General features: G+C 50.3%; 3 protein-coding genes across 10 annotated transcripts in view; 2 read left to right on the forward strand and 1 right to left on the reverse strand.

Annotated features, from left to right (window-relative positions):
- The window catches only part of LOC147097203 (transcription factor NF-E2 45 kDa subunit-like), a 40,890-nt gene extending 32,778 nt beyond the window's left edge, over positions 1 to 8,112 (forward strand). The window contains exon 4 of the mRNA XM_085973086.1: positions 5,554 to 8,112. Within this exon, the coding sequence (XP_085829212.1) occupies positions 5,554 to 6,504 (951 nt within the window). The 3' untranslated portion in view covers positions 6,505 to 8,112. The remainder of the gene's footprint in view (positions 1 to 5,553) is intronic.
- Positions 8,113 to 25,234: 17,122 nt separating this feature from the next.
- LOC147097204 (heterogeneous nuclear ribonucleoproteins A2/B1-like) lies at positions 25,235 to 33,905 on the reverse strand. 8 transcript variants are annotated; one of them, XR_015074503.1, is made up of 12 exons: positions 33,773 to 33,904; positions 30,420 to 30,536; positions 30,179 to 30,325; positions 29,810 to 30,020; positions 29,629 to 29,721; positions 29,427 to 29,531; positions 29,253 to 29,336; positions 28,929 to 29,102; positions 28,690 to 28,839; positions 28,531 to 28,598; positions 25,753 to 25,836; positions 25,235 to 25,397 (listed from the first exon to the last, which is right to left on the reverse strand). XR_015074503.1 is itself a non-coding variant. In XM_085973090.1 (11 exons), the coding sequence occupies exons 1-10, from the start codon at positions 33,776 to 33,778 to the stop codon at positions 28,546 to 28,548; spliced, it is 1,140 nt and encodes a 379-aa protein (XP_085829216.1). In that variant the 5' UTR covers positions 33,779 to 33,904; the 3' UTR covers positions 25,235 to 25,836; positions 28,531 to 28,545. The 8 variants fall into 8 exon arrangements, 6 of the variants coding, with proteins under 6 accessions (XP_085829216.1, XP_085829217.1, XP_085829214.1 ...); XR_015074504.1 differs by lacking the exon at positions 28,531 to 28,598; XM_085973090.1 differs by having other exon boundaries at positions 25,235 to 25,836.
- A 401-nt stretch (positions 33,906 to 34,306) lies between these two features.
- On the forward strand, positions 34,307 to 58,596 carry LOC147097205 (chromobox protein homolog 5-like). The gene is made up of 5 exons (XM_085973094.1): positions 34,307 to 34,420; positions 49,407 to 49,586; positions 51,167 to 51,350; positions 54,358 to 54,455; positions 58,392 to 58,596. The coding sequence occupies exons 2-5, from the start codon at positions 49,450 to 49,452 to the stop codon at positions 58,540 to 58,542; spliced, it is 570 nt and encodes a 189-aa protein (XP_085829220.1). The 5' UTR covers positions 34,307 to 34,420; positions 49,407 to 49,449; the 3' UTR covers positions 58,543 to 58,596.
- The last annotated feature ends 11,969 nt before the right edge of the window (positions 58,597 to 70,565 follow it).

The following is a 70,565-nucleotide window of genomic DNA, read 5'->3' on the forward strand; positions in this document are numbered from 1 at the left end:
ATAAGAGATTAGCGTGCAAAGTTAAGGCACATGGGATTGGGGGCAAGGTACTGACTTGGATAGAGAACTGGCTGGCAGACAGGAAGCAAAGAGTTGGAATAAACGGGTCTTTTTCCGATAGCAGGCAGCGACTAGTGGGGTACCACAGGGATCGGTGCTAGGAGCCCAGCTATTCACAATATATATTAATGATCTAGACGAGGGAACTAGATGTAATATCTCCAAGTTTGCAGATGACACAAAGCTGGGTGGGCGTGTGTGCTGTGAGGAGGATGTCGAGAAACTCCAGTATGATTTGGACAGGTTAGGTAATTGGGCAGATGCATGGCAGATGCAGTATAATGTGGATGTGATGAAATATTTCCATTCATCACTGCCTGTGACTGAGATCGGTTTCAGTGTCATTTCCCTTCCCCCAGACCTCATTGTATTGTGTACTGGAATGTGCTGTATTGTATACTGGAATGTGCTGTGTGTAGGGCTCCGCCCATACCTGGCCCCGTTTGTAAGCTAGCTTCAGTCTAGCCCCAATCTCCAGAAGGACGACATCTCTCTCGCTTACGTGTTTCGTTCTAAGTTAATAAAAGCCTTGTTTTGTTCTGCTACCTTCGAGTCTCGGAATTATTGAGGCACATCAATTTTATTAACTTATTTTTTCAACACTATGGATCAACTCCTGAAACCCGAACGTTTGGATTTGGATCAACATGCTCCGGACACATCAGCACGCTTCGGACACTGGTTTGAGTGTATGGAATTCTTCCTGGACAATTCCGCAGCCGTCAAAGACGCTACGGACGCTGCAAGGATGAGACTCGGAATTCTGCGGAATTGGGTAAGCCACCGGGTTTACCCCCTCATCCAAGACGCCGAGACGTACCTGGCCGCCTGCGACATCTTAAAGGCGCATTACCAGCAGCCTACGAATGAGGTGTATGCTAGGCACCTGCTCGCCACCCGCGCACAGCGACCTGGGGAATCGGTGGAGGAGTTCCTAAGCACCCTGAAAATGCTTGGCAAAGACTGCAAGTGCCGAGATGTAAAAGCCGCGGTGTACACTGACGAGCTTGTTCGCGATGCCTTCATCACAGGCCTCAGCTCCACTTACATCCGGCAAAGACTGCTGGAAAAAACGGGGTTGGACCTGAAACAGGCTGCGGACACCGCGCGATCCCTGGATGTGGCCCAGAGAAACTCGGACGCCTACTCTTCAGCCCGCGCCGTCCACGCCGCCACGTGTGCACTGAGGGCGCCGCCATCTTGGAAGGCATCTTCCCCGCCCGACAGCCCGACACCGGCTGGGCCCCGCTCTCCCCCCAGAAGCCCTACGACAGCCGCGACGCGTCAGGGACCCAACTGCTACTTCTGCGGGCAGCCAAAGCACACCAGAAACCTGTGCCCGGCGAAAGGCACCACCTGCTTTAAGTGCGGTAAGAAGGGGCACTTCGGGAAGGTGTGCAGAGGGAACCCCGCCGGAAAACCCGCCACCGCCGCGTGTGCGCCGTGGGAGCGGCCATCTTGGACGCCATCTTGCCCGACCTCGTGGGGTCCGCCATCTTGTGAGCAGACAGCGTGGACGCCATCTTGTATCGATCAGGGCCCTACAGTGGCATCGGTCACAGTGGACCAGACCAGGCCGCACCCGCTATCCAGATCAATGGTGGACATCGAGGTAAACGGGTGCCGGGTTAAATGCTTAATTGACAGTGGAAGCACGGAGAGCTTTATCCACCCAGAACTGGCACAACAACTCTCCCTAAAGGTGGTCCCTACTCAGGGTACCATCTCTATGGCTGACAAAACCCAGACATCGACCATTCTGGGTTACTGCACGGTACAATTGTGCGTTAACGGAACTGTATATGATAATTTTAAAGTATTAATCATGAAGAACCTATGTGCGAGCGTGATCTTGGGCCTGGATTTCCAGTGCAACCACCAAAGCATCACGCTCAAGTACGGTGGGTCCCAGCCGCCCCTCACAGTGTGCGGTCTGGCTACCCTGAAGGTAAAGCCGCCTTCGCTATTCGCGAACCTTACCCCTAACTGCCGGCCAATAGCGAGCAAAAGCAGGAGGTACAGCTGGGAGGACAGGCGGTTTATCGCGACCGAGGTAGACAGGCTCCTGAAAGAGCGCATTATTGAACGCAGCAACAGCCCGTGGCGCGCCCAAGTGGTAGTGGTAAGGGGTAGCGAGAAGAAACGGATGGTGATCGACTATAGTCAAACGATCAACAGGTACACCCTACTAGACGCCTACCCGCTACCCCGCATATCAGAAATGGTGAACCAAATCGCCCAATACCGGGTGTTCTCCACCATCGACCTCAAGTCAGCGTACCACCAGCTCCCTATCAGACCAGAGGACCGCCCGTACACCGCCTTCGAGGCGAACGGACGCCTCTACCAATTCCTCAGAGTCCCCTTTGGGGTGACGAATGGGGTCTCGGTCTTCCAGAGGGAGATGGACCGCATGGTCGATGACCACCACTTGCAGGCAACCTTCCCCTACCTCGACAACGTCACCATCTGCGGTCACAACCAGCAGGATCACGACTCGAACCTCGAAAGGTTCCTGAAAACCGCACAAAAACTCAACCTCACCTACAACGAGGACAAGTGCGTTTACAACACCACGCGCCTCTGCATACTAGGCAGCGTGGTGGAGAATGGGGAAATCGGACCAGACCCCGACCGATTGCGCCCCCTACGGGAGCTGCCCCTGCCCAACACTCCCAAAGCCCTGAAAAGATGCCTGGGGTTATTTTCTTATTATTCCCAATGGGTCCCCAACTACTCCGACAAAGCCCGCCCCCTCTTGAAAGCATCCTCTTTCCCGCTCTCTGCTGAGGCCCACGCCGCCTTCAAAAGCATTAAGCAGGATATTGAGCGGGCCACGCTAGGCAGTGGACGAGAACACTCCCTTTCAAGTGGAAAGTGATGCGTCTGACTTCGCCTTGGCGGCCACCCTCAACCAGGCGGGGCGGCCCGTAGCTTTCTTCTCGAGGACCCTCCAAGGGCCCGAGATCAGACACTCCTCCGTGGAAAAGGAGGCCCAAGCCATCGTGGAGGCAGTGCGCCACTGGCGCCACTACCTAGCCGGCAAACGCTTCACCCTACTTACCGACCAGCGGTCGGTAGCGTTTATGTTCAATAATAAACAGAGGGGGAAGATTAAAAATGATAAGATTCTTAGGTGGCGGATCGAGCTCTCCACCTTCGAGTACAACATCATTTACCGGCCAGGGGCCCTTAACGAATCCCCTGACGCCCTCTCACGAGGGATGTGTGCCAGCGCCACCGGGGATCGGCTACAGACCCTCCACAACGACCTCTGCCACCCAGGGGTCACGCGGCTGTTCCACTTCATAAAGTCCCGTAACTTACCCTACTCGATTGAGGAAGTTCGGTCCCTGACCAGGAACTGCCGCACTTGCGCTGAGTGCAAGCCTCGGTTCTACCGCCCAGATAGAGCCCACTTAATCAAAGCTACACGGCCCTTTGAGCGGCTCAGCTTAGATTTCAAGGGCCCCCTCCCGTCCGTCGACCGCAATGTTTACTTCCTGAACATTGTGGACGAATACTCCCGGTTCCCATTCGCCTTCCCCTGCCCAGACATGACCAGCGCCACGGTCATTAAATGCCTCAACAGCCTGTTCTGCCTGTTCGGTATGCCGAGCTACATCCATACGGATAGGGGGGCGTCCTTCATGAGTGAAGAGCTACGCCAGTACATGCTGTCCAGGGGGATCGCCACGAGCCGTACCACCAGCTACAACCCCCGGGGTAACGGCCAAGTGGAGCGAGAGAACGGGACAGTATGGAAAGCAGTCACTCTAGCTCTAAGGACCAAGGGCCTCCCTATCTCCCGCTGGCAGGAAGTCCTCTCAGATGTGCTCCATTCGATACGGTCGCTATTGTGTACGGCCACTAATACCACGCCTCATGAACGAATGTTTGTCTTTCCCCGGAAATCCACCTCAGGCGTATCCATGCCGTCATGGCTCTCCACCCCAGGTCCGGTACTCGTGCGAAGGCATGTGAGGGGCCACAAGACGGACCCTCTCGTGGAGCCAGTACACCTACTCCACGCCAACCCCCAATACACATATGTCCGGCACGCCGACGGAAGGGAGGACACCGTGTCCATAAAAGACGTCGCCCCAGCCGGCATCGACAACAACCACGGCAATAGCGGCAACGACGATCACAGCAACTCTTACCCACCCACTACTCTTTCATCACCCCCGGAAGAACACCGACCAACGGCACCCCCACCAACTTACCCCTTCAACAACCCTGGCGGCACCCCCGGCAGAGACCCAGGAGGCTACCGGGGACACCCAGCCGACACCCGCGGCACCGCAACAGCCACGTCGGTCGCAGAGGACTATCAAACCCCCGAACAGACTAAATCTATAGAAGGGGCGAATGTGATGAAATATTTCCATTCATCACTGCCTGTGACTGAGATCGGTTTCAGTGTCATTTCCCTTCCCCCAGATCTCATTGTATTGTGTACTGGAATGTGCTGTATTGTATACTGGAATGTGCTGTGTGTAGGGCTCCGCCCATACCTGGCCCCGTTTGTAAGCTAGCTTCAGTCTAGCCCCAATCTCCAGAAGGACGACATCTCTCTCGCTTACGTGTTTCGTTCTAAGTTAATAAAAGCCTTGTTTTGTTCTGCTACCTTCGAGTCTCGGAATTATTGAGGCACATCAGTGGATAAATGCGAGGTTATCCACTTTGGTGGCAAAAACAGGAAGGCAGATTATTATCTGAACGGCAATAGATTGGGAGAAGGGGAAGTGCAACGAGACCTGGGTGTCCTTGTGCACCAGTCGCTGAAGGTAAGCATGCAGGTGCAGCAGGCGGTTAAGAAGGCAAATGGTATGTTGGCCTTCGTAGCGAGAGGGTTCGAGTACAGGAACAAGGATGCCTTGCTGCAGTTGTACAGGGCCTTGGGTTTTGTGTGCAGTTTTGGTCGCCTTATCTGAGGAAGGATGATCTTGCCATGGAGGGAGTGCAGCGAAGATTCACCAGACTGATACCTGGGATGGCAGGAATGACGTATGAGGAGAGATGAGGTCGATTGGGCTTATACTCGCTGGAGTTTAGAAGAATGAGAGGGATCTCACTGAAACTTATAAAATTCTAACAGGACTAGACAGACTAGATGCAGGAAGGATGTTCCCGATGGCTGGGGAGTCCAGAACCAGGGGTCACAGTCTAAGGATAAGGGGTAAGCCATTTAGGACAGAGATGAGGAGGAATTTCTTCAGCCAGAGAGTGGTGAACCTGTGGAATTCTCTACCACACAAGGCAGTTGAGGCCAATTCATTAAATATATTCAAGAAGGAGTTAGATATATTTCTTAAGGCTAAAGGGATATGGGGAGAAAGCAGGGACAGAGTACTGAATTTGGATGATCAGCCATGATCTCATTGAATGGCGGAGCAGGCTCGAGGGGCCGAAGGGCCTACTCCTGCTCCTATTTCTTGTGTTCTTATGTTAATCCGTCTCTCTCTCTCTCTTTCTGTGTCTCGGTTACAGGGTCTGGACACGAATGGCGAGATAGCGTCGGACCCCACGTTCTACGCTGGAGCGCCGCACCTCCCGCTCCCTGACCCGTACGGCCTCGCCGCCTCCGCCTGGCCCGGCCACAACGCGATGGCGGCTACGTCCGCGCCCACAGGGTATCCCCCACCCTACGAGGGCCGGCAACTGGGGGCATCAGGATACGAGCCCGCCGGCCCGCCCGAACCCTGCTGCCTGTCGCTCGGCGGCCTGCTGGGGGACCCGCCGCTGCTGGGGGAGCGCCAGATGCCAGGCCCGGTCGCCAAGAGGCGGGAGGACGCGGAGTCCGACTCCGGCCTCTCGCTGGACTCCAGCCCGGACGGTTACGGGCTGGCGGAGCCAGTGGGCTGGGGGCCCGGGCCCGACTTCCACGGGCAGTGGTGCTACGGCGGCCTGCCACCGCTGCCCCAGCACTCGGACTCCGGGGAGGGCCCCGTCCAAGCACCCTGTTCGCGGGCCAAGCGGGACAGCAGCTGCAGCCGCGACGAGAGGCGGGCGCAGGCCATGCGCATCCCCTTCTCCACCGACACCATCGTCAACCTGCCCGTCGACGACTTCAACGAGCTGGTGGGCCGCCACCGGCTGAGCGAGCCGCAGCTGGCCCTGGTGCGCGACATCCGGCGCCGCGGCAAGAACAAGGTGGCGGCCCAGAACTGCCGCCAGCGCAAGCTGGAGAACATCGCCCAGCTGGAGCGCGAGCTGGGGGGCCTGCGGTCGGAGAGGGAGCGGCTCGCGGGCGAGCGGGAGGGCTTCGACCACGCCCTGCGCCAGGCGCGCCAGAAGATGGGCGAGCTGCGGCAGCGGGTCTTCGGTGCGCTCCGCGATGCCCAGGGGCGCCCCTACTCGCCCGAGGACTTCTGGCTGCAGCAGGCGCCGGACGGTGGATTGTTCCTCGTCCCGCGTGAAGCGGCGGAGGGCGGGGACTGAGGCACGGGCGGTCAACCGAGCGAGCACTGGAAACCTCGCACTAGTATTTATTTTTTCGTCACGTCATCAGGCTCGGAAAGGGGCGATCGAACCGTGGACATTTCGTTGGTGGCTGGGTGTGGGGGTTTGCAGACAGAGACTTTGTTTAACGGGCGATCGACCTGGAGCAGGCGGCCGTCACTCGGTGGGTCGTACGCTCGGCTCTGAGTCAGGAGATCGGGCGGTCGAGAACGCGGGATCTGTCACGTCCACCTGAGAGGGCAGACGGGGCCTCAGTTTAACGTCTCATCCAAATGACGGCCCCTCCGACAGTGCAGCGCTCCCTCAGTACTGCCCCTCCAACACTGCGGCGCTCCCTCAGTACTGCCCCTCCGACAGTGCGGCACTCCCTCAGTACTGCCCCTCCGACAGTGCGGCGCTCCCTCAGTACTGCCCCTCCGACAGTGCAGCGCTCCCTCAGTACTGCCCCTCCGACAGTGCGGCGCTCCCTCAGTACTGCCCCTCCGACAGTGCGGCGCTCCCTCAGTACTGCCCTTTCAACAGTGCGGCGCTCCCTCAGTACTGCCCCTCCGACAGTGCAGAGCTCCCTCAGTACTGCCCCTCCAACAGTACGGCGCTCCCTCAGTACTGCCCCTCCGACAGTGCGGCACTCCCTCAGTACCGCCCCTCTGACAGTGCGGCGCTCCCTCAGTACTGCCCCTCCGACAGTGCGGCGCTCCCTCAGTACTGCCCCTCCAACAGTGCAGCGCTCCCTCAGTTCTGCCCCTCCGACAGTACGGCACTCCCTCCTTACTGCCCCTCCGACAGTGCAGCGCTCCCTCAGTACTGCCCCTCCGACAGTGCGGTGCTCCCTCGGTACTGACCATCCGACAGTGCATTGCTCCCTCAGTACTGCCCCTCCGACAGTGCGGCGCTCTCTCAGTACTGCCCCTCTGACAGAGCGGCGCTCCCTCAGTACTGCCCCTCCGACAGAGCGGCGCTCCCTCAGTACTGCTCCTCTGACAGTGCAGCACTCCCTCAGTACTGCCCCTCCGACAGAGCGTGGCTCGCTCAGTACTGGCAACGGAAGTTTCGGCCTGGATTATGCTGCTCGTATCCCTGGAGTGGGGGCTTGAACCCACGACCTGCTGACTCAGAGTGCAACCCATCGCCAGAAACACAGCCATCATTAGCGTTTCTGCTGATGTAGACACAGCTCCGTTCAACTATCAACATCTTTGTTGATTGCAAGTGTGATACGGTAAACGTCTTGCAGCATTTCCTGTCGCATGTCATGAGCACATCCTGTCGAGTGTCACGCGCACTTCCTGTCGACTGTCACGCACACTTCCTGTCGCGCGCCACGTGCACTTCCAGTCGACTGTGTCACGCACTTCCTGTCGCGCGTCACGCGCACTTCCTGTCGACTGTCACGCACACTTCCTGTCGCGCACCACGTGCACTTCCGGTCGACTGTCACACGCACTTCCTGTCACGCTTTCCATGTCACACTTTGTTAATAACAACTCCGCCACTGTTACAAAAAAAACTGCGTCCTCCGACTCGCACGTGAGCAACGCCACTGGATATCAGCCAGTCTTGTACATGTATGTTTATATAAAATATATATCTTGCACTCAATGGTCACTTACTTTTTTGTTGTCTGATATGTAAACAACAGTAAAAGAAACAAAGGATGAGGTGCTTTTTGTGCTGGGGTGACCTAACCCTCAGCCTGAAGTTTGCAATTGCACTCTAGGTGACCAAAGGCAGCTACAACAACAACAACAACAACTTACATTTTATAAAACGTACCAAGGCAATTCACAGGAGCGATTGTCAAACATAATTTGACACGAAGCCACATAAGGAGTTGTTAGGTGACCAAAAGCTTGGTCAAAGAGGTAGGTTTTAAGGAGCGTCTTAAAGGAGGAAAGCGAGGTAGCGAGGCGGGACAGGTTTAGGGAGGGAATTCCAGAGCTTAGAGCCCAGGCAGCTGAAGGCACGGCCGCCAAAGGTTGAGCGATTATAATCAGGGATGCGCAAGAGGGCAGAATTAGAGGAGCGCAGATATCTCAGGGGGTTGTGGGGCTGAAGGAGATTACAGAGATAGGGAGGGTTGTAGGGGCTGCAGGAGGTTACAGAGATAGGGAGGGTTGTAGGGGGTGGGAGGAGGTTACAGAGATAGGGAGGGTTGTAGGGGCTGCAGGAGGTTACAGAGATAGGGAGGGTTGTAGGGGGCTGGAGGAGGTTACAGAGATAGGGAGGGTTGTAGGGGGCTGGAGGAGGTTACAGAGATAGGGAGGGTTGTAGGGGGCTGGAGGAGGTTACAGAGATAGGGAGGGTTGTAGGGGGCTGGAGGAGGTTACAGAGATAGGGAGGGTTGTAGGGGGCTGGAGGAGGTTACAGAGATAGGGAGGGTTGTAGGGGCTGGAGGAGGTTACAGAGATAGGGAGGGTTGTAGGCGGCTGGAGGCGGTTGCAGAGATAGGGAGGGTTGTAGGGGCTGGAGGAAGTTACAGAGATAGGGAGGGTTGTAGGGACTGGAGGCGGTTACAGAGATAGGGAGGGTTGTAGGGGCTGGAGGAGGTTACAGAGATAGGGAGGGCTGTAGGGGGTTACAGAGATAGGGAGGGTTGTAGGGGGCTGGAGGACGTTACAGAGATAGGGAGGGTTGTAGGGGCTGGAGGAGGTTACAGAGATAGGGAGGGCTGTAGGGGCTGGAGGAGGTTACAGAGATAGGGAGGGTTGTAGGGGGCTGGAGGATGTTACAGAGATAGGGAGGGTTGTAGGCGGCTGGAGGCGGTTGCAGAGATAGGGAGGGTTGTAGGGGCTGGAGGAAGTTACAGAGATAGGGAGGGTTGTAGGGACTGGAGGCGGTTACAGAGATAGGGAGGGTTGTAGGGGCTGGAGGAGGTTACAGAGATAGGGAGGGCTGTAGGGGCTGGAGGAGGTTACAGAGATAGGGAGGGTTGTAGGGGGCTGGAGGACGTTACAGAGATAGGGAGGGTTGTAGGGGCTGGAGGAGGTTACAGAGATCGGGAGGGTTGTAGGGGGCGGGAGTTGGTTACAGAGATAGGAAGGGTTGTAGGGGCTGGAGGAGGTTACAGAGATAGGGAGGATTGTAGGGGCTGGAGGAGGTTACAGTGATAGGGAGGGTTGTAGGGACTGGATGAGGTTACAGAGATAGGGATGGTTATAGGGGCTGGAGGAGGTTACCGAGATAGGGAAGGTTGTAGGGGCTGGAGGAGGTAACAGAGATTGAGAGGGTTGTAGGGGCTGGAGGAGGTTACAGAGATAGGGAGGGTTGTAGGGGCTGGAGGAGGTTACAGAGATAGGGAGGGTTGTAGGGGGCTGGAGGAGGTTACAGAGATAGGGAGGGTTGTAGGGGCTGAAGGAGGATAGAGATTGGGAGGGTTGTAGGGGCTGGAGGAGGTTACAGAGATAGGGAGGGTTGTAGGGGCTGGAGGAGGTTACAGAGATAGGGAGGGTTGTAGGGGGCTGGAGGAGGTTACAGAGATAGGGAGGGTTGTAGGGGCTGGAGGAGATTACAGAGATAGGGAGGGTTGTAGGGGGCTGAAGGAGGATACAGAGATAGGGAGGGTTGTAGGGACTGGAGGAGGTTCCAGAGATAGGGAGGGTTGTAGGGGGCGGGAGGAGGTTAGAGAGATAGGGAGGGTTGTAGGGACTGGAGGAGGTTCCAGAGATAGGGAGGGTTGTAGGGGGCGGGAGGAGGTTAGAGATAGCGAGGATTGTAGGGGCTGGAGGAGGTTACAGAGATAGGGAGGGTTGTAGGGGGCGGGAGGAGGTTACAGAGATAGCGAGGATTGTAGGGGCTGGAGGAGGTTACAGAGATAGGGAGGGTTGTAGGGGGCGGGAGGAGGTTAGAGATAGCGAGGATTGTAGGGGGCTGGAGGAGGTTACAGAGATAGGGAGGGTTGTAGGGGGCGGGAGGAGGTTAGAGATAGCGAGGATTGTAGGGGGCTGGAGGAGGTTACCGAGATAGGGAGGGGACGAGGCCATGGAGGGATTCGAAAACAAGGATAAGAATTTTGAAATCGAGGTGCTGCTTAACCGGGAGCCAATGTAGGTCTGCAAGCACGGGGGGGTGATGGGCAAACGGGACTGCGTGCGAGTTAGGACACGGGCAGCCGAGTTTTGGATGACCTCAAGTTTACACTGGGTGGAATGTGGGAATCAGCTAGGAGTGCGTTGGAATAGTCGAGTCGAGAGGTCAGAAAGGCATGGATGAGAGTTTCGGTAGCGGGTGAGCTGACGCAAGGGGCGGAGATGGGTCGATGATACGGAGGTGGAAGTAGGCAGTCTTTGTTATACCGTGGATATGTGGTCAGAAGCTCATTTCAGGGTCAAATATGGCACCAAGGTTGCAAGCAGTGTGGTTCAGCCCCAGACAGATGTTAGGGAGAGGGATGGAGTCAGTGGCGTGGGAACGGAGAGTGTGGAGATACACCCAGGGTGGGTGGCAGACTTAATGCGACAGGCCGTTTTAGAAATCGCCATGGTGCCCCAGTGATCATCCTGTATGTTCTGCCCCAATTATCAGTAACGATTTATAATTATTACTCAACAATTCCATCAACAATTTCCGCTTGTGGGGGTCTGATAAATATTTAGATAGTCGCTAATCATAGAATAGTTACAGCACAGGAGGAGGCCATTCGGCCCCTCGAGCCTGCTCCGCCATTTAATGAGATCATGGCTGATCATCCAAATTCAGTCCCCTGTCCCTGCCTTCTCCCCATATCCCTTGATCCCTTTAGCCTTAAGAAATATATCTAACTCCTTCTTGAATATATTTAATGAATTGGCCTCAACTGCCTTGTGTGGTAGAGAATCCCACAGGTTCACCACTCTCTGGGTGAAGAAATTCCTCCTCATCTTTGTCCTAAATGGCTTACCCCTTATCCTTAGACTGTGACCCCTGGTTCTGGACTCCCCCGCCATCGGGAACATCCTTCCTGCATCTAGTCTGTCTAGTCCTGTTAGAATTTTATAAGTTTCAATGAGATCCCCTCTCATTCTTCTAAACTCCAGCGAGTATAAGCCCAATCGACCCAATCTCTCCTCATACGTCATTCCTGCCATCCCAGGTATCAGTCTGGTGAATCTTCGCTGCACTCCCTCCATGGCAAGAACATCCTTCCTCAGGTAAGGTGACCAAAACTGCACACAATACTCAAGGTGTGGTCTCACCAAGGCCCTGTACAACTACATCCTTGCTCCTGTACTCGAACCCTCTCGCTACGAAGGCCAACATACCATTTGCCTTCTTAACCGCCTGCTGCACCTGCATGCTTACCTTCAGCGACTGGTGCACAAGGACATCCAGGTCTCGTTGCACTTCCCCTTCTCCCAATCTATTGCCATTCAGATAATAATCTGCCTTCCTGTTTTTGCCACCAAAGTGGATAACCTCGCATTTATCCACATTATACTGCATCTGCCATACATCTGCCCAATCACCCAACCTGTCCAAATCATACTGGAGTTTCTCGGCATCCTCCTCACAGCACACACGCCTACCCAGCTTTCTGTCATCTGCAAACTTGGAAATATTACATCTCGTTCCCTCGTCTAGATCATTAATATATATTGTGAATAGCTGGGGTCCTAGAACCGATCCCTGCGGTACCCCACTAGTCACTGCCTGCCACTCGGAAAAAGACCCATTTATTCCAACTCTTTGCTTCCTGTCTGCCAACCAGTTCTCTATCCAAGTCAGTACCTTGCCCCCAATCCCATGTGCCTTAACTTTACACGCTAATCTCTTAAACAGGACCTTATCAAAAGCCTTCTGAAAGTCGAGATACACCACATCCACTGGTTCTCCCTTATCTATTTTACCAGTTACATCCTCAAAAAATTCCAGTAGATTAGTCAAGCACGATTTACCTTTTGTAAATCCATGTTGACTTTGTCCGATCCTGTCACTGTTTTCCAAGTGCTCTGCTATTACATCTTTTATAATGGACTCTAGTATTTTCCCCACTACCGATGTCAGGCTTACCGGTCTATAATTCCCCGTTTTCTCTCACCCCACTAGTCAAAAAAGGTGGTAAACATTAGCTACCCTCCAATCCATGGGAACTGTTCCAGAGTCTATCGAATTCTGGAAGATGACCAGCAATGCATCTACTATTTCTAGGGCCACTTCCTTGAGTACCCGAGGATGTAGATTATCAGGCCCTGGGGATTTATCGGCCTTCAATCCCGTCAATCACCCTAACACCATTTCCCTACAAATACCTTCCTCCAGTCCGAAAAACCGTTCACCACTACTCTCTGTTTCCTGTCACTTAGCCAATTTTGTATCCATGTTGCCACTGTCCCTTTTATTCCATGGGCTTCAACTTTGCTGGCAAGCCAATCATTGGGCACTTTATCAAACGCATTTTGGAAGCTCACGTACCCCACATCAACTGCACTGCCCTCATCAACCCTCTCTGTTACCTCATCAAAAAATCCAATCAATTAATAAATCCAATAGGGAATTCAGGAGAAACTTCATTACTCAGGGAGTGGTGAGAATGTGGAACTCGCTGCCACAGGGAGTGGTGGAGGCGAATAGAGTCACAGAGTCATAGAGTTTTACAGCACAGAAAGAGGCCCTTCGGCCCATCGTGTCTGCGCCGCCCATCCATCCCTGTCCAGTCTAATCCCATTTTCCAGCATTTGGTCCATAGCCTTGTATGCAATGGCATTTCAAGTGCTCATCCAAATGCTTCTTGAATGTTGTGAGGGTTCCTGCCTCTACCACCCTTTCAGGCATTGAGTTCCACATTCCAACCACCCTCTGGGTGAAAAAGTTCCTCCTCAAATCCCCTCTAAATCTCCTGCCCCTTACCCTGAATCTATGCCCCCTTGTTATTGACCCCCCTACTAAGGGGAAAAGTTCCTCTTTGTCTACCCTATCTATGCCCCTCATCATTTTGTACACCTCAATCAGGTCCCCCCTCAGCCTTCTTTGCTCCAAGGAAAACAACCCCAGCCTGTTTAGTCTTTCTTCATAGCTGAGGCGCTCCATCCCAGGTAACATCCTGGTGAATCTTCTCTGCACCCTCTCCAAAGCAATCACATCCTTCCTATAGTGAGGTGACCAGAACTGCACACAGTACTCCAGCTGTGGCCTCACCAGCGTTTTGTACAGCTCCATCATAACCTCCCTGCTCTTATATTCTATGCCTCGACTAATGAAGGCAAGTATCCCATATGCCTTTTTAACCACCTTATCTACCTGTTCCGCTGCCTTCAGGGATCTATGTACATGTACACCAAGGTCCCTCTGACCCTCTGTACTTCCTAGGGTCCTACCACTCATTGTGTATTCCCTTGCCTTATTTGTCCGTCCAAAATGCATCACCTCGCACTTTTCAGGGTTAAATTCCATTTGCCACTTTTCCGCCCATCTGACCAACCCGTTTATATCGTCCTGTAGCCTGAGGCTTTCCTCCTCGCAATTTACCACCCCACCAATTTTCGTGTCATCTGCGAACTTACTGATCATACCTTTTACATTCTCATCCAAATCATTTATGTAGATCACAAACAACAAGGGACCCAGCACCGATCCCTGAGGTACCCCACTGGACACAGGCTTCCAGTCACAAAAGCAACCTTCGACCATCACCCTCTGCCTCCTGCCACTCAGCCAGTTTAGGATCCAACGCGCCAAGGCACCCTGGATCCCATGGGCTCTTACCTTCTTGACCAGTCTCCTATGCGGGACTTTGTCAAAAGCTTTACTGAAGTCCATGTAAACCACATCCACAGCATTTCCCTCATCCACCCCCCTAGTCACCCCCTCGAAAAATTCAATCAGATTTGTCAGACATGATTTACCCTTGACAAAGCCATGCTGACTATCCCCGATTAATCCTTGCCTCTCCAAGTGGAGACTAATTTTGTCCCTCAGAATTTTTTCCAATAATTTCCCTACCACAGATGTTAGGCTCACTGGCCTGTAATTCCCTGGTTTATCCCTGCTACCCTTCTTGTATAATGGTACTACATTAGCTGTTCTCCAGTCCTCTGGTACATCCCCTGTGGCCAGAGAGGTTCTGAAAATTTGTGTCAGAGCCCCTGCAATCTCCTCCTTTGCCTCCCACAGCAGCCTGGGATACATCTCGTCCGGGCCTGGGGATTTATCCACTTTTTGGCCTGCTAAAACCGCTAGCACCTCCTCCCTCTCGATGCTAATATGTTCAAGTATGTCACAGTCCCCTTGCCCGATTTCTATGTCCGCATCGTCTTTCTCCATAGTGAACACAGATGCAAAAAATTCATTTAAAACCCCGCCTACATCATCTGGCTCTACACACAGATTGCCACTTTGGTCCCTAATGGGCCCTACCCTTTCCCTGGTTATCCTCTTGCCCTTAATATACTTATAAAACATCTTAGGATTTTCCTTTATTTTGCTCGCCAGTGTTATTTCATGGCCCCTCCTCGCCCTCCTAATTTCTTTTTTAAGTATGCCCCTGCACTTTTTATACTCCTCTAGGGCTTCTTCCGTCTTTAGTCTTTTGTAACTGCCAAAAGCCCCCCTTTTATTTCTAATGCATTTTTGTATATCCCTTGTCATCCAAGGTTCCCTTTGCTTGTTGGTCCCACCCTTGACCTTTACAGGAACATGTTGGCGTTGTACTCTCTCTATTTCCCTTCTGAAAGTCTCCCACTGTTTTGATGTGGATTTTCCTATAAGTAGCTGCTCCCAGTCCACTTTGGCCAGATCCTGCCTTATCATATTAAAATCGGCCTTCCCCCAATTTAGAACCCTTATTTCCGGGCCGTCTTTGTCTTTTTCCATGACCACCTTAAATCTCACCGAATTATGGTCACTGTCGCCAAAATGCTCTCCTACTGATACTTCCACCACTTGCCCGGCTACATTCCCCAGAATTAGGTCCAGTACCGCCCCCTCTCTTGTAGGACTTTCTACATGTTGGCTCAAAAAGCTCTCCTGGATGCACTTTAAGAATTCTGCACCCTCTAAGCCTTTCACACTCTGACTATCCCAATTTATATTGGGGAAGTTGAAATCCCCCACTATTATTACCCTATTATTTTCACACTTCTCTGAGATTTGCCTACATATCTGTTCCTCTATCTCCCCCTGACTGTTTGGGGGCCTATAGTACACTCCCAGCAAAGTGCTTGCCCCCTTTTTGTTTTTAAGTTCTACCCATAAGGCCTCATTAGAGGAACCCGCTAATATATCATCCCTCCTTACAGCAGTAATTGACTCCTTAATTAATAGTGCAACACCCCCTCCCCTTTTACACCCCCCTCTGTCTCGCCTGAAGATTCTATACCCCGGAATATTGAGCTGCCAGTCCTGACCCTCCCTCAACCATGTCTCCGTGATAGCAACAATATCGTACTCCCATGTGCTCAACAACAACTTCAGTTCATCCACCTTATTTGCAAGACTCCTTGCATTAAAATAAATGCCTTCCAGCCCTGCCATATTCCCTTTTGCCTTCACATATTTGCTCTGCCTTCCCAGCTGACTTGTTTTTTCCTCTGTATTTGGCTGTAAATCACCCCCTACTATAGCTCCACTCTGTACCCCATCCCCCTGCCAAGTTAGTTTAAACCCCCCCCAGCAGTGCTAGCAAACCTCCCCGCAAGGATATTGGTTCCCCTCTGGTTCAGGTGTAAACCGTCCGACTTGTACAAGTCCCACCTTTCCCAGAAGCAGACCCAGTGATCCAGGAAACTAAAGCCCTCCCCCCTGCACCATCCCTTTAGCCACGCATTCATCTGTTCTATCTTCCTATTCCTGTACCCACTAGCACGTGGCACCGGGAGTAATCCAGAGATTACAACCTTTGAGGTCCTGCTCTTTAATCCTTCACCTAGCTCCCTAAATTCTTGCTGCAGGACCTCATCCCTCTTTTTACCTATGTCGTTGGTACCAATGTGGACCACGACCTCTGGCTGTTCACCCTCCCCCTCCAGAATGCCCTGCAGCCGCTCAGTGATATCCTTGACCCTGGCACCAGGGAGGCAACAAACCATCCTGGATTCACGTCTACGGCCACAGAAACGCCTATCTGTTCCCCTTACTATAGAATCCCCTACCACTATTGCTCTCCCACTCTTTTTCCCCCCTTCCTGGGCAGCAGGAGCACCCCCAGTGCCAGGAAGTTGGCTGCTGCTGCCTTCCCCTGGTGAGTCATCCCCCTCAACAGTATCCAAAGCGGTATACTTGTTTGAGAGGGGAATGGTCACAGGGGTCTCCTGCACTACCTGCCTGCTTCTATTGCTCCGCCTGGTGGTCACCCATTTCCTGTCTTCCTGTGCAGCCCTTCCCTGCGGTGTGACCAACTCACTAAACGTGCTATCCACGACCCTCTCAGCATCGTGAATGCTCAACAACCCATCCACCCGCAGCTCCAGCGCCTCAATGCGGTCTGCTAGTAGCTGCAGATGGATGCATCTCTGGCACACGTGGTCATCAGGGGCACCGGGGTCCCTGAATTCCCACATAGAGCAAGAGGAGCATATCACGGGGCTGGGCTCACCTGGCATGACCTTCCCTTTACTTAATTTAAATTAATTTACTATCACCAATTAAAAATATCTCTAAGGCGCTTGTATAGTCTACCAACAGTCCCTGCTACACCAGAAAGACCCTGGTAACTATAAACTACAGAGTTAAAGTTTAAAAAGAGAAATACTCACCAACCAATCACTTACCTGCTCCCTGGTGACGTCACACTGATTACTTTTTACCTCTCTCCCCGCTGCTGAGTTGGTATGCCTCGCTGGTCTCCGGTTTTTATACCGGGCTCCGACTCGAATAGACTTGTGTTAATATAGCGCCTTTCACGACCACCGGACGTCTCAAAGCGCTTCACACCCAATGAAGGACTTTTTGAAGTGGAGTCACTGTTGTAATGTGGGAAACGCGGCAGCCAATTTGCGCACAGCATTGAGTATTGTGTGCAGTTTTGGTCGTCTTATCTGAGGAAGGATGTTCTTGCCATGGAGGGAGTGCAGCGAAGATTCACCAGGCTGATACCTGGGATGGCAGGAATGACGTATGAAGAGAGATTGGGTCGATTAGGCTTATACTCGCTGGAGTTTAGAAGAATGAGAGGGGCTCTCATTGAAACTTATAAAATTCTAACAGGACTAGACAGACTAGATGCAGGAAGGATGTTCCCGATGGCGGGGGAGTCCAGAACCAGGGGTCACAGTCTAAGGATAAGGGGTAAGCCATTTAGGACAGAGATAAGGAGGAATTTCTTCACCCAGAGAGTGGTGAACCTGTGGAATTCTCTACCACACAAGGCAGTAGAGGCCAATTCATTAAATATATTCAAGAAGGAGTTAGATATATTTCTTAAGGCTAAAGGGATCAAGGGATATGGGGTGAAAGCAGGGACAGGGTACTGAATTTGGATGATCAGCCATGATCTCATTAAATGGCAGAGCAGGCTTGAGGGGCCGAATGGCCTACTCCTGCTCCTAGCTTCTATGTTTCATTTATATAGCGCCTTTCACGACCACCGGACGTCTCAAAGCACTTTACAGCCAATGAAGTACTTTTTGAAGTGGAGTCACTGTTGTAATGTGGGAAACGCGGCAGCCAATTTGCGCACAGCAAGCTCCCGCAAACAGCAACGTGAAAAATGAGCAGATAATCGTTTTTTGTTATGTTGGTTGCGGGAGAAATATTGGCCCCAGGACACCGGGGATAACTCCCCCCTGCTCTTCTTCGAAATAGCGCCATGGGATCTGTTACGTCCACCTGAGAGAGCAGACGGGGCCTCGGTTTAACGTCTGACGGCACCTCTGACAGTGCAGCGCTCCCTCGGCACTGCACTGGGAGTGTCAGCTTAGCCTTATGTGCGCAAGTCACTGGACTGAGACTATGAACCCACAACCTTCGGACTCAGAGGCGAGTGTGCCACCCACTGAGCCACAGCTGACACGGCAGATGCAGTTAAGGGGAAGCTAGATAAACAGATGCGGGAGAAAGGAACAGAGGGTTACGCTGATAGGGTGAGGTGGAGTAGGGGTGGGAGGAGGCTCGTGTGGAGCACAAACACCGGCACGGACCAGTTATAGAAACATAGAAGATAGGAGCAGGAGTAGGCCATTCGGCCCCTCGAGCCTGCTCTGCCATTCAAAGTGATCATGGCTGATCATCCAAACTCAGTACCCTGTCCCTACTTTCTCCCCATATCCCTTTAGCCTTAAGAAATATATCTAACTCCTTTTTGAATATATTTAATGAATTGGCCTCAACTGTCTTCTGTGGCAGAGAATTCCACAGGTTCACCACTCTCTGGGTGAAGAAATTCCTCCTCATCTCTGTCCTAAAGTGCTTACCCCTTATCCTTAGACTGTGACCCCTGGTTCTGGATTCCCCCGCCATCGGGAACATCCTTCCTGCATCTAGTCTGTCCACTCCTGTTAGAATTTTATAAGTTTCAATGAGATCCCCTCTCATTCTTCTAAACTCCAGCGAATATAAGCCCAATCGACCCAATCTCTCCTCATACGTCATTCCTGCCATCCCAGGTATCAGTCTGGTGAATCTTCGCTGCACTCCCTCCATGGCAAGAACATCCTTCCTCAGATAAGGCGACCAAAACTGCACACAATGCTCAAGGTGTGGTCTCACCAAGGCCCTGTACAACTGCAGCAAGACTTCCCTGCTCCTGTACTCGAATCCTCGCGCTACGAAGGCCAACATACCATTTGCCTTCTTAACCGCCTGCTGCACCTGCATGCTTACCTTCAGTGACTGGTGCACAAGGACACCCAGGTCTCGTTGCACTTCCCCTTTTCCCAATCTATTGCCATTCAGATAATAATCTGCCTTCCTGTTTTTGCCACCAAAGTGGATAACCTCGCATTTATCCACATTATACTGCATCTGCCATGCATCTGCCCAATCGCCCAACTTGTCCAAATCGTACTGGAGTTTCTCGGCATCCTCCTCACAGCACACACGCCCACCCAGCTTTGTGTCGTCTGCAAACTTGGAGATATTACATCTAGTTCCCTCGTCTAGATCATTAATATATATTGTGAATAACTGGGGTCCGAGGACCGATCCCTGCGGTACCCCACTAGTCACTGCCTGCCACTCGGAAAAAGACCCGTTTATTCCAACTCTTTGCTTCCTGTCTGCCAACCAGTTCTCTATCCAAGTCAGTACCTTGCCCCCAATCCCATGTGCCATAACTTTACACGCTAATCTCTTATGCGGGACCTTATCGAAAGCCTTCTGAAAGTCCAAATACAGCGACAGCGATATCGTAGTAAAAACATTTTATGACATGCAAGGAGATATCGGGACGGGCGACCACCCAAAGGTCTGAGCGGGCGATTAAAAAACGCTCCCCTCAGCACCGAGAAGGGAACAAATAAAGTTAAAAACCGGGAGGAGCACGAACAATGACGCTCTGTCTGTTTTTGCCAGATGGCCCGCCTGTGTGTGTGGGCGTGTGGGGATAACCTTGAGGAACAGGATCTGCTGCATTGCATCTGGGCCGCACCCACTGCTGCCAGAATACTGAGTAAAGGCAGGTTTTTCATCGAATCACAGACACAGCATAGAAGCAGGCCATTCGGCCCACTGCGTCCGTGCCGGCTCTTTGAAAGAGCTATCCAATTAGTCCCACTCCCCATCCACCCTGCTCCTCCCCCATAGCCCTGCAAGACAACAAATTTTCCTCATCTCTTCACAATATATATTAAAGATCTAGATCTGGAAAGGCACAAACGCTTCCTGCGCGGGAAATTCTGCGATTCAGAGCCAGGATGAAGCTCGGACAGTGCGACGCTCTCATACGACCCTCACTTATCTAGTACAACACATGGAGGAAATGGCACCAGGGCGATAGCAACCAAAAAAAACTGTGGCCAAAATAAACGAGACAATTTTACAGCATAGATTCTTCCCTGTGCCTCAGTCCAAAAGAGCTCTCCCCACAGTTCAATCCACTGCCCTTTCACCATTCATACCATCACCCTAGCCCTCTCCTCTCTCACTGGGTAGCACTCCCGCCTGAGTCAATTAAATCATGGGTTCAAGTCCCCACTCCACTCCACAGACTTGAGCACGTAATCCAGGCCAACGCTCCCAGTGCAGTACTCAGGGAGCGCCGCACTGTCGGAGGGTCAGTACTGAGGGAGCGCCGCACTGTCGGAGGGGCAGTACTGAGGGAGCGCCGCACTGTCGGAGGGGCAGTACTGAGGGAGCGCCGCACTGTCGGAGGGGCAGTACTGAGGGAGCGCCGCACTGTCGGAGGGGCAGTACTGAGGGAGCGCCGCAATGTCGGAGGGGCAGTACTGAGGGAGTGCCGCATTGTCAGAGGGGCGGTACTGAGGAAGGGTCGCACTGTCGGAGGGGCAGTACTGAGGGAGCGCCACACTGTCGGAGGGGCAGTACCGAGGGAGCACTGCACTGTCGGAGGGGCGGTACTGAGGGAGGGTCGCACTGTCGGAGGGGCAGTGCTGAGGGAGCGCCGCACTGTCGGAGGGGCAGTACTGAGGGAGCGCCGCACTGTCGGAGGGGCAGTACAGAGGGAGCGCCGCACTGTCGGAGGGGCGGTACTGAGGGAGCGCCGCACTGTCGGAGGGGCGGTACTGAGGGAGCGCCGCACTGTCGGGAGGGACATTGCCGTGGGAGCTTTGGAATGCCCTGAGCGGCTGTATAAATGAGAGTTCTTTCTTCCTACAGCGAAGGGAAGCCTAAAACTAGACCCAGTGTTCGTACAGCAGCCGAACAGATTGCATTTTGTTGTTCAGCAATTGCACGAGAGTGACACAAGGTGGTGCTCAGCAGATGATGAGGTTCTTGTGGGTCAGCGGCCAGGAAATGAGCAGACTCGTTATTTTCTCGTCAACCGTAAATGGGAAGAAAAAAAATAGGGAGCTGGTCCTTGCCAGTTAAAATTACAATTCCCTATCCCCCTGCTCTCCTGAAACAGTATTTACAGCAGAAAAGACCATTTGGCACAACTGCTCCGTGCCGTGGTTTATGCTCCACGCGAGCCTCCTCCCAACCCTACTGCATCTCACCCTATCAGCATATCCTGCTATTCCTTTCTCCCTCATGCGTTTATCTAGCTTCCCCCTTAAATGCATCTCCGCTATTTGCTTCAACCAGTCCCTGTGGTCGCAAGTGCTCCCCACTCTCTGGGTGGAGAAGTTTCTCCTGAATTCCGTATTGGATTTATTATTGACCAGCTTATATATTTATGGCTCCTTAGTCCTGGTCTTCTAGATCAAACCCGAGATCCGCTTGACACCGCCACGGCGAGCCAGGCAGCGGATGGCTGGTTTGGTGATGCCCTGGATGTTGTCACAGGAGTGCTTGGCTCGGCCTTTGCCCAGTCCTTTGCCTCCTTTACCTCGTCCGGTCATGATGATTCTTCAGTCAAACTTCTGCTGAAGGAGAAACAAACTGCCTCTGCCTGCTCCGACCTGACTGAGAAAGCGCAGAGTGAGAGAGGTGGGGAGGGGAGAAGACAGAGTGAGAGATTAAAGAGAGAGAGAGCGGGGAGGGGAGGAGACAGTTTCAAGAGTGACAGACAGAGCAGAGGGCGGCCTCTGATCTTCCAGCTCCACCAACCGCCAATTTCAAACCGCTTATCGACAATAGAACCGAAACACAGCGCTCCGCACAAACCCTTACAGACTCGGACTTCATATTCAAGGGTTTCCTGAAACCAGAATCTCTTAAATAAGGTCCAGTTACAATTAGCAATCAGTAATATTCCCGCCTATACACAGTCCCTTCTATCACAAGTCAACCCACCCCCTTCCATGTCAATCTCTGACCTTATTCCATCTCCCTCACAGACGGGTGCAGCAGTTTACAAACACCTTATTCCAGCTGATTTGGAGAATCTCATGTGTTGGGGTTCGAGTTGTGACGTGGGGTATCTCAAGAAGTTAGATATATTTCTTAAGGCTAAAGGGATCAAGGGATATGGGGAGAAGGCAGGGACAGGGTACTGAGTTTGGATGATCAGCCATGATCGCATTAAATGGCGGAACAGGCTCGAGGGGCCGAATGGCCTACTCCTGCTCCTATCTTCTATGTTTCTGACCATCTAAATGTCTACCCAAACGAATCTGCTTCATAATTTTAAAGCCCTCTTAGCAGGTCACCCCTCAGCCTTTTCTTTTCAAGCCTGTTCAATCTTTCCTGATTTGCTGTGCAGGATAGTCAAGCACACAGATCTTGGCTGTTTAACCACCCCAAATCTATCCACTGTATCCCGTCTCTGATGCAAGTCAGTACACCGAGAATCGAGGGACATGGCGGGGCAAGTGGTTGAAGATCACCCAGGATCTTAGAACGGTTACAGCATGGAAGGCAGCCATTCAGCCCGTGCTGTCTCTCTGCCAGAGCACTTCACCTAGTCCCAACTCCCCGCCCGCCCCCGCCCTGCAAATTTCTTTCCTTCAAATATTATCCTACATGAAAGCGGTGATTGAATCTGCCTCCACACCGTCAAGTGTTCTTGCTCAGACCAACAATACCCAGCATCGAAGCTTTGACCACGCTCGATCAGCTCCGATGGACAGGTCACATTGTCCGCCTGCCCGAAACGAGACTCCCAAAAACAAGCGCTCTACGCAGAGCTCCGGCATGGCAAGGGAGCCCCAGGTGGGCAGAGGAAACACTTCAAGGACACCCTCAAAGCCTGCTTGGAAAAGTGCAACATCCCCCGATACCTGGGAATCGCTGGCCCAAGACCGCATAAAGTGGAGAAGCATCTGGGAAGGCGCCGAACACCTTGAGTCTCTTCGCTGGGAGCAAGCGGAAGGAAACCAAGCGCAGGCAGCCCAAGCGCCCCTTCAACCACCATCTGCCCCACCTGTGACAGACTGTAGGTCGCGCATTGGACTCATCCGTCACCCAAGAACTCATTTTTAATGAGTAAGCAAGTCATCCTCGGTTCCTGAGGGACTGCCCAAGAGACCACCCTTTCAGGCAGCGCATTCCAGATCCTAACCACTCACTGTGCAAGTTTACACACCACTTTTGGTTCTTTTGCTAATCACCTTAAATCTGCATCCTCTGATTCGCAACCCTTCTGCCAATGGGCAAGTTTCTCTCTTCTGTCTAGACCCATGATTTTGAACACATCTAACCCCCAACACTTGGTTTTTCTAAAAGCTTGCCCCTTAGAGGTCAAACTGACTGGCCTGTAGTTGCTGGGCTCACCAAATGGAATACATCCATTTTTGAACAATGGTGTATTTTTGCAATTCTCCAGTCCTCTACTACCACCCCCTGTATCGAAGGTTTAGATTATGGCCAATTATCTCTGCAATTTCCAGTACCCTAGAATACATTCCAGCCACCCGTGATTTATCTACTTGTACAGCCAGCCTTACTAATACCATTAATTTTTAGCCCATCAAGTATCTCCACTACCTCCTCCAGATGCAAAGTAATCATTTAGTACGTCACCTATGCAGTTTCCTTTTTGGTCCCTAATTGGCTCCACCCCACCTTTTATGTATATGCCTACAGAAGACTTGGATTACCCTTTATGTTGGCTGCCATTCTATTCTCATACCCTTTTATTTTCTTTCACTTCTGACCTATGTGCAGGAAAATTTGCAGATTATTTGAAACCTAACATTTCATATACACCCTCTTTCTGCTTCTCATTCTCATCCAGGGAGCCTTGACATTCCCAAGTGGGAATGTATCTCAACTACTCTTTAAAAGGGAGCCTATTGTTCCATTAGTTTCGCCTGCCAATCTTTTGATTCCAATTTACCTGGGCGAGATCATAAGATAGGAGTTGGTCATTCGAGCCTGCTCCACCATTCAATGTGATCACGACTGATCATCCAAACTCAGTACCCTGTCCCTGCTTTCTCCCCATATCCCTTTTAATATATCCAACTCCTTGAATATATTTAATGAATTGGCCTCTACTGCCTTCTGTGGTAGAGAATTCCACAGGTTCACCACTCTCTGGGTGAAGAAATTCCTCATCAGTGCTAATGGCTTACCCCTTATCCTTAGACTGTGACCCTGGATTCGGGACTCTCCCGCCATCGGGAACGTCCTTCCTGCATCTAGTCCTGTTAATTTTATGAGTTGCAATGCGATCCCCTCATTCTTCTAAACTCCAGTGAGTATAAGCCCAATCGACCCAATCTCTCCTCATACGTCATTCCTGCCATCCCAGGTTATCAGTCTGGTGAATCATCGCTGAACTTCCTCCATGGCAAGAACATCCTTCCTCAGATAAGACGACCAAAACTGCACACAATACTCAAAGGTGTGGTCTCACCAAGGCCCTGTACAACTGCAGCAAGACATCCTTGTTCCTGTACTTGAACCCTCTCGCTACGAAGGTCAACATACCATTTGCCGCCTTAACCACCTGCATGCTTACCTTCAGCAACTGGTGCACAAGGATACCCAGGTCTCGTTGCAGTTCCTCTTCTCCCAATCTATTGCTGTTCAGATAATAATCCGCCTTGTTTTTGACACTAGTGGATAACCTTGCATTTATCCACATTATACTGCATCTGCCCAATCACCCCAACTTGTCCAAATCATACTGGAGTTTCTCAGCATCCTCCTCACAGCACACACACCCAGCTTTGAGTCGTCTGCAAACTTGGATCAAAGATCAATTCCCATCCCACTGAAATTGGCCTTCCCTAGTTACTCTAGATTGCGCCTCATTTCCTTATCAGGGCAGGGGAAAAAAAGGTAAGACAAAGAATTTTTTTTAAATAAATAGTTTTATTATATACATATTCAACAAGGCTACATTCAGGAAAGCTGCCCAACAGCTATTAAAAAGAAAAATACACAGTATTAAAACACTGTCCATGAGCTATGATCCATAGCAAACTTAGTGATGTTCATTTCCATCTGCAATCCACCTGCAGGAAGAGAAACAAGATCTGGTCATTCAGTGCAATATAAAATTGTAAAGAGCACTCCAGGTGCAGCCAGCAAATCCCAATAACTACAAAATGGAGGCACATTCAGGTTTACCCATCACTTCCCCCCTCTCCAACTTCCTGGTTCAGGCACACATTTCAAAATATATAGTCAGCTGCATGTTCAAATCCCTCCAGACATACAACCCTCCCAGATCACTGCATATCCTCCAATTGTGGTCAAATTCTTGTCCTAAACCACTCCCTCCTTAAAAATGTTAAGTTGAGGAAACTCTTTCCACAGGGAGGCTACAAGTAACCAGAGAACAGATTCACAGTCAATGGCAAGACTTACCTTAGGGGGGGGGCGGGGAAAGACAGTAACAGAACAATGCAGCTGTACGCTCGGGTTACAACTGGTCACCATCGCAGAGTCGACCTGCAAACACAAGAGAATCAGATTGCACCAGTCACCAACAGCCAGGCCTCAAGTGTGGCAGTGCTAAATTCTCCCAGAAAGTGTAGAATATGAAATACAACCTTACCTATTAAAGCACGGCCCTTTACTTGGCCGTGATGGGTCTGCCTGCCTGCTTAGTCCTAGTGGCAAGGCTTCTGGCTGCGCTAGTCCTCAATAGCTAGCCTCCCACGAAGCAAGGGTAACCTTCCAGCCCTCACGCTAGCCTCCAGTAAAAAAAACGCCGCACTATCAAGTGAGAATAAGCTGGCTTTTTGCTCCCCCTCCGACGGTGCACACTCGTAGCCACTCAGCAAGGGGACTACAGTCTAGACTCCGCTGCTGCTGGTAATCTGTAGTAGTCCTGCCTGGTTCTATCAAATGCGGCCTTCCTCTCTGGAACCAAAAGCCGGGACGGCCCAAAATCTCTTAAAGCACCACAAGCTTCCCCTCGGTGATTTCCACTCTGCAGCCAACTTGTCTGACTACACAAGATGCATCCTCAAAGTGTCCATTTGCCTGACTGCTACAATATAAAAACTGTCCACGTTACGTTAGCAAGTCTTGCGAAGCTACATGCACACTTTTGATCCATCGCACACAAGAAAGCATGTGCGTTTCCACAAACCCTCAAAAGCTCGGCGTGGGGTTTCGAATAGCAAGATCTGGGTTAAGAATTTGGGCAGCTCCCCCCCCCCCCCCCAGCAGCAGTGTGAATGTAGCTTGACGCACACCGATTTTAAAAAGTTACAATCCTTATTTAGTTCTATTAGCCTTTTAACAGGTATTACTAATTGTGTAACTTAAGGTACACCAAATCTGTCAAGTCAAAAGTCTGAAATGATCAAATGTTTGGGGGGTGGCTCAGAAACTACACTTTAGTATTTAGCGAGGTGGGAACAAGCCTAGGTGTTAGCAAGAAGCAGTTTGGGAGGATATGGGGGAATAAAAGAATCTGCTGCCCTAACTCCCTCCAGCAGGATTACAAACGCATGGCAAAGTTCAAAATATGAAGGATGCCCCAGGGGCTCCCTATGGTGTTGATGGGGCAGCACTAGCTGCTGGGTGGGTGGACCAGTGACATTACATTATGCTACAGAAACATTTCTTGGCATGGTGTTCTGCCTACTCGCGCCCCCCCCCCCCCCCGTTGTGTCAGTGATCAGCAGTGTAAGGTCACATCACCAGCCTGCTACAAGCATGCTATCAGGAACACTGGACGTGGGCTCAACCTAGTACCCCACAGGACTGTGTAGGGGCCTCCGCCACTGCACTCCTTGGTTGGCACCTTTAGGGGAGACTAGGCACCAAGGGAGCAGTTAAACGCCAACAGATTAGTGCAAAGTGGCCCTCATCTTCCTGTTCACTGGATGAAGTGCATCAAAACCTACCACTAGTCTCCCAAGACTTTACTTAACCCACAAAGAACTTTTGGACAGGCAGGGGCAAGTAAGAGTAGCCAAAATTAGCAGTGGGTGAAAGGCATTGCTTCATCCCATGTTGCCAGCACTAGAAGTTTGAACACAGCAGCATCCATCCTACCTACCAGAGGCAACTCTACAGGGATAAGCTAGTGCCATTACTATCACAGCCTTTTAAAGACAACTGGAGGAAGTCCCAACTGGCTTACATTTTCCCCCTCATGACCCTTAACACTACATTACATTCTGAAACAAGACAGACTATCTGCAGAACTATTAAATGGAAAGTTCTTTATTCCGAGTCATGATCACAACTAATACATTTATATATCACTTGAAAACTGGAAGCAATAAAATCAAAAAAAAAAAACAATTCTAATAAAAACTCACTGGAATGTTCATTTTACACTTCCAGAGGGGGAAGGGGAAAGTCACCAACTATAAAATAACCTGTTCAACAGTTTATCAAAATATCAATTACAGTCCTTACGCAGATATCCATGCACGTGGGTTTAATTTTTCCTTTTAAAGTTCATTGAGTTCAAACACTGACTTTTCTGACTAAAAAGACATTTTTTTTCTTCCGGCAGCAGTTGTGCCCTGTGCTTGGCTGAGATTTGTATTGTAGTAACCTGCTGTCTCCCTGTCACAATCTCCTGGCTCATCCTCTCCTGCTAAGTACTGTATTCCTGTTGAACAACATGGGATAAAATTATTATACCGTGCACTCTTCTCAAAAACATGTTTTTTTAAACATTGCAAGAGGGCAAAGGCCTCCAGCAGCCAAACATCCATTGCTAAAAAATAGGTTTGGCACGTTTAACCTAAAGAGCAATATCTAGTCACAGTGGATGCACGTGGTCAGTGGTGACGCTGCCCGACTCCACCACTGCAATCATAGAGGGACACAAACTGACTACTGTACTATATAAAGTGGCCAGAAGCCACAACATACACTAAGCAAGCAGTGGGTATACAGACAACCAATAGCTCTGTACTCCCTCCTCCTAAAGAAAGACCCAACTCCCAGATCTCACTCCAAAAGGTCGGGAGTGGCCGCTCTAAGGGGGTTAATTTACTGCTCAGGCACTGCCAACCTGCTGTACATTCAAGTCTACATCTTATACAGGAAGAGACCAGAGGTAGTGACTCATCCTTGAAGCTCAGCTTGCCAGGGGGTTCCCCACTACACTCCCCCCCCATCCCACCCCCACCCATCAAAGGCAGGTTCTGTTCTGTGTATGACAGAATGTACCTGGTTTTTAAAAGGCTAGAACCTCCGACCAAAGGAACCACCACCTCCGCCAGAGCTTCCATAGTTATCTGCAAGACAAGTCAACAGCGGTTGTAAGTCAGCAGAAACCTGTCAGTTGATGCCCATGCGTGCCCAGTGTTGAATGCCAACAATACTCACTTCCATAGGGGCCGCTCGAGTTCCTTCCTCCATAGCTGCCTCCTCCGCCACCACCACCACCACTCTTCATCGGTCCATAGTTAGAGGACTGCTGGTTGGGATAGTTGCCAAAGTCATTGTAGTTGCCTCCGCCACCACCTCCAAAGTTGCCTGTGATAAGAATGAGAGATTAGTACGGGCTTTGCATGTTAACGCTGCTCAGCGGGGTGGGTGGAGAAAAACAAACTTCGACTACTCACCGCCGCCAAATCCACCATTGTAGCCTTCATAACCGCCGCCACCTCCACTGCTGCCACCATATCCGCCGCCGCCACCACCGCCCTGGTTGCCATAGGTTGGGCTGCCTCCATAGCCGCCACCGCCGCCCCGGCTACCACCACCATAGCCGCCACTGCCACTGCCGTAGCCACCACCTGCCAAATCAGTAAGGAGGTGGTGAATTGTCTGTGCCATATTTCACTAGTGGACAAGTTACCCAACAAAAAACTATTTATTGCCCAAAACCCAAGCACACGTTTAACAGTTTGAGTATTTTGCCATCTAGCCCAGATACTAATACATACCATCACCAAAGCCATTGTATCCATCACCGCACCCACCATAATTGCCGCCCCCGCTGCCACCTCGCGAGCCGCCTCCAAAGCCACCTGCAACAAGGAAAGTGCGTTAACATTGCTCGATCCACAACCACCCTCCGAACAGAGCTACACTGGTATTCGACCAGCCCGGCAACTCACCTCTGCTACCAAAGTTTCCTCCTCCACCGCTGCCGCCGCGGCCGCCACCAAAGCTGCTTCCGGAACTGAAGTTGGCTCGGCCAAAGTTGCCAGAGGTCCCTCGCCCTTAATTTGAAAAAAAAAGAGGATTCATTGCAAACTTGCCACCTCTTCAAAAAAAATCAACCAAGTTACAGGTTTGACTGCTCAAAGCACAGCTTACCTCTCTGGTTCATGCCAGAATTCTGCATCTCTTCACGGGACAGTGCCTTCCTTACTTCGCAGTTGTGCCCATTGACCGTGTGGTACTTTTGAACTGAAAGAGGTTTAAAAGGCAGTGTTACAATTATGGCTGCACTGTACTCCAACATTTGCCCAAAGATGATACAAGCCCCAATCCTTACCAACTATCTTATCAACCGCATCATGGTCATCAAATGTGATGAAGGCAAAACCCCTTTTCTTTCCACTCTGTCGATCTGTCATCACTTCGGTGACTTCGATCTTGCCAAATTTCTCAAAATAGTCCCGCAGGTGATGCTCCTCTGTGTCTTCCTTAATGCCGCCGACAAAGATTTTCTTCACGGTTAGGTGTGCCCCAGGTCTGGTTGAGTCCTAACATGAGAAACTTTGAATCAGATACAGGATCTGCCAGGAACACAATGTAGCTTGGCACTGAACAGCATGGGCTTCAAATTTCACAAGACCTGGGCCCCAGTCCACCAACTAGTAAACATTTGACAAGGCCAACAGGACAAGACTTGATGACCTACCTCTCTTGACACTGCACGTTTAGGCTCCACAACACGGCCATCTACTTTGTGGGGTCTGGCCGACATTGCACTGTCCACCTCGGAGACACAAGAATACGTCACAAAGCCAAATCCCCTTGAGCGTTTAGTATTTGGGTCTCTCATCACCTGCAAATGTTTTAAGAAAGTGATTAGAATCATGAAACCCAACATGCAAAACACCCCAACACACAAAACACATCTGCTCCAACAAAGAACTTACCACACAGTCAGTCAGCCTGCCCCATTGCTCAAAGTGGTTCCGAAGACTGTCGTCTGTCGTTTCAAAGCTCAAGCCGCCAATGAAGAGTTTGCGCAGCTGCTCAGGCTCCTGTGAATCCTCCAAGGAAAAAAAGGAGGGAGAGTTAGCACAGTTATAAACAAGTTAGCAGTTATAACAAACCCACAGAGAATAGTTCTTAGGCTCAATGGGTACAGCTAAAAGAATCCAATTTATGGTCAGCGAGTTGATGACAAACCAATTCCACCTGACAGTTGTGAACAGAAAGCAATCTCTCCATGGCAGCAGTGTCTCTGGGGCTTTGCTGGCTGGTAATGGAAACTGCCTGCTCAAGACTGTCATTACACCCCATTAACAATGGTGGTGCTGCAGCACCTCCACCTCGAATTCTAATTCTGCCCTTGAGCATCCCCGATTATAAAATCGCTCAACCTTTGGCAGCCATGCCTTCTGCTGCCTGGGCCCCAAGCTCTGGAATTCCCTCCTTAAACTTCTCCCTTTCCGCCTTTTAAGACACTCCTTAAAAACCTACCTCTGACCAAACTTTTGGTCACCTGCCCTAATTTATCCTTGTGAATCTGTGTTAATTGTGTTGTCTTAAAATACTCCTGTGCAACACCTTGGGACTTTTACTGCATTAAAGGCGTTTTATAAAATACTCATCATCTATTGCTTCCTGACCTGTGAGTGTGGTGATTGAAGTATCTTGGGACATCATGTTAAAGGCTTGTATAACTAAGAGCTGAAATGTTAATTAATTGTCTTTCTATAAACACTAGTTGAATTGTTGAGCATTTCCAGCAGTTTGTTTTTGGAACAATGGTGAAGCTGCTGCTGCAGTGAGTAACTGTACAAAAAATCTCCTAAAAGCTAAAATAAATCTAAATGCAAGAGGTGGGGTTTATGTTTAAAATGGTAACAATGGGGTATATTTATATAAAACAAAAAATGGATGTATATTATATTACAGGAGCCAAGGTGCGTGTACTGGAGATTTATAAAATGCTAGTTATGCAAGTAATGGGAGTGTGCATATTATATAAAGAGATATATTTACATGTAGTAACAATGTTTATATTCCCCAGGGATTCTCAGTCACCCTCCTTCAGCTCACGTGCCACTCCCCTGGGGTCTAGGAGACAATCGGGGGAGGGAAATTGAAAACTCCCACACCGACTGACTAACTAACTAACAAATGAAGCAAACAACCCCCCACCCCAAACTAAAACAGAAGGCAGTTAAAGGCTCGGGGGAAAAAAGAAAACGAAAATTAAAAAGAAATCCACCAACAAAGCCTCAGGTGGGGAGAGAATGAAATCAGAGTGGGGAGGGAAATTGATAAAAAAAAATAAAACTGGATTAACTGCGGTTTACATCCCTTCATCATCGCAATCACAGAAGGGGGGGGGGAACAAAATCACTGACTGACTGCAGTCACAAATGGGAGAAGGGGGGGGGGGGGGGGGGGGGGAGAAAGATCAGAAACCTCCAGGGCTGCTCAAACTCCCCCCCACAAAAACAAAAGGGCCACAAACGCAGCCTGGCGGAGCAGGAAGAGAAAAAAGAAATCGGGAGTAGCGCGGCCACCATTTTGAGAGCCCACGCTCGCAATAAAGGGGGGGGGGGGGGGGGAATTAAAACCAAACCCATCAGCCGTTCCTTGATCGATCCACCCGCCGACACCCGGGTATTTCAATCACCCAAACAGATAGAGATAGACACAGACCCGAGGCCGCTCTGTGACCCCCTCAAATTTTAAAAAAGCGTGGCTGCCATTTTGAGCCCTTGACGACCAGGCTGAAATGAAAACAAAAAATGTTTGGGGGGGGAGGGGGGGGAAGAAAATCCCTAGCTCTCAACACAAACGGGCAGAGTTTAGAATAAACTGCAGGATCGCTCAGTCTCCACCCCAAAAAAAACCACAGGAGTGTATTTTATCATTATGTCATTTATTCCAAATGTTGGGAGCACTCGTTAAAAAAATCGTCGTATATGCAGCAGACGTGCGTAACTGCACAATTAAAATTGAATTGGAGAGAAAAAGAGCGTGGCCGCCATTTTGAGCACCGTCTGGGCACCAAACTGCTGAAAAAGGAAAAAAAAATTAAATAAAAACCCACATCGACTGCCAGCCGCATGTTTCCTCCTTCACAATAACTTAAGAGATTATATAAAACGGTGAGACTGCTCAATCCCTTTTTAATTTAAAAAATTGATTTTTGTTTGGTTTAAAAAACACCCCGCCGCCATTTTGAGCGCCCTCGTGTGGGAATCAACGCGGCTGAAAAAGAATTAAAAAACATGGGAATTAATTATTAAAAATAAATAAATATCTTCATCACCGACCGACTTGACTTTTTTTTACACCCCTCCTCTCCCTTCAGAGTTTAGAAAACTGAGCGGGCAGCCTTTAAAAAACGTTGTTTTTGTTTTTAAAATTTAGACCGCCAGCCGCCATTTTGAGCGCCCCTCGGCACCAACCAACGCACCAAAAAAAATAATTAAATTTTAATTAAAATTAGGGGAAAAAACTCATGGCCGAGCGTAATTGACTCTTGCGTGTTATTCCCCCTCCGTTTTTTTTAAAAAATTGATTAATTTGTTTTTGTGGTTTTAAAAGGGCGCGGCCGCCATTTTGAAAGCCGCCCGCGTCGACGACGCAAAACAATTAAAAACTCAAAAAAACCTCCTAATTTCCTTCCGTAACAACAATCGGGAGCAAAGAGGTGGAGGTAATAGATTAAGAAAGCGACAAAACCAAAAAAAAGCAACTTTTAATGAATTAATGTCCCTCATTAACCAAAAAGTAAAAAAAATACGGCCGCCATTTTGAGAGCCGCCTCTCGTCGAACGACGACAATAAAAATGTTTTATTTTTGTTCTCGCTGCCCCAATCTCTTTAAACCCTCGATCTTTCGCTGGTTCTCTTTCTTTAAAAACTAATCCTCTTCAAAGCAACTTAAAAGAAAAAAAAATTAAAAGGCCGCGGATCGAAAACTGGAGAGAAAAAAAAGCGCGGCCGCCATTTTGAGAGCCAACACAAAAAGACAAAAGAAATTAAAAGCGAGATTCGAGCGATTAAACTCGCTCAAAAAAAAGTACACACACACACGTAATATATAATTAATAATCTCCTTCCGTGTCTTTTTTCTGGGGGGAAAAAAAAGTCGAAATTGAAGATTAAGCCAGAGGAAAAAAGGGACATAAAATGTCCGTCGCGTAATGGCGGGCCCCACCAATTCTTTGCTGCGTCACGTCTGCCGGCGAACGATTTTTTTTGGCGGTGGAGGATTTTTTATTTAAATAAAAAAACACCCCCTTTTTTTGCTGCTCACCTCCATGTCTCTTTCGTACGAGGGCGCCGTTTTCGGTTCTTGGTTTTTTTCCCGTCTGACGGAGAAAAATTTAAAAAATAAAAATTTGATCAGAGTTACCTATTTAACAGAAGGAAAGCAAGAGAGTGCGGAGAGGCGGCGCCGGCCTTTATATAGGGAGGGAGGGGGGCAGGCGATTGGTCCAGGCAGATCGGGGAGGGCGGGGCTAGCCCATGGACGACCCACTCCCCGCCCCGCTTCGCACCCCATTGGCTCTCCCCGCCGCGTCGCGTCATTCAAATCCCCACACGTACCCCACGTGGGAGCGGAGCCCGCAGTGAGCATGCGCGTGCTCCGTCACACCACGTGACCTAACCTTTAAAAAAAAGCCTGACCACGCCCTCGATCTTTTCTATTATTTATATATATAGATAGAGATATTTTTAAATTAGATTGTTGGTGAGGGGGAAGTAGATATCGTTCTGGCGTGCGCTCTTAAAAATAATATATATTAAAAAAATTGTCGGTTGGCCCCGCCCCCTTTTTTTCAAGCTGGCAGCCCGCGCATGCGCGGTGCGCTCGACGATTTTTGGCGGGCGGGAGGCGGCGGAAAATAAAATAGCGGCGCGGCGTCGCCAATCTCTCTCTCTTCTTTCTTTATCGAGTCAGGTAATTTGCTGTTGGCTTTTTTATTTCATTCTGGGGGTATTGGGAGGGCCGTCGTGCGTTTTTTATATATATGTAAAAGAAAATAAAGGATGGGGATGATTTTTTTTCTTTTTTGTGAGGCGATTGTTTTATCCGCGTTTCATCCCCTCCCCCCTCCTTCTCCTTTCTCCTCCTCATCATCTTATTCACCATGTTTATTGTGCGATGGTGGATTCGACCAATCGGCGGCCGGCGCTGCCTCAGATTGACGGCCGTCCGGACCAATGGGAGCCGAGAGCCGCCCACATCCCGCGGCTGATTGACGGCTGTCCGGGCCAATGGGAGTTGATCGACGGCTGACCGGGCCAATGGGAGTTGAGAGACCCGCCCCGCCTGCCCGTTAATTGGACTGAGCCAATGGGCGGCCGAACCTTGCCGGGCTGCGGGCCAATCGGCGGCAGCGGTGAGCGCCCGCCCCTCTTCCTCCTTTGTTCGACGACGACTCTTCCTCCTCCGACCAATCGGCGGCCCGGGAATTGCCTGATTGACAAGGCGGCACCCGTCCCCTAGCCCCCCCCTCTGATGGACAGCTCCCTCGGCCAATCAGCGGCCCGCCTCCCCTCTAATTGACAGCGCGTCCCGGCGTTTGATTGGTTGGCTGCGCGGGGCGGGGGCGGCATTTCCTGCTGGCCGGGTTTCTCCCCCCCCCCCCCCCCGGTCTGTAAATTGACACTGTTGATTCAGTCTGCTCGGTTCTGGGGCCTTCCATGCTTTTCTGGAAGGTTCTGCAGGCACGGGGGGGGAGGGAGAGAAAGAATGCAAACACATTCCTTTAAAAATAAATTGCATGTGATGTTTTATCAACTTCATTTAGCCGCAGATCGCATGCAATGTTTAACCAACCCCACCACTTTCGTTTTGTAGTAAAACATTGCCTGCAAAAAAAAAAGTGGAGGGCTTTAGAAAACATTGCATTGCATGCAATTTTGTTGCTAAGTGAAGTTGAGGGGTTTATCAAATATTACATTGCAATTTCTTGCTAAATAGGTTTAAAGACATTGCATGCAATTTGTTGCTAATTTAAGGGATTTATATAAAACTATATATATATGCAATTTGTTGCTAAATAGGTTTATAAAACTACATGCAATTTGCTAAATAGGTTTATTAAACTACATGCAATTTGTTGCTAAATAGGTTTATAAAACTACATGCAATTTGCTAAATAGGTTTATTAAACTACATGCAATTTGTTGCTAAATAGGTTTATTAAACTACATGCAATTTGTTGGTAAATAGGTTTATGAAACTTCATGCAATTTGTTGATAGGTTTATGAAACTACATGCAATTTGTTGATAGGTTTATGAAACTTCATGCAATTTGTTGATAAATAGGTTTATAAAACTTAATTTAGTTATTAAATATATTCAAGAAGGAGTTGGCTATATTTCTTAAGGCTAAAGGGATATGGGGAGAAAGCAGGGACCGGGTACTGGATTTGGATGATCAGCCATGATCGCATTGAATGGCGGAGCAGGCTCGAGGGGCCGAATGGCCGACTCCTGCTCCTATCTTCTATGTTTCTATGCATGCAATTTGTTGCTAAATTTAAGGGATTTATAAAACTATATGCAATTTGCTGCTAAATTAAGGGGGTTACAAAACATTGCATGCAATTTGTTGCTAAATTAAGGGGCTTATAAAACATTAATTTCACAACAAATTTGTTTGCTTTATACCCCATAACATTCCTTCAGAAACAGATTGCGTCTCTTGTTTTATAAGCCCTTTAACTTTACCAGTAAATTGCATTGCCATGTTCTGTAAAACTGTTAACATGGCTTCAGAAATAAATTGCATGCAACTTTTCATCAACCCTTATCTTTCATTTTCAAATGCCTGCAGCATTTAATGTGCTTTACATTTTGTTTTGAAAGGCAAGTAATTTACCCACTTGGATTTCGCTGGGAAATGTTTTCAAAATGCAGCATGAGGAAGATTTGGATGTTGGGGAGGATAGAAAAAATGATATTTTAGTTTTTGATCGCGCAAAAGCGGTTATGACAGGATCAATACTTAATTCTCGCTCTGAAGTGGTTCATCAATGGAACAGCTGCTGTCTTGTCCTTTCAAACTTGAAAGAGTTTGGGGGTGGTTATCCCTGGTGTCCTGGAGCCAATATTTATCCCTCAACCAACATCACTTTAAAAAAATAAAAAAAATACATCATCTGGTCATTTATCACATTGCTGTTTGTGGGGCCTTGCTATGCGCAAATTGGCTGCCGTGTTTCCTACAATTCTGCGATCTCTACAGATTTGGACAGGTTGGGTGATTGGGCAAATGCAGTCTAATGTGGATAAATGCGAGATTATCCACTTTGGTGGCAAAAACAGGAAGGCAGATTATTATCTGAACGGCAATAGATTGGGAGAAGGTAAAGTGCAACGAGACCTGGGTGTCCTTGTGCACCAGTCGCTGAAGGTAAGCATGCAGGTGCAGCAGGCGATTAAGAAGGCAAATGGTACGTTGGCCTTCGTAGCGAGAGGGTTCGAGTACAGGAACAAGGATGTCTTGCTGCAGTTGTAAAGGGCCTTGGTGAGACCGCACCTTGAGTATCGTGTGCAGTTTTGGTCGCCTTATCTGAGGAAGGATGTTCTTGCCATGGAGGGAGTGCAGCGAAGATTCACCAGGCTGATACCTGGGATGGCAGGAATGACGTATGAGGAGAGATTGGGTCGATTGGGCTTGTACTCGCTGGAGTTTAGAAGAATGAGAGGGGATCTCATTGAAACTTATAAAATTCTAACAGGATTAGACAGACTAGATGCAGGAAGGATGTTCCCGATGGCGGGGAGTCCCGAACCAGGGGTCACAGTCTAAGGATAAGGGGTAAGCCATTTAGGACTGAGATGAGGAGGAATTTCTTCACCCAGAGAGTGGTGAACCTGTGGAATTCTCTACCACACAAGGCAGTTGAGGCCAATTCATTAAATATATTCAAGAAGGAGTTGGATATATTTCTTAAGGCTAAAGGGATCAAGGGATATGGGGAGAAGGCAGGGACAGGGTACTGAATTTGGATGATCAGCCATGATCACATTAAATGGCGGAGCAGGCTCGAGGGGCCGACTCCTGCTCCTATCTTCTATGTTTCTATCTGTGCTCCTCTTGCTCCTCCCAACACTGGCGGCCGTGCCTTCAGCTGCCTTGTCCCTAAGCCCTGGAATTCCCTCCGTAAACCCCCCCTCTTTTTTTTTTTCTTTTTTAAGGCGCTCCTTAAAATGTACCCCTTCGACCCGGCTTTTGGTTACCTGTCCTGATTTGATTCTGTGATGCTAATTATGTGGCTCGGTGTCAAATTTTGTTCGATAATCGCTCCTGTGAAAAGCACCTTTGGGTGTTTTCATAGAACGGTCACAGCACAAGAAGAAGGCCATTCGGCCTGTCGAGCCCGTGCCGTCTCTCTGCAAGAGCACTTCAGCTAGTCCCACTTCCCCCCCCCCCCCCCCCCCCTGTCCTTTCCCTGTAGCCCTGCATATATTTTTTTTTCCTTCAGGTACTTCTCCAGCTCCCTTTTGAAAGTCACGATTGAGTCTGCCTCCACCACCCTCTTGGGCAGCGCATTCCAGATCCTCACCACTCGCTGCGTAAAAAAAAGTTATTCCTCATGTCGCCTTTGGTTCTTCTGCCAATCACCTTAAATCTGTGTCCTCTGGTTCTCGACCCTTCCGCCAATGGGAACAGTTTCTCTCCATCTGCTCTGTCCAGACCCCTCGTGATTTTGAACACACCTATCAAATCTCCTCTCAACTTGCTCTGCTCCAAGGAGAACAACCCCAGCTTCTCCAGTCTCTCCACGTCACTGAAGTCCCTCATCCCCTGGAACCATTCTGGTCAATCTCCCCCTTTACCTTCTCTGCTCTAAGGAGAACAACCCCAGCTTCTCCAGTCTCTCCACGTCACTGAAGTCCCTCATCCCCTGGTACCATTCTGGTCAATCTCCCCCTTAACCTTCTCTGCTCTAAGGAGAACAACCCCAGCTTCTCCAGTCTCTCCACGTCACTGAAGTCCCTCATCTCATCCCACCCCCCGGAACCATTCTTGTAAATCTTTTCTGCACCCTCTCTAAGGCTCTTCGCATTCGCTCCTAAAGTGCAGAGCCCAGAATTGTCTGGTGGTCGAACCACCGCGGCAGTAGTTCCTGATTGTCAGCCGTGACTCAGTGGGTAGCGACCCTGCCTCTGAGGCAGAAGGTTGTGGGTTGAAGTCCCACTCCAGGGACTCGAGCGCAAAAATCTAGGGAGCGCCGCACTGTCGGAGCTGCCGTCTTTCGGATGAGACATTAAACCGAGGCCCCGTCTGCGCTCTCGGGTGGGCGTAAAAGATCCCAGGGCCACTATTTCGAAGAAGAACAGGGGGGAGTTCTCCCTGGTGTCCTGGGGCCAATATTTATCATAATCATAATCAACTTTATTGTCATTGTTAGTGCACAAGTGCAGTACAACGAAATGTAGGCTTGCGGCTCCCGAGAGTGTACATTTAGATTAAGACATTTAAACATTCAACATTCATTTGGCTTGTAACACATTAACATAAACATAACCATAATAAAGTGCATTGGCAGATGTGCAGGCTTTAGAGTTTATTTGTGGAGTTCAGTAGGATGACAGCCCTGGGAAAGAAGCTGTTCTTAAATCTGGTCGTACGGGTGCGAATGCATCTGTAGCGTCTCCCAGATGGCAGGAGGGCGAACAGACTGTGGCTGGGGTGGGTAGGGTCTTTGATGATGGACCGTGACCTCCGTAAACAGCGTTTCTGGTATATGTGCTCTATGGTCGGTAGCCGGGTGCCGGTAATGCGTTGGGCAGTTTTGACTACCCGCTGCAGGGCTTTCCGGTCATAGTAGCTACAGCTGCCATACCATACTGTGATATCCCTCAACCAACATAACAAAAACGGATGATCTGGTCATTTATCACATTGCTGTTTGTGGGAGCTTGCTGTGTGCAAATTGGCTGCCGCGTTTCCCACAGTGACCACACTTCCAAAGTACTTCATTGGCTGCAAAGCGTTTTGAGACGTCCGGTGGTCGTGAAAGGCGCTGGAGCAATGCAAGTCTTTAATCAAAAAGGAGATAGTTCAGGAGAAACTGAGAGCTTACATTTGTACAGGAGACTGGGACGAAGAGCACAGAGTTGGCACGTGCTCGGAGGGCCGCCTGTGCTATGACGCTGGTGACATTAAGTAAATCGCAGCCAGATTTAAATATTTACACTGGGACTATTGACATAAGACAGGAAGGGGACGTGGGGGGCCTGGAAAACACCGAATCCGTGTTTTCCAAATACCTCTTTAAAAAAAAAAAAACGAATTCACTAGGTTTATTTATATATGTGATTGAAAGTTTGACTACAGGTATTTATGTGGCAAAGGAATGATACTGGAAATTAGCATAGATGCATTGCACCAACCTCAATTTTTTTTTGCTGGCAAGTTTTTGGGGATTTCAACTACCCTTGTACGTAGAATTAAACAACACAGGAGCAGGCCATTCCGCCCCTCACCCCTGTGCCCTCTCTCTAAATGAGCTGGTCCCTCAGTCCCATTCCCCTAAATTTACTTTCCCCGGCCCCCAAGTTTGTCCCCATCCCTGGGACCGCCTATTTCCACCTCGTAGAATCGCCCGTCTCTGCCCCTTGCTTCAGCTCATCCGCTGCTGAGACCTTCATCTCTGCCTTCCGTTACCTCCCAAGCTCGACCATTCCAACGCTGAGGGGGCTGAATGACCCCCTGTTCCAAGTTTCTGTCCCATCTGCCACCCTCCGCAAACCTGACCTGCAGCCCGCATCCTAGCTCGCACCGCTCGCCCATCACGCCCCCCCCCCCGCCGTCCTCTGCTGGTTGACCTACACTGGCTCCCTGTCCGGCAATGTTTCAATTTTAGAAATTCTCATCCTTGTGTTCAAATCCCTCCATGGCCTCCTCGCCCTCTCCCTATCTCTGTAACCTCCTACAACCCTCCCTATCTCTGTAACCTCCTCCAGCCCCTACAACCCTCCCTATCTCTGTAACCTCCTCCAGTCCCCTACAACACTCCCTATCTCTGTAACCTCCTCCAGCCCCAACAACCCTCCCTATCTCTGTAACCTCCTCCAGCCCCCTACAACCCTCCCTATCTCTGTAACCTCCTCCAGCCCCCTACAACCCTCCCTATCTCTGTAACCTCCTCCAGCCCCAACAACCCTCCCTATCTCTGTAACCTCCTCCACCCCCTACAACCCACCCTATCTCTGTAACCTCCTCCAGCCCCAACAACCCTCCCTATCTCTGTAACCTCCTCCAGCCCCTACACCCCTCCCTATCTCTGTAACCTCCTCCAGCCCCAACAACCCTCCCTATCTCTGTAACCTCCTCCAGCCTCCTACAACCCTCCCTATCTCTGTAACCTCCTCCAGCCCCCTACAACCCTCCCTATCTCTGTAACCTCCTCCAGCCCCTACAACCCTCCCTATCTCTGTAACCTCCTCCAGCCTCCTACAACCCTCCCTATCTCTGTAACCTCCTCCAGCCCCTACAACTCTCCCTATCTCTGTAACCTCCTCCAGCCCCCTACAACCCCTCCGAGATCTCTGCACTCCTCCAATTCTGGCCTCTTGAGCATCCCCCACCACCCCGATTTCCATCGCTCCACCATTGGTGGCCGTGCCTTCAGCTGCCTGGGCACTAAGCTCTGGAATTCCCTTCCTAAACCTCTCCGCCTCTCTCTTGCTCCTTCTTTAAGACGCTCCTTAAAACCTCCCTCTTTGACCAAGCCTTTGGTCACCTGTCCTAATATCACCTTGAGATTGGGTGACTGCTTTGCGGAACACCTCCGTTCAGTCCGTAAGGGTGACCCCGAGCCTTGGACAGGTTGGGTGATTGGGCAGATGCATGGCAGATGCAGTATAATGTGGATAAATGCAAGATTATCCACTTTGGTGGCAAAAACAGGAAGACAGATTATTATCTGAACGGCAATAGATTGGGAGAAGGGGAAGTGCAACGAGACCTGGGTGTCCTTGTGCACCAGTTGCTGAAGGTTAGCATGCAGGTGCAGCAGGCGGTTAAGAAGGCAAATGGTATGTTGGCCTTCGTAGCGAGAGGGTTCGAGTACAGGAGCAAGGATGTCTTGCTGCAGTTGTACAGGGCCTTGGTGAGACCGCACCTTGAGTATTGTGTGCAGTTTTGGTCGCCTTATCTGAGGAAGGATGTTCTTGCCACGGAAGGAGTGCAGCGAAGATTCACCAGGCTGATACCTGGGATGGCAGGAATGACGTATGAAGAGAGATTGGGTCGATTGGGCTTATACTCGCTGGAGTTTAGAAGAATGAGAGGGGATCTCATTGAAACTTATAAAATTCTAACAAGACTAGACGCAGGAAGGCTGTTCCCGATGGTCGGGGAGTCCAGAACCAGGGGTCACAGTCTAAGGATAAGGGGTAAGCCATTTAGGACAGAGCTGAGGAGGAATTTCTTCACCCAGAGAGTGGTGAACCTGTGGAATTCTCTACCACAGAGGGCAGTTGAGGCCAATTCATTAAATATATTCAAGAAGGAGTTGGATATATTTCTTAAGGCTAAAGGGATCAAGGGACATGGGGAGAAAGCAGGGACAGGGTACTGAGTTTGGATGATCAGCCATGATCTCATTAAATGGCGGAGCAGGCTCGAGGGGCCGAATGGCCGACTCCTGCTCCTATCTTCTATGTTTCTATGTCACTTTAATTCAATGCTCCACTCCCACTCTGAGCTCTCCGCCCTCGGCCTCTTACACTGTTCCCGTGGAGCTCGACATAAGCTCGAGGAACAGCACCTCATCTTTCGATTAGGGACTTTACAGTCTTCTGGACTCGACATCGAGTGCAACAATTTCAGACTATAACCTCTGCCCCATCATTTTTTCCCTCTCTCTCACATGGCAGCTGTTGATCATCCTACCATTGTCATTCACACTTCATCTTTTGTTTCTTAACTTGTCCCATTACCATCTCCTTTTGCCTTGCACCATCTCTCCTGCCTTCCACCCTATCACAGGCCTTCCCTTTTCTCCTTTCCCCGTCTCTCCCTGCTCCTACACTTGCTTAAGAACCTGTTAGTCACAGAGTTATACAGCAGAGAAAGAGCCCCTTCGGCCCATCGTGTCCGCGCCGGCCATCAAGCCCCGTCTATTCTAACCCCATTTTCCAGCACTTGGTCCCTAGCCTTGTATGCTATGGCGTTTCAAGTGCTCATCTAAATGCTTCTTGAATGTTGTGAGGGTTCCTGCCTCTACCACCCTTTCAGGCAGTGAGTTCCAGATTCCAACCAGCCTCTGGGTGAAAAAGTTTGTCCTCAAATCCCCTCTAAACCTCCTGTCCCTTACCTTGAAACTATGCCCCCTGATTATTGACCCCTCTACTAAGGGGGAAAGTTCCTTTCTATCCACCCGATCTATGCCCCTCATAATGTTGTACACCTCAATCAGGTCCCCCCTCAGCCTTCTCTGCTCTAAGGAAAACAACCCCAGCCTGTCCAGTCTCTCTTCATAGCTGAAGCGCTCCAGCCCAGGTAACATCCTGGTGAATCTCCTCTTGCACCCTCTCCAATGCAATCACATCCCTCCTATAGTGTGGAGTTTGCACATTCTCCCCGTGTTTGCGTGGGTTTCCTCCGGGTGCTCCGGTTTCCTCCCACAGTCCAAAGATGTGCGGGTTAGGATGATTGGCTATGATAAATTGACCCTTAGTGTTAGGGGGGATTAAATACGTGGGGTTACGGGGATAGGGTGGGATATGTGTTGGTGTAGGGGTTACGGGGATCGGGTGGGATATGTGTCGGTGCAGGCTCGATGGGCCGAAATGGCCTCTATCTGCACTGTGGGGTTTCTGTGATTTCTGTGATGTGACCAGAACTGCACACAGTATTCCAGCTGTGGCCTAACTTGCGTTTTGATCCAGCTCCAAATTTTTCCAGTTCTGGCGAAGGGTCATCAACCTGGAACGTTAACTCTGTTTCTCTCTCCACAGATGCTGCCTGGCCCGCTGAGTATTTCCAGCATTTTCTGGTTTTATTTCTAAGATCTCTCTGTGTGGCTCGGTGTCAAATTTGTCTTTCCCCGCCCCCCCCCCCTCCCCTCCTGTGATGTGCCATGGGACACTTCACTGGGTTAAAAAATGCGAGTTGTTGTCAATCGTACGATTTGCAGAGTAGAAGTGGAGACAATGACAGACGATTAGCTTGAAAAACAGGTAGGGCTGGCGGGGGAGGGAAGACAGCGAGTACCAGCACAGGAACACAATAAGAGAATCTCATTTACACCTATTCACACACAGCTAATCACCTCATTAATGCTTGCAGCTTCTGTGGCGATGTGCAGGACAGAGATTACCAAACAGTTGGTAAGGGATAAATGCAAAAAAAAAACTGCTTCACGGTCCTAGAATCTGTTCTAGGTACCCTTAGCAATTTATATCTTTTGCTTAAGTTTTTTTTACAAAGGAATATCGACTAGTCCAAGCGCTCACGGTAACATGCTGAGGAGGAACAGGGCGACTTTGAACCTACAGCTCCCAAAGCTCTCCACCATTGGGGGTTTTCCACGCCTCATGTCTGGGTCTGATGTAAACGAATTGATGGCGATTTAGGAACATAAGAACATCCCCTTCAGAATCTTGTATGTTTCCGTGAGATCACCTCTCATTCTTCTAAACTCCAGAGAGTACAGGCCCATTCTACACAATCTCTCCTCATAGGACAACCCCTCTCATCCCCGGAATCAATCTAGTGAACCTTCGTTGCACCGCCTCCAATGCAAGTATGTCCTTCCTTGGATAAGGAGACCAGAACTGTGCACAGTACTCCAGGTGTGGTCTCACCAAGGCCCTGTACAATTGTAGCAAGACATCGTGGCAGGCACTGACTAGTGGGGTACCGCAGGGATCGGTGCTAGGAGCCCAGCTATTCATTCACAATATATATTAATGATCTAGACGAGGGAACTAGATGTAATATCTCCAAGTTTGCAGACGACACAAAGCTGGGTGGGCATGTGTGCTGTGAGGAGGATGCCGAGGGACCGCTCCCTCCGAGACACCCTAGTCCACTCCTCTATCACCCCAAACAGCCCTTCCCCTTCGCCTGGCACCTTCCCGTGCAAGCGGAGGAGATGTAACACCTGCCACTATACCTTCCCACTGTCCAGGGCCCCAAACACCCCTTCCAGGTGAAACAGCGATTTACTTGTACTTCTTGCCATCTAGTATACTGTATTCGCTGCTCACGGTGCGGTCTCCTCTACATTGGGGAGACCAAACGCAGATTGGGTGACCACTTTGCGGAACACCACCGTTCAGTCCGTAAGGGTGACCCCGAGCTTCCGGTCGCCTGTCATTTTAATTCACCGCTCCATTCCCACTCTGACCTCACCGTCCTTGGCCTCTTGTATTGTTCCACGGAAGCTCAACGTAAACTCGAGGAACAGCACCTCATCTTCCGATTAGGCACTCTGCAGCCTTCCGGACTCAATATCGAGTTCAACAATTTCAGATCATAACCTCGGTCCCTATTTCATTTTTTCTTGTAATTTTTCCACTCCTTTTCCCCCCCCCCCCCCCCTTTCCTTTTGTTTCGCTCTCACACCTGACAGCTATCCCTTGCCCTGCCAGTACACTTTACACCCAATCTCAGCCGATTACCATCTCGTCTAGCTTCTAATACCTTTTATTGTCTCTTTTACTCCTTTTGTTTCTTTTATTCTTTTGTCCGATCGCAGCCCTGCCTCCGATCTATCTTTTCTTTCCAGTTTTGAAGAAGGGTTCGACCCGAAACGTCAACTCAAATTTCTGTCCACGGATGTTGCCTGACCTGCTGAGTTTTTCCAGCATTTTCTGTTGTTATTTCCAGTACGATTTGGACAGGTTGGGTGATTGGGCAGATGCATGGCAGATGCAGTATAATGTGGATAAATGCGAGGTTATCCACTTTGGTGGCAAAAACAGGAAGGCAGATTTAATAATAGATTTAATAATAGATTAAATTACTCTGACCAGTAATAGATTGGGAGAGGGGGAAGTGCAACGAGACCTGGGTGTCCTTGTGCACCAGTCGCTGAAGGTAAGCATGCAGGTGCAGCAGGCGGACAATACTCAAAGGTGTGGTCTCACCAAGGCCCTGTACAACTGCAGCAAGACATCCTTGCTCCTGTACTCGAATCCTCTCGCTATGAAGGCCAGCACACCATTTGCCTTTTTAACCGCCTGCTGCACCTGCATGCTTACCTTCAGCGACTGGTGCACAAGGACACCCAGGTCTCGTTGCACTTCCCCTTCTCCCAATCTATTGCCATTCAGATAATAATCTGCCTTCCTGTTTTTGCCACCAAAGTGGATAACCTCGCATTTATCCACATTATACTGCATCTGCCCAATCACCCAACCTGTCCAAATCCTACTGGAGTTTCTCGGCATCCTCCTCACAGCACACACGCCCACCCAGATTTGTGTCGTCTGAAAACTTGGAGATATTACATCTAGTTCCCTCGTCTAGATCATTAATATATATTGTGAATAACTGGGGTCCTAGGACCGATCCCTGCGGTACCCCACTAGTCACTGCCTTCCATTCGGAAAAAGACCCGTTTATTCCAACTCTTTGCTTTCTATCTGCCAACCAGTTCTCTATCCAAGTCAGTACCTTGCCCCCAATCCCATGTGCCTTAACTTTGCACGCTAGTCTCTTATGCGGGACCTTATCGAAAGCCTTCTGAAAGTCCAAATACACCACATCCACTGATTCTCCCTTATCTATTCTACCAGTTACATCCTCAAAAAATTTCCAGTAGATTAGTTGAGCACGATTTACCTTTTGTAAATCCATGTTGACTTTGTCTGATCCGGTCACTGTTTTCCAAGTGCTCTGCATCTTTTATAATGGACTCTAGCATTTTCCCCACTACCGATGTCAGGCTTACCGGTCTATAATTCCCCGTTTTCTCTCTACCACCTTTTTTAAATAGTGGGGTAACATTAGCTACCCTCCAATCCATGGGAATTGTGCCCGAGTCTATCGAATTGTGGAGTGGTGGCGGCGAAGGGCATAGATGCATTTAAGAGGACGCTGGGTAAACACACGAGGGAGAAAGGATATAGAAGGAGCCTGCACTGAGTCGATGGGCCGAATGGCCTCCTTCTGTGCTGTTATGACTCTTCTGATAGGGTGAGATGGAGTTAGGGGTGGGAGGAGGCTCGTGTGGAGCATGAATACCAGCACGGACCAGTTGGGCCGAGTGGCCTGTTTCTGTTGCGGTAAATACTTCGTAAGGGCTTGGCATTTCTCCAGCGTCTTTCCCCACCTCAGGACGTCCCAAATCACAGCCAATGGAGTACTTTTAGAAGCGGAGTCACTGTCGTAATGTGGGAAACGCGGCAAACCGTTTGCGCACAGCAAGCTCCCACAAACAGCAATGTGATAATGACCAGATAATCTGTTTTTTTAGTGATGTTGATTGAGGGATCAATATTGGCCCCAGGACAAAGGGGATAACTCCCCCCGCTCTTTCAAGTTTGAAAGGACCAGACAGCAGTTGTTCCATTGATAAACCACTTCAGAGCGAGAATTAAGTATTGATTCTGTCATAGCCGCTTTTGCGCGATCAAAAACTAAAATATCAGTTTTTCTATCCTCTCAAAACATCCAAATTGCATGTGATGTTTTATCAACTTCATTTAGCCGCAGATCGCATGCAATGTTTAGCCAACCCCACCACTTTCGTTTCGCAGTAATACATTGCATGCAGTGTGCTGCTAAAAGACAGTGGAGGGGTTTATAAAACATTGCATTGCATGCAATTTGTTGCTAAGTCTAGTTAGGGGGTTTATAAAATGTCTGACGGTAGCGAGAGGATTCGAGTACAGGAGCAAGGATGTCTTGCTGCAGTTGTACAGGGCCTTGGTGAGACCACACCTGGAGTATTGTGTGCAGTTTTGGTCGCCTTATCTGAGGAAGGATGTTCTTGCCATGGAGGGAGTGCAGCGAAGATTCACCAGACTGATACCTGGGATGGCAGGAATGACGTATGAGGAGAGATTGGGTCGATTGGGCTTGTACTCGCTGGAGTTTAGAAGAATGAGAGGGGATCTCATTGAAACTTATAAAATTCTGACAGGACTAGACAGATTAGATGCAGGAAGGATGGCGGGGGAGTCCAGAACCAGGGGCCACAGTCTAAGGATAAGGGGTAAGCCATTTAGGACAGAGATGAGGAGGAATTTCTTCACCCAGAGAGTGGTGAACCTGTGGAATTCTCTACCACAGAGGGCAGTTGAGGCCAATTCATTAAATATATTCAAGAAGGAGTTAGATATATTTCTTACGGCTAAAGGGATATGGGGAGAAGGCAGGGACAGGGTACTGAGTTTGGATGATCAGCCACGATCTCATTGAATGGCGGAGCAGGCTCGAGGGGCCGAATGGCCTACTCCTGCTCCTATCTTCTATGTTTCTATGCATGCAATTTGTTGCTAAATTAAGGGATTTATAAAACTACATGCAATTTGTTGCTAAATTAAGGGGGTTACAAAACATTGCATGCAATTTGTTGTTAAATAGGTTTATAAAATTGGTCCCAGGACACGGAGAACTACCCCCCCCCCTTCCCCACACAGCTCCTCATCCAATACTGTCCATGGGCACTTTTGATGTTCACCCGAGAGGGCCTGGGTTTAACGTCTCACCCAACAGACGGAAAATTGTGGGGTCTCTGTCTGCAGTGGGTGGGGAACAGGAGGGGGCTAGATTCCAGTGTAGCCCAGAAACCCCCAACCACCCCCCCCTTCCGAGCACAGCAGTCGCATTTCCGTTGTCCGCGTTGCTTCCACATTCAGCCCCAGGGCCGGGAGCTCCAGTTCTGCCCAACCTCGTACGTACCACAAGGAGGCGAATAGCATAGAAAAATAGGAGCAGGAGTCGGCCCTTCGAGCCTGCTCCGCCATTCAATGAGATCATGGCTGCTCCTCTATCTCAATACCACATTCCCGCGCTCTCCCCATACCCCTTGATGTCTTTTGTGTCTAGAAATCTATCTATCTCCTTCTTAAATATATTCAGCGACTTGGCCTCCACTGCTTTCTGTGGTAGAGAATTCCACAGGTTCACCACCCTCTTGAGTGAAGAAATTTCTCCTCATCTCAGTCCTAAATGTCCTACCCCGTATCCTGAGACTGTGACCCCTCGTTCGAGACCACCCCCCCCCCCAGCCAGGGGAAACATCCTCCCTGCATCCAGTCTGTCTAGCCCTGTCAGAATTTTATACCTTTCAATGAGATCCCCTCTCATTCTTCTAAACTCTAGTGAATACAGGCCTAGTCGGCCCAATCTCTCCTCATACAACAGTCCTGCCATCCCAGGAATCAGTCTGGTGAACCTTCGCTGCACTCCCTCTATGGCAAGTATATCCTTTCTTAGGTAAGGAGACCAAAACTGCACACAGTACTCCAGGTGTGGTCTCACCAAGGCTCTGTAACTGTAGCAAGACATCCTTGCTCCTGTACTCAAATCCTCTCGCGATGAAGGCCAACATACTGTACCATTTGCCTTCCTAACTGCTTGCTGCACCTGCATGTTTGCTTTCAGTGACTGGTGTACAAGGACACCCAGGTCCCTCCGCACATCAACATTTCCCAATCTATCGCCATTTAAATAATACTCTGCCTTTCCGTTTTTCCTACTGAAGTGGATAACTTCACATTTATCCACGTTATGTACTGCATCTGCCATGTATTCAAGTAGAGGCGAGATAAACACGAGGGAGAAAGGAATAGAAGGACATCCTGTTCGGGTGAGATTAGTAGTAGGGGTGGGAGGAGGCTCGTGTGGAGCATAAACACCAGCACAGACAGCGGTTCCCGTGCACGCCCGTCAAACTAGTGCCAAGTGTGCAGCTCCTGGGCGGTGGATTGACGGTCTTGGGGTTTTTTTTTGTCTCTTAGGATTTCTCAGAACCAGACCTCGTTCCCCCTACAGGCCGACAGAATGGGAAAGAAGGTCAAAAGAAAGTCAGACGAGATGTCGTCGGATGAGGAGGAGGAATATGTGGTGGAGAGGGTGCTGGATCGGCGGGTCGTCAGAGGACGGGTGGAGTTCCTGCTCAAATGGAAAGGTTTCTCCGAGTAAGTCCCACTCTCTGTGAGAATTCCTGGTCACAGGGGAAAAGCCCCTGGCATGTAACCCCGCCCGTTGCTAATCTATCATAGAAACATAGAAAATCGGAGCAGGAGTAGGCCATTCGGCCCCTCGAGCCTGCTCCGCCATTTAATGAGATCATGGCTGATCATCCAAACTCAGTACCCTGTCCCTGCTTTCTCCCCATATCCCTTGATCTCTTTAGCCTTAAGAAATATATCCAACTCCTTCTTGAATATATTTAATGAATTGGCCTCCACTGCCTTCTGTGGTAGAGAATTCCACAGGTTCACCACTCTCTGGGTGAAGAAATTCCTCCTCATCTCAGTCCTAAATGGCTTACCCGTTAACCTTAGACTATGACCCCTGGTCCTGGACTCCCCCGCCATCAGGAACATCCTTCCTGCATCTAGTCTGTCTAGTCCTGTTAGAATTTTATACGTTTCAATGAGATCCCCTCTCATTCTTCTAAACTCCAGCGAGTATAAGCCCAATCGCCCCAATCTCTCCTCATACGTCATTCCTGCCATCCCAGGTATCAGTCTGGTGAATCTTCGCTGCACTCCCTCCATGGCAAGAACATCCTTCCTCAGATAAGGCGACCAAAACCTCCGTTCAGTCCGTAAGGGGGACCCCGAGCTTCCGGTCGCCTGTCATTTTAATTCACCGCCCCATTCCCACTCGGACCTCACCGTCCGCAGCCTCTTGCATTGTTCCACGGAAGCTCAGCGTAAGCTGGAGGAACAGCACCTCATCTTCCGATTGGGCACTTTACATCCTTCAGGACTCAATATCGAGTTCAACAATTTCAGATCATAACCTCGGCCCCTATTATATTTTTTACCACACCTTTGATTTGTGCCTTTTCCCTTTCTCTCTCCCACATGGCAACTGTCTCTCACTCTGCCAGCGCGTTTCACACTTCATCCAGAGCCATCCTTTGTCTCTTTACCTGTCCTATTACCATCTCGTCTCACCTTGAATATCTCTTAATGTCTCTTCACCTCCCACAGACCTTCCCCTTTAGTGCTTTCATTCCCTCCCCCATTCCCCAGCCCCCCCCCCCCCCCCAAACTTGCTTTTTTAAATCTGTTTCATTTCCAGCTTTTTTTCTCAGTCCTGACGAAGGGTTTCGACCTGAAACGTTAACTCTGTTTCCCTCTCCACGGATGTTGCCTGGCCTGCTGAGTTTTTCCAGCGTTTTCTGTTTGTTATTTCGGATTTCCAGCATCCGTAGTATTTTGCTATCACTTTAGTTTCAGATTGGACTACATCGCTCTCTCTCGTTAATGTAAATTTCAATCATATTATGGTCACTTGTCCCTAAAGGCTCTCTCTGTCTCTCTCTCTCTGTCTCTGTCTCTCTCTCTCTCTCTCCGTCTCTCTCTCTCTCCGTCTCTCTCTCTCCGTCTCTCTCTCTCTCTCCGTCTCTCTCTCTCTCTCCGTCTCTCTCTCTCTCTCTCTCCGTCTCTCTCTCTCTCTCGGTCTCGCGCTCTGCCCCCCCCCCCCTGTCTCTCCTGTTTTTTAAATTGTATTTTTTGCCCCCCCCCCCCCCTGTGTGTGGCAGGGATGACAACACATGGGAGCCGGAGAAGAACCTGGACTGCCCAGAGCTGATCGGGGAATTCCTCAAAACCTACAACAAGGACAAGGAGAATGGGGCCGGCTCCAAGGACAAGCCGGAGAGCGTCAAGCGGAAGTCCTCTATCGTCAACGGCAATGAGGAGCCCAAGACCAAGAGGAAGAAGGAGGTGGGGGCCACTGTTCGAGACGGGGGGGCGGGGGGCTGTGTGCATCCCCGACGTTCCTCGTGTGGGGGCTGTTTAGATCCCCGGGCATGGAGACGAGGAAGAAGGGTCAGCTCTCTGAGCGACATCTTTCCCCGCTCCGCTGAGATTTCATCATCGAATTTCCACAGGGCAGAAGGAGGCCATTCGGCCCGTTGTGCACGTGCTGGCTCTTTTGACAGAGCTCCCCAATTAGACTCCCTTTTTCCCCAGAGCCCCGTCTGCAAGTTTTTCCCGTTCAGTTATATATCCGATTTCCCCTTTTCAAAGTTATAATTGAATGTGCTCCCCATCGCCCTTTCAGGCAGCGTGTTCCAGATCACAACAACTCGCTGCGTAGAAGAAAAAAAATCAACTCCCTCCATGGCCTTCTCGCCCCCTCCCTATCGCTGTAACCTCCTCCAGCCCCCTACAACCCTCCTTATCAATGTAACCTCCTACAACCCTCCCTATCTCTGTAACCTCCTCCAGCCCCTACAACCCTCCCTATCTCTGTAACCTCCTACAACCCTCCCTATCTCTGTAGCCCCCTACACCCTTCCCTATCTCTGTAACCTACTCCCACCCCCTACAACCCTCCTTATCAATGTAACCTCCTCCAGCCCCTACAACCCTCCCTATCTCTGTAACCTCCTCCAGCCCCCTACAACCCTCCCTATCTCTGTAACCTCCTCCAGCCCCTACAACCCTCCCTATCTCTGTAACCTCCTCCAGCCCCCTACAACCCTCATCTCTGTAACCTCCTCCAGCCCCCTACAACCCTCCCTATCTCTGTAACCTCCTCCAGCCCCTACAACCCTCCCTATCTCTGTAACCTCCTCCAGCCTCTACAACCCTCCCTATCTCTGTAACCTCCTCCAGCCCCTACAACCCTCCCTATCTCTGTAACCTCCTCCAGCCCCTACAACCCTCCCTATCTCTGTAACCTCCTCCAGCCCCTACAACCCTCCGAGATCTCTGCGCTCCTCCAATTCTGGCCTCTTGTGCATCCCCCCGCCCCCAATTTCCATCGCTCCACCATTGATGGCCGTGCCTTCAGCCGCCTGGGCTCTAAACACTGGAATTCCCTCCCTAAACCTCTCTGCCTCTCTCTCTCTCTCCTCCTTTAAGGCGCTCCTTAAAACCTCCCTCTTTGACCAAGCTTTTGGTCACCTGCCCTAATATCTGCTGATGTGGCTCAGTGTCAAATGTCTGTTTGAGAAGCACCCTGGGACGTTTTACTACGTTAAAGGCACTGTATAAATGGAGTTGTTGTAACTAGCGGGGTGCCGCAGGGATCAGTGCTGGGGCCTCAACTATTTACAATCTATATTAATGACTTGGATGGAGGAACCGAGTGTACTCAAGCCAAATCTGCTGAGATACCAAGACAGGTGGGAAAACAAGTTGTGAGGAAGGACACAGAGTCTGCGAAGGGATACAGACGGGTTAAGTGAGTGGGCAAAAATTTGGCAGATGGAGTATAATGTGGGGAAAATGTGAGGTTATCCACTTTGGTAGGAAGAATCGAAAAGCAAAATATTATTTAAATGGAGAAAGACTACAGAATGCGGCGGTACAGAGGGATCTGGGTGTCCTCGTACATGAGCTGGAGTACTGTGTGCAGTTCTGGTCGCCTCACTATAGGAAGGATGTGATTGCTTTGGAGAGGGTGCAGAGAAGATTCACCAGGATGTTACCTGGGATGGAGCGCCTCAGCTATGAAGAGAGGCTGGACAGGCTGGAGTTGTTTTCCTTGGAGCAGAGAAGGCTGAGGGGGGACCTGATTGAGGTGTACAAAATAATGAGGGGCATAGATAGGGTAGATAAAGAGGAACTTTTCCCCTTAGTGGGGGGGTCAATAACAAGGGGGCATAGATTCAGGGTAAGGGGCAGGAGATTTAGAGGGGATTTGAGGAGGAACTTTTTCACCCAGAGGGTGGTTGGAATGTGGAACTCAATGCCTGAAAGGGTGGTGGAGGCAGGAACCCTCACAACATTCAAGAAGCATTTGGATGAGCACTTGAAATGCCATTGCATACAAGGCTATGGACCAAATGCTGGAAAATGGGATTAGACTGGACAGGGATGGATGGGCGGCGCAGACACGATGGGCCGAAGGGCCTCTTTCTGTGCTGTAAAACTCTATGACTCTATGAAACACAAAAAGTCAGCCCGCAGGTACAGCAAGTAATTAGGAAGGCTAATGGAATGTTGGCCTTTATTGCGAAGGGGGTTGGAGTATAAAAGTAGGGAAGTCCTGCTACAACTGTACAGGGCGCTGGTGAGACCGCACCTGGAGTACTGCGTACAGTTTTGGTCTCCATATTTAAGGAGGGATATACTTGCATTGGAGGCAGTTCAGAGACGGTTCACGAGGTTGACTCCTGGGATGAAGGGGTTGACGTATGACGAAAGGTTGGGCCTATACTCATTGGAGTTTAGAAGAGTGAGAGGGGATCTTATTGAAACATATAAGATTCTGAGGGGGCTCGACAGGGTAGATGCAGGGAGGATGTTTCCCCTCGTGGGGGAATCTAGAACTAGGGGGCATAGATTCGGAATAAGGGGTTGCCCATTTAAAACGGAGATGAGGAGGAATTTCTTCCCTGATGGTCGTGAATCTTTGGAATTCTCTATCCCAGAGAGCTGTGGAGGCGGAGTCAGTGAATACATTCACGGCGGAGATCGATAGATTTTTGAAAAACCGGGGAACCGAGGGTTATGGGGAGCGGGCAGGGAAAGTGGATCAGATCAGCCATGATCTTATTGAATGGCGGAGCAGGCTCGAGGGGCCGAATGGCCGACTCCTATTTCTTGTGTCCTTTATGTACTTCGGCTCATTTTTCGGAGTGTCCTGGTTGGCGGGGGAGGGGGGGGGAGAGAGGGTATAATGAGGTTTTCCATCCCCCTACCCGCCCATATTTCAGTGTTTCACCGTGACCTCAACTCTCTCTCGCTATCCCCCCCCCCCCCCCCCCCCCCCCGACAGGAGGAAGACAGTGTCCGCGGCTTTGAGCGAGGCCTGGAGCCGGAGAAGATTATCGGAGCCACTGATTCCTGCGGAGAGTTGATGTTCTTGATGAAATGGTGAGCCAATAGACGGACAGATCCTTTTTAAAAATTGAAATGGTACAATTTTAAAGGGGGGGGCGTGTAGGAGCTGAGAGACATGGGGTTGTACTACATAGAATTGCACAGAATATACGGCACAGACGGAAGCCATTCGGCCCATCGAGTCCGTGCCGGCTCTCTGTGGAGCAATCCAGTCAGTCCCATTCCCCCACGCTCTCTCCCCGTAGCCCTGTGAGTTTATTTCCCTCAAGTGCCTATCCAGTCTCCCCTTGAAAACTTTGAGTGTCTCCGCTTCCACCACTTCTGTCGGCAGCGAGTTCCAGGTCCTCACCACTCGCTGTGTAAAAAAAGTTTTTCCTCACATATGCCCCCCTGTATCTCTCACCCAAAACCTTAAATCTGTGTCCCCTAGTCCTTGTACCGTCAAACTAGTGGGAACAGCCTTTCCCCGTCTAGCCTATCCAAACCCTTCATAATCTTGAACACCTCATCAAATCACCTCGCAACCTCCTTTGCTCTAATGAAAACAAATCCAGCTTCTCCAACCTGTCCTTGTAGCTAAGATCCCCCCTCATCCCCGGAACCACTCTGTTAAATCTCCTCTGCACCCTCTCGAGGGCCTTCACATAGAAGATAGGAACAGGAGGAGGCCATTCGGCCCCTCGAGCCTGCTCCGCCATTCAATGAGATCATGGCTGATCGTCCAAATTCAGTACCCTGTCCCTGCCTTCTCCCCATATCCCTTGATCCCTTTAGCCTTAAGAAATATATCCAACTCTTTCTTGAATATATTTAATGAATTGGCCTCAACTGACTTGTGTGGTAGAGAATTCCACAGGTTCACCACTCTCTGGGTGAAGAAATCCCTCCTCATCTCAGTTTCACGTCCTTCCTAAAGTGTGGTGACCAGAACTGGACGCAATACTCCAGTTGTGGCCTAACCAGCGCTTTATAAAGGTTCAGCATAACTTCTCTACTTTTGTACTCAATGCCTCTACTTATGAAGCCCAAGATCCCCTATGCTTTGCTAACCACTCTCTCAATATGTCCCGCCGCCTTCAGGGACCTCTGTACCCTGCGTTAAGTGTATATTGCATCTCCCTGTTCCTTATGCCAAAATGCATCACCTCTCACTTCTCTGCATTAAACTCCATCTGCCACTTGTCTGCCCATTCTGCGAGCCTTTCTATGTCCTGTTGCAGTCGATTGGTATCATCCTCACTGTTTGCCACACCCCCGAGTTTGGTGTCCACTCGAGCCTCCTCCTGTCTTTCCTCATCTAAATCTATCAGCATAACCCTCGATTCCTTTCTCCCTCATACGCTTATCTAGTCTCCCCTTAAATGCATCGATACTATCCGCCTCAACCGCTCCCTGTGGTACTTTCATAAATCTTTTGAAGGTGGCAGGCCAAGCTGATTGGGCTTTTCTTTTGGCATACAGGATCCTTGACTTTATTAATGGCGGCATAGAGTACAAAAGCAAGGAAGTTATGATAATCGCAATCTGTTTCGGTGATTTGGATGAGGGGACTAAATGTAACATTTCCAAATTTGCTGATGACACAAAGCTAGGTGGCAGTGTCAGTTGTGAAGAGGCTTCAAGGGGATCTCGACAGGCTCAATGGAATTTAACCCTGAAAAGTGCGAGGTGATGCATTTTGGACGGACAAATAAGGCAAGGGAATACACAATGAGTGGTAGGACCCTAGGAAGTACAGAGGGTCAGAGGGACCTTGGTGTACATGTACATAGATCCCTGAAGGCAGCGGAACAGGTAGATAAGGTGGTTAAAAAGACATATGGGATACTTGCCTTCATTAGCCGAGGCATAGAATATAAGAGCAGGGAGGTTATGATGGAGCTGTACAAAACGCTGGTGAGGCCACAGCTGGAGTACTGTGTGCAGTTCTGGTCGCCTCACTATAGGAAGGATGTGATTGCTTTGGAGAGGGTGCAGAGAAGATTCACCAGGATGTTACCTGGGATGGAGCGCCTCAGCTATGAAGAGAGGCTGGACAGGCTGGGGTTGTTTTCCTTGGAGCAAAGAAGGCTGAGGGGGGACCTGGTTGAGGTGTACAAAATGATGAGGGGCATAGATAGGGTAGATAAAGAGGAACTTTTCCCCTTAGTAGGGGGGTCAATAACAAGGGGGCATAGATTCAGGGTAAGGGGCAGGAGATTTAGAGGGGATTTGAGGAGGAACTTTTTCACCCAGAGGGTGGTTGGAATGTGGAACTCAATGCCTGAAAGGGTGGTAGAGGCAGGAACCCTCACAACATTCAAGAAGCATTTGGATGAGCACTTGAAATGCCATTGCATACAAGGCTAGGGACCAAATGCTGGAAAATGGGATTAGACTGGACAGGGATGGATGGGCGGCGCAGACACGATGGGCTGAAGGGCCTCTTTCTGTGCTGTAAAACTCTATGACTCTAAGGCAGGTGGAATATAATGTGGATAAATGTGAAGTTATCCACTTTTTGGTAGAAAAAACAGAAAGGCAGAGTATTTCCTAAATGGTGAAAGATCGGGGAATGCAGATGCTCAAAGGGACCTGGGTGTCCTTGTACATGAGTCACTGAAAGTGAATGTGCAGGTGCAGCAAGCCATGAGGAAGACAAATGGTATGCTGGCCTTCATTACAAGAGGATTTGAGTACAGGAGTAAAGAAGTCTTACTCCAATTATATATGGCCTTGGTGAGACCACACCTGGAGTACTGTGTGCAATTTTGGTCTCCTTACCTAAGGCAGTGACTAGTGGGGTACCGCAGGGATCGGTCCTAGGACCCCAGCTATTCACAATATATATTAATGATCTAGACGAGGGAACTAGATGTAATATCTCCAAGTTTGTAGATGACACAAAGCTGGGTGGGCGTGTCTGCTGTGAGGAGGATGCCGAGAAACTCCAGGATGATTTGGACAGGTTGGGTGATTGGACAGATGCAGTATAATGTGGATAAATGCGAGGTTATCCACTTTGGTGGCAAAAACAGGAAGGCAGATTATTATCTGAACGGCAATAGATTGGGAGCAGGGGAAGTGCAACGAGACCTGGGTGTCCTTGTGCACCAGTCGCTGAAGGTAAGCATGCAGGTGCAGCAGGCGGTTAAGAAGGCAAATGGTATGTTGTCCTAGCGAGAGGATTCGAGTACAGGAACAAGGATGTCTTGCTGCAGTTGTACAGGGCCTTGGTGAGACCACACCTTGAGTATTGTGTGCAGTTTTGGTCGCCTTATCTGAGGAAGGATGTTCTTGCCATGGAAGGAGTTCAGTGAAGATTCACCAGGCTGATACCTGGGATGGCAGGAATGACGTATGAGGAGAGATTGGGTCGATTGGGCTTTTACTTGCTGGAGTTTAGAAGAATGAGAGGGGATCTCATTGAAACTTATAAAATTCTAACAGGACTAGATGCAGGAAGGATGTTCCCGATGGTCGGGGAGTCCAGAACCAGGGGTCACAGTCTAAGGATAAGGGGTAAGCCATTTAGGACTGAGATGAGGAGGAATTACTTCACCCAGAGAGTGGTGAACCTGTGGAATTCTCTACCACAGAAGGCAGTTGAGGCCAATTCATTCTTAAATATATTCAAGAAGGAGTTAGATATATTTCTTAAGGCTAAAGGGATCAAGGGATATGGGGAGAAGGCAGGGACAGGGTACTGAATTTGGATGATCAGCCAGGATCTCATTGAATGGTGGAGCAGGCTCGAGGGGCCGAATGGCCGACTGCTCCTATCTTCTTTGTTTCTCTATTCAAGGCTGAGATCGATAGATTTTTGAACTCGTGGGGGTCGGGTGAGAAAGTGTAGTTGAGACAAGTTTAACTATGACTGTATTGAATGGTGGAGCAGGCTCGAAGGGCTGTATGGCCAACACCCGACAAGCACGACCCTCCTATTTATTTTTCCTTCTTTCTCCTCCCGCCCCCACCCCCCCCTTGTAGGAAGGATTCTGACGAGGCCGACTTGGTCCTGGCCAAAGAGGCCAACGTGAAGTGCCCCCAGATCGTGATCGCCTTCTACGAGGAGCGGCTGACGTGGCACGCCTACCCGGCCGAGGACGAGGAGCGGCGGGAGGAGGCCGAGGCCAGCTAGAGACGGGCGGGCGTGCGTGCCGACTCTCGCCTGGGGTGGGGGGGGTGGCGGTTGGGGGGGGGGGGGGGAAGAGGGCAGGGGTGGGGTGGGGTGGAGAGAAACTGAAGTCTGAAATAACCTTTACACAGGTTCGCGGGGTGGGGGGGGTGTTGCTCGAAGGAGACTGGCGATTTCACACCTGCACAATGAACTCAGACCTTTCCTTCCCCCTCAATCCCCCCTCTAGTCCTGGTTTGAGTCTAGACTTTAACATTACTTTCCCTGCCTTTTCTCTCTCTCTCCCATTCCGTCTGTGCCTCTCCCCTTCTGTTTCTCTTTCTCTCGATTTAATTGCCAAACAAACTCACGGGGAGGGGGTTTGCAGCGTGTGTTGGAGAAGACGACTACATCCATCCCCCTCTCTCAGTCCCCCTCCAGGACTCTCTGCCCCGGGTGTTCGCCCTGGCTCAGTGGGTCTCTCTCTCGCTTCTGAGTCAGACGGTCATGGGGTTCCAGAGACTGAGCCCCATAGTCCCAGGGCCGACACTCGCCGGTGGGCAGGACTGAGGGAGCGCCGCACTGTCAGGTGGCGGGGGGGGGTGCCGCCTTTCAGATGAGACGATAAAACTGAGGCCCTGTCTGCCCCCTCGAGTGGATGTAAAAGTCTCTCTGTCTCTCCCTGTGTATCTCCCTCTTTCTATCTCATCTCTCTCTCTCTCCCTCAGCCACTCAAACCAGTGATCCATGGGTGCGGGAGGGAGGGAGTGTCTTTTTTTTTCTTACGGTGGAGCTCGGAGTGGGTGGGGGGAGCGGGCGAGGGGGGCGGTTGTGGGATGCTTGTAGCCTGTGTAGATGTGTTTATCCGTGTCGTGTCCGTTGTGTAATCACCCCCCCCCCCCATTTATACTTGTACAAGATCCTTGGACCCCATCGTGTGTGTTGTGTGTTTTGTAAACGATAAAACAGACCACCACACACACCCCTGCCCCCCCTCTCTCCTCCCCCCCCCCCCCCCCCCCTCATCCAGTATCGTCCGAGCCTCAACTAAACCTTTTTTTTAATTATTATTGACCTCTTTCCCATCCCATCCCCTCTGGAATATTTCCCTGTCTGGTGTTGGTAGCCTCATGAAATTTCACCAATTGTTGGGTCCGGGAGCGGGCGGGTGGGGTGGGATAGGGGGGGTGGGGGGGGATAAAATGGGCCTGGAACAATCCTTTTTTTAAAAAGAAAAAAAGATAAAATACTGCGTGGACCTTGTGTGCGTGAGTTCACGTTTGTCCGAGATGTATTTTCAGCTGCCAGTGAGAGGTGGGTTGTAACTGAACCACGTTATATATTATAACTGTTTATATTTTGTGTGTGTTTCTCTCTCTCGCTCTCTCTTCATTTAACTCGCTAAGTTCCATGTTGGTCACTGGACTATAATGGGGATACGAAGAGACTCTCTTATTTTTCTCTCTCTCCCCTCTTTTCCCCCAATCACTCTCCCCTCCCGCCATGTGTGGTTAGATTCACAAACTCTTAACTGTTCGATCAAATAAACCTTTGCAGCCTTGGGAGCAAGGCAGTGGCTAGTGCCAAGGGGTGAATGCCGTCACAGTGCTGTGTGTGTGACCGGTGTGTGTGCGAGCAAGCGAGTGCGTGACTGAACGTGCGTCTGTGCGAGATTGTCTGTGTGCGAGCAAGAGTGTGCGTGTGTGTGTTTTAATTGGCAATAATTAAGGCATTGCTTTCGAACACTCAAACCCCAATTGCATGCCAGTTTTCTGACCCACTTGGTCCTTTTACCAGTTTTTAACACCGTTCGTAATCGGGACGATCGCTTCCCGTCCTGTTTGCACTATGTCGATTTCGTTCTTTTCCCATTCCCTGGATCGACCGATCTCGGTGACCCCCCCCCCCCCCCCCCCCCCACTTGGCAGGTTCTCTTCCGAGTTTTCTCCCCCTCCGGGGCTCGTGCGCAGCCTCGCCCTATCCGAGCTGCACAGGTGGCAGATCTCCTCGGTCGCATCAGAAAAACAAAAGTGTTAATCCGCAGGGATTCCAAAAATAAAATAACAACAAACCCTGCTGCGACTGCAGCAGCTCGCTCTCCTCTCTCTGTCTCTCTCCCTCCCTCCCTCTCTCTCCTGATACCGACTGACTTGTTGTGTTTCCATAATTTTCTGCGGTTGTGTGCGTGTTTTTTTTTAATTAAATGAAGTGTTAATCCCCAAGATTGGGAGAGGCGGGAGAATTCGGAAGCGCGCAACTTGTGTCCGTGGGACATGATTGTGATTTTTGTTTTTATTTTTTTAACCCTGTTTTAAAGAGGGCTGTGAAATGGCGGGAATCACAAATACGGTAGAGTCATTGTTAACAGAAGATGCTGGAAACACTCGGCAGGTCAGGCAACATCTTGCCGAGAGAGAGAGAGGCAGAGAGTTAATGCGTCGTCAGAACTGGGGAAAGGTGTTTTTAAGATTTGAACAGCTTTTAAGCAAATACGGAACCAGGGTCAAGTGATTAAATGATGAGTGTGGGGTGAAAATGGGACTTGTAAAAGAGACAGTAGATGGGTTCAGAGGAGGTGTGGATGGTTATTGCGGGGGGGGGAAGCGAGGATGAAATACCTGGCAAAGAGGCGAGGGACGGTGGGGAGACCCCGGTGAGGGGTCTGGTCCACTCCACTGGTCCTGTACTGATAGGGGGCCCGTGCACCTTCCCGCTCCACTCGCCGTGACTGGTGCAATAATCCGTCTCCATTACCAGCACCAGCTGTCAGACTCGCTCTCTCGCCTGTCTAACTCAGGAGGTAGTGATTTCGACTCCCCACTCCAGGGAATCGAGCCCCCTAATCCAGGCTGACTCTCCCCAGTGTCAGTTCTGAGGGAGCGCCGCACTGTCGGAGGGGGCAGTACTGAGGGAGCGCCGCACTATCGGAGGGGCAGTACTGAGGAGGCGCCGCACTGTCGGAGGGGCGGTACTGAGGGGGCGCCGCACTGTCGGAGGGGCAGTACTGAGGGAGCACCGCACTGTAGGAGGGGCAGTACTGAGGGGGCGCCGCACTGTAGGAGGGGCAGTACTGAGGGAGCGCCGCACTGTCGGAGGGGTGGTACTGAGGGAGCGTCGCACTGTCGGAGGGGCAGTACTGAGGGGGCGCCGCACTGTCGGAGGGGGCAGTACTGAGGGAGCACCGCACTGTCGGAGGGGGCAGTACTGAGGGAGCACCGCACTGTCGGAGGGGGCAGTACTGAGGGAGCACCGCACTGTCGGAGGGGCAGTACTGAGGGGGCGCCGCACTGTCGGAGGGGGCAGTACTGAGGGAGCACCGCACTGTCGGAGGGGCAGTACTGAGGGGGCGCCGCACTGTCGGAGGGGGCAGTACTGAGGGGGCGCCGCACTGTCGGAGGGGGCAGTACTGAGGGGGCGCCGCATTGTCGGAGGGGTGGTACTGAGGGAGCGTCGCACTGTCGGAGGGGGCAGTACTGAGGGAGCGCCGCACTATCTGAGGGGCGGTACTGAGGGAGCACCGCACTGTCTGAGGCGCTGTCTTTCGGTCGAGATGTTAAACCGAGGCCCCGTCTGCTCTCTCAGGTGGATGTAAAAGATCCCACGGCCACTATTTCGAAGAGGAGCAGGGGGGGGATTTCTCCTCGGTGGCCTGGGGCCAATATTTATCCCTCAACTAACATCACTGAAAATAAAACCAGATGATCTGATCATTTATCACATCGCTGTTTGCGGGAGCTTGCTGTGCGCAAATTGTCTGCCGTGTTTCCTACATTACAGCAGTGACCACCCTTGAAAAAAACAAGTACTTCATTGGCTGTATTATAGCTTTGGGACGTCCTGGGGTGGTGAAAGGGGGCTGGGGACTTTAATTCCAGAGTCCCGTACAAATAAATTGAATTGCGTCCTGCATATTTTGATTTTTTTTTTAAACTGACCCAAAGCGGGTTCAAGTATAACTTTTTTTTTTAAATTTAAGATCGGGACTCGTGTTAGGATAGAAGCTTTCAGTGGGTTTTGTTTGTCGTAGGTAGGGGGGTTTAAGGAATTTTTTAAAATTTAATCTCTCTCTCTTTCTCTCAGCATCATTAGAAAGTATTACAGTATTTACAGCACAGGCCATTCGGTCCCACTGGTCCGTGCCGGTGTTTCTGCTCTACACGAGCCTCCTCCCACCCCTACTCCATCTCACCCCATCACCATATCCTTCTATTCCTTTCTCCCTCGGATGTTTATCTAGCCTTCCCCCTTGTTTGCCCTTTCCCCAACCCCATGCTTATTTCCCTGCTCTTTCTCCCCCCCCGTAGCCCTGTGAATTTTTCCCCTTTCAAGTATTTATCCAATCCCCCTTTTGAAAGTTACTATTGAATCTGCTCCCACCGCCCTTTCAGGCAGCGCGTTCCAGATCACAACAACTCGCTGCGTTAAAACATTCTCCTCATCTCCCCCTCTGGTTCTTTTGCCGATTATCTTCAATCAGTGTCCTCTGGTTAAATCTCCCCTTGCCGGTGGGGGGGGGGGTAGGGGGAAAGGAGGGTGGGGGCCGCCGTTCTCTGGCCTGCGTGGAGTTGGGAGTGGGGGGGGGGGTTAGCGGGGATGACAAATCGAGCGCAAAAATCTGACCGACTCCTTTTTAATCGATTCCTGAAACTCCTGTTGCAATCACACGGTGACAGTGTTAAACAAATTATGTGAAGTGATTGGTCGCTCCTGTGTGGTGTTTGGAGGGGGTGGGCGGGGTGGTAAGTCAGCACGACAGGATTTTCGTGGAGGGGGGTCTCGTCCTGAGGCTCGGGCCCTCTTGATTCTAACCTTTGACCGCGACCTAGAGACCAACCGCAGCCCCCCCCCCCCTTCACTGTTGTGGTGGGACCGTAACGAGCAGAACCTGCGAACCCCCGTTCCTGGTTACTAGGGGTGGGGTGACTAACCTCCTCCCCAGGATTACCAGCCGGTGTGTGAGTAACCGCGCACACGCACACTTTAACGGCCTCAAATCCGCTTTTTACAGCTGGTTGATTTCCCTTCCTCCCGTTCGCACAAACACGACAGCCCCCCTCTCCTCACGCCGAGGGGGTGGTGTGGCGGGAACAGCAGTGGGGGGGTGGTTTAATATCCTCGCGGATCTCCCCTCCCCCCCCCCCCCACCACACACACACGGTTGCATACTGCTGTGTGGGGTATATTTTCTGGGGTGGATGGGGAAGGAAGGGAATGAACAGCTCTCTAATTCTCGTTGCTGTTTCCAAACCCCCCTGCAGCATTGTACAGTTAATCGGTTGACCGATCTCTCTCTCACTCTTTCTCTTCCTCTCTGCATGTGTGAAGGTTTTAATGCTTAAAAAAATAGGAACCGGCAGAGAAACCTCTTCCTTTTTTCTACAGACTCATTTGTGTCCTATTTTGTGTATGCATTTAAAGTACTTTACAATACATAGCGGTGTGTCTTGGCTTTTTATTCGTTGCCTTGGGGGGGATTAATGGTCCGGCATGGCCGCTTTGTGTAGACTAGGCCTATATTTGGAGTTTAGAAGAGCGAAACGGTGATCTCGTTGAAACGTGTAAAGTTCTTACAGGGCTTGACAGGATCGATGCAGGGAGGATGTTTCCCCCTGGCTGGAGAATCTAAAACCAGGAGGGGGGCCGTCACGTCACGTCACTGTCTCAGTGACGTGACGGGAGGACTCGTAAAAATCAACATTTCATTGTGCAGTACACACGTCTGTTGCATATATGACAAATAAAATTGAATTGCATAAGGGGTCGGCTGATTAGGACTGAGATCAGGAGGAATTTCTTCACTCGAGGGTGATTCCCTATTCCAGAGGGCTGTGGAGGCTCAGTCGACTGTTCTTGGACGAAGCAGAATTAGGCCATCCGCCGCCCCCCCCCCCCCCCCCTCGCACGTGTTTAAACACCACCCACCCCTTGGGTCGTGCGTGCTGACTTCTGCGCCATACCTCACTCAAGGAAACAACAACCAAGGGGGAAGAAACAGATATAAAATGAGAACGAGCATCACTTTGGCTCAAACGCTCTTAGCTGATGACGTGCGTGTGACCATTCCTGAGCAGCAGAGTGTATGTTACGTGGTGCAAATTCATTCCACGCACCCCAGGATAAAACAACTTGCTTTTTAGACACGGCTTCTGGCAGAGTGAAGCGTCCTAAGGCGGTTCATAGGAGCCTTGTCCGACACCGAGCCACGGCAGGAGACCAAAAGCTTGGTTGTAAAGGAGGAGAGCGAGGCGGAGAGGTCTAGGGAGGGAATTCCAGAGCTTTGGGCCCAGGCGGCTGAAGGCATAGCTGCCAGTGGTGGAGCGATGGAAATCGGGGGGGATACGGAAGAGGCCAGAATTGGAGGAGCGCAGGGGATCGCAAAGAGTTGCAGGGGCGGCTGGAGGAGGTTACAGAGATGGGGAGAAAGCCATGGAGGGTGAGAATTTTAAAATTGAGGCGTTGCTGGACTGGGAGCCAGTGTGGGTCAGCGAGCATAGGTGAATGGGATGCGGCGCGAGTTAGGACATGGGGCAGCAGAGTTCCGGGTGAGCTCAAGTTTAGAGGGTGGAAGATAGGCCAGCCAGCCAGGAGACCACGTTGGAGTAGCACATCATCCGACTGACTGAGCAATTCGACGGGAGATCGGCACGTCGTCGAACGTCCTGCGAGTGTGCTCATTTCCTTTCTGTCGCGATTGTCAACTGACCGTCTGTGACAATGTTTGCAATGGAAGATGGCTATGTAAACATTTTTATAATGGGGGAAGGGTTATTGCGATTGCAGGCCTTGCACCACTGGGGGGTGCTGTGGAGTGGGGCTTCTCGGTTCTGGTGGCTATACGATCCCATTTCGCCAAGTCTGCAGGTACGGTTAATGTTTAATTTTATTTTAAGGTGGCAGAACAAAATGCTGAGGCTTTTTTTTAATGCATACAAGATTCCTGGGCGTTTTACATAGAGGCACAAGAGTACAAAGGCAAGGAAGTTATACTAAACCTGTATTTATAAATCGGGCAAGACAGGTGAGGGGACTGAGGGTTCACACGGTGCTTGCAGCATAAGATGCTTAACCACAGGGAGTGTTTGAGGCAGAGGCAAGCGCATCTTTTAAATAAAGATAAAAATTTGAACCAAAGGAAATTTAGGGGAGAGTGCGGGGCAATGGGATTAGTTTGGGGATTGATACAGGGCTGTGGGGAGAGCGCGGGGCAGTGGGATTAGTTTGGGGATTGATACAGGGCTGTGGGGAGAGCGCGGGGCAGTGGGATTAGTTTGGGGATTGATACAGGGCTGTGGGGAGAGCGTGGGGCAGTGGGATTAGTTTGGGGAATGATACAGGGCTGTGGGGAGAGCGCGGGGCAGTGGGATTAGCTTGGGGATTGATACAGGGCTGTGGGGAGAGTGCGGGGCAGTGGGATTAGTTTGGGGATTGATACAGGGCTGTGGGGAGAGCGCGGGGCAGTGGGATTAGTTTGGGGATTGATACAGGGCTGTGGGGAGAGCGCGGGGCAGTGGGATTAGTTTGGGGATTGATACAGGGCTGTGGGGAGAGCGCGGGGCAGTGGGATTAGTTTGGGGATTGATACAGGGCTGTGGGGAGAGCGCGGGGCAGTGGGATTAGTTTGGGGATTGATACAGGGCTGTGGGGAGAGCGCGGGGCAGTGGGATTAGTTTGGGGATTGATACAGGGCTGTGGGGAGAGCGCGGGGCAGTGGGATTAGTTTGGGGATTGATACAGGGCTATGGGGAGAGAGCGGGGCAGTGGGATTAGTTTGGGGATTGACAAATGTGAGAAGTCACACACCAGGTTATAGTCCAACAGCTTTATTTGAAATCACAAGCTTTCGGAGCGCTGCTCCTTCGTCAGGTGAAGTGAAGAGATGCATATAGGCACAGCATATATAGTCAGAAAACACTGCCAGATGATTACAGGTAATCTTTCTAACTGCCATTTATCACACCTCGGCAGAGAGATAATCACAGCAATCAAAGGTGTGAATGGTGTCCAAACAGCTCAGTCAGGAAAACATTACATCAACGAACAATGAGGTGGGGTCACAAGGGGTCGAATGTTGCAGATGCTGGGGCCTGTATGAAAAACAACAAAAAATTTTTGCTGGAAATCACAGCATCTGTGTAGAGAGAACAAGCCAACGACGACTCGAGTCTGGATGACCCTACGTCAGGTGGGGTTACATGTAGCATGGCATGAACCCAAGATCCCGGTTAAGGCCGTCCTCATGAGTGCGGAACTTGGCTATCAGTTTCTGCTCAACGATTTTGCATTGTCGTGTGTCTCGAAGGCCGCCTTGGTGAATGCTTACCCGAAGATCGGAGGCTGAATGTCCTTGACTGCTGAAGTGGTCCCCGACTGGGAGGGAACACTCCTGCCTGGCGATTGTTGTGCGGTGTCCGTTCACCCGTTGTCGCAGTGTCTGCATGGTCTCGCCGATGTACCATGCTCCGGGGCATCCTTTCCTGCAACGTATGAGGTAGACAACGTTGGCCGAGTCATATGAGTATGTACCTGGTGGGTGGTGTTCTCACGTGTGATGATGGTATCTGTGTTGATCTGGCATATCTTGCAGAGGTTGCCGTGGCAGGGTTGTGTGGTGTCGTGGTCGCTGTTCTCCTGAAAGCTGGGTAATTTGCTGCGCACGATGGTCTGTTTGAGGTTAGCCGGCTGTTTGAAGGCGAGTAGTGGAGGCGTGGGGATGGCCTTAGCGAGGTGTTCGTCATCATCAATGACATGTTGAAGGCTGCGAAGAACATGGCGTAGTTTCTCCGCTCCGGGGAAGTACTGGACGACGAAGGGCACTCTGTTGGTTGTGTCCCGTGTTTGTCTTCTGAGGAGGTCTATGCGATTTTTCGCTGTGGCTCGTCGGAACTGTCGATCGACGAGTCGAGCGTCATATCCCGTTCTTACGAGGGCGTCTTTCAGCTTCTGTAGGTGTCCATCGCGTTCCTCCTCGTCTGAGCAGATCCTGTGTATTCGCAGGGCTTGTCCATAGGGGATGGCTTCTTTAACGTGGTTAGGGTGGAAGCTGGAGAAGTGGAGCATCGTGAGGTTGTCGGTGGGCTTGCGGTAGAGTGAAGTGCTGAGGTGTCCGTCTTTGATGGAGATTCGTCTGTCCAAGAATGAAACCGATTCTGAGGAGTAGTCCATGGTGAGTTTGATGGTGGGATGGAACTTGTTGATGTTATCGTGTAGTCTTTTCAGTGATGGGTCCATAGGAAGAAAATGTTGTCGATGTATCTGGTGTATAGCGTTGGTTGGAGGTCCTGTGCAGCGAAGAAGTCTTGCTTGAACTTGTGCATGAAGATGTTGGCGTATTGGGGTGCGAATTTGGTCCCCATGGCTGTTCCGTGTGTTTGGGTAAAGAACTGGTTGTCGAAGGTGAAGACATTGTGGTCAAGGATGAAGCGGATGAGTTGTAGGATGGCGTCTGGAGATTGGCTGTTGGTGTTGAGTACTGAGGCTGTCGCAGCGATGCCGTCATCGTGGGGGATACTGGTGTAGAGTGCCGAGACATCCATCATGGCGAGGAGTGTTCCTGGTTCAACTGGTCCGTGGGTGCTGAGTTTCTGTAAGAAGTCTGTAGTGTCACGACAGAAGCTGGGGGTTCCCTGTACGATGGGTTTCAGGATGCCCTCGACGTATCCAGAGAGGTTCTCACACAGGGTTCCGTTGCCTGATACGATAGGACGTCCGGGTGTGTTGGCTTTGTGTATCTTTGGGAGGCAGTAGATGTCTCCCACGCGGGGAGTACGTGGGATGAGAACGCGTAGGATGCTTTGAAGGTCTGGATCGAAGGTCTTGATCAGTCTGTTGAGTTGGCGGGTGTGTTCTTTGGTCGGATCTGCGGGTACCTGTCTGTAGTGTTCCTGGTTGTCCAGTTGTCGGTATGCTTCTTTGCAATAGTCCATTCTGTTCTGTATGACGATGGCTCCTCCTTTGTCTGCTGGTTTGATGCCGATGTTGCGGTTGGTCTTGAGAGCGTGGATGGCGTTGCGTTGTGCTCGGGTGACATTCTGGACTGTCTTGTGAGTGCGGCTGATGAATCTGGCGTTGATGCATCTCCTGACAGCTTGAGCATACATGTCAAGCTTAGGGCAGCGACCCTCCGGAGGGGTCCAATTTGACTCTTTCTTCTTCGGTTGCTGCACTGCGGATCCCTCTGTCTGCTGTTCCGGATCATTGATTGTCTCATTGGGTTCGCTGCTGACATCTTGGGATTTGTGGAAGAATTCCCGGAGCCTCATTCTCCTGATGAATTCCTCTGTGTCTGCCGCAAGACCGATGGGGTCCATTTTGGTGGTGGGGCAGAAATTGAGCCCGAGCACAACGCAACGCCATCCACGCTCTCGAGACCAACTGCAACATCGTCATCAAACCAGCAGACGAAGGAGGAGCCATCGTCATACAGAACAGAATGGACTATTGCAAAGAAGCATACCGACAACTGGACAACCAGGAACACTACAGACAGTTACCCGCAGATCCGAGCAAAGAACACACCCGTCAACTCAACAGACTGATCAAGACCTTCGATCCAGACCTTCAAAGCATCCTACGCGCTCTCATCCCATCTCATCTCAGTCCTAAAGGCAGCTTATTATCTGAACGGCAATAGATTGGGAAAAGGGGAAGTGCAATGAGACCTGGGTGTCCTTGTGCACCAGTCACTGAAGGTAAGCATGCAGGTGCAGCAGGCGATGAAAAAGGCAAATGATATGTTGGCCTTCATAGCGAGAGGATTCGAGTACAGGAGCAAGGATGACGTATGAAGAGAGATTGGGTTGATTAGGCTTATATTCGCTGGAGTTTAGAAGAATGAGAGGGGACCTCATTGAAACTTATAAAATTCTAACAGGACTAGACAGACTAGATGCAGGAAGGATGTTCCTGATGGCGGGGGAGTCCAGAACCAGGGGTCACAGTCTAAGGATCAGGGGTAAGCCATTTAGGACTGAGATGAGGAGGAATTTCTTCACCCAGAGAGTGGTGAACCTGTGGAATTCTCTACCACACAAGGCAGTTGAGGCCGATTCATTAAATATATTCAAGAAGGAGTTAGATATATTTCTTAAGGCTAATGGGATCAAGGGATATGGGGAGAAGGCAGGGACAGGGTACTGAATTTGGATGATCAGCCATGATCTCATTAAATGGCGGAGCAGGCTCGAGGGGCCGAATGGCCTACTCCTGCTCCTGTGTTCTATGTTTCTATGAATCAATCTAGTGAACCTTTGTAGCACCGCCTCCAAGGCAAGTATATCCTTCCTTAGATAAGGAGACCATAACAGTGCACAGTACTCCAGGTGTGGTCTCACCAAGGCCCTGTACAATTGCAGCAAGACTTCCTTACTCTTATACGCCAACCTCCTTGCAATATAGGCCAACATGCCATTTGCCTTCCTTATTGCTTGCTATACCTGCACGCTAGCTTTCTGTGTTTCTTGCACGAGGACGCCCAAATCTATCTGAACACCAACATTTGAAAGTTTCTCACCATTTAAAAAATATTCTGTTTTTCTATTCTTCCTACCAAAGTGAATAACCTCACATTTCCCTACATTAAACTCCATCTGCCACCTTACTGCCCACTCACTCAGTCTATCGATATCCCTTTGCAGACTCTGTGTGTTCTCCTCACAGCTTACTGTCCCTCCTAGCTTTGTATCATCAGCAAACTTGGACACATTACACTCGGTCCCTTCATCTAGGTCATTAATATAGATTGTAAATAACTGAGGCCCCAACACTGATCCTTGCGGCACCCCACTAGTTACAGCCTGCCAACCTGAAAAAGATCCGATAATCCCTACTCTCTGTTTTCTGTCCGTTAACCAATCCTCTATCCATGCCCAACCCCATGAGCCCTAATCCTGTGTAATAACCTTTTATGTGACACCTTATCGAATGCCTTTTGGAAATCCAAATATACTACATCCACTGGTTCCCCTTTATCTACCCTACTAGTTGCATCCTCAAAAAACTCTTAATAAATTTGTCAAACACGATTTCCCTTTCATAAAACCATGTTGATT

The sequence above is a fragment of the Somniosus microcephalus genome, chromosome 33 (genome assembly GCF_052327205.1).
Source record: "Somniosus microcephalus isolate GS21.2 chromosome 33, FLI_Smic_1.0, whole genome shotgun sequence".
Classification (NCBI taxonomy): Eukaryota; Metazoa; Chordata; class Chondrichthyes; order Squaliformes; family Somniosidae; genus Somniosus; species Somniosus microcephalus.

Coding starts and splice junctions, on each gene's coding strand:
- LOC147097204 (XM_085973087.1), bottom strand. Junction 29,337..29,426: donor AGGAAACTTTGGTAGCAGAG/GTGAGTTGCCGG, acceptor TCCTTGTTGCAG/GTGGCTTTGGAGGCGGCTCG. Junction 29,103..29,252: donor ATACAATGGCTTTGGTGATG/GTATGTATTAGT, acceptor CTGATTTGGCAG/GTGGTGGCTACGGCAGTGGC.
- LOC147097205 (XM_085973094.1), top strand. CDS start 49,450: ATGGGAAAGAAGGTCAAAAGAAAGTCAGACGAGATGTCGTCGGATGAG. Junction 49,587..51,166: donor AAATGGAAAGGTTTCTCCGA/GTAAGTCCCACT, acceptor TGTGTGTGGCAG/GGATGACAACACATGGGAGC. Junction 54,456..58,391: donor TTGATGTTCTTGATGAAATG/GTGAGCCAATAG, acceptor CCCCCCTTGTAG/GAAGGATTCTGACGAGGCCG.